This window comes from Arachis ipaensis, chromosome B7 (genome assembly GCF_059453495.1).
Source record: "Arachis ipaensis isolate K30076 ecotype BB chromosome B7, ASM5945349v1, whole genome shotgun sequence".
Lineage (NCBI taxonomy): Eukaryota > Viridiplantae > Streptophyta > Magnoliopsida > Fabales > Fabaceae > Arachis > Arachis ipaensis.
Window position 1 is genome coordinate 141,167,827 of NC_142442.1, and position 60,948 is coordinate 141,228,774.

Below are 60,948 nucleotides of genomic sequence, written 5' to 3' on the forward strand. Positions count from 1 at the left end.
AAATTGGATTTAAATTATTACATTTTTGGTAAGTTACATACTTGCATAGATTAGATCAGATTTAGAATCTATTTTTTGGAATTAATATTATTCAATTCAATTTAAACTATATTATATAATATAATAATATTTTTTATTATTATATTTAAAATTTTATCTATAATATATTCAATTTGTTATATATTTTTATTCTATTCAAATATTATTATTATTTAGTAAATATTTTATAAATTAAAAAAAAAATTATTTATTTTTTAAAGTAATTTATAATTTTATTTTTATTGTTATATTATTTATTTAATAATTTTAGTTTTATTTTAATTTGTTTTCAAAAACTGAATTATTCATTTAATATTTGTTAGTATATATTTTCTAGTGATTTAGGTTTTTGTGTTAAAATTTTATTAAAATATATTAGCCTTGATTATTATTTAATGGCTAGGGTTTACTTTTAAATTTTTTTTTACATAAAATATTAAAAGTTTCAGTTATGATTAGTTTATATTTTAGTTAATTTATATTTGTAGTGAATTTAGTTTTTAATAATATAACAGAATTATATTAATTATTAGTAAACACTGATAGGTTTTTTTATATTTTAATAAAAAAAATTAAAAGAAGCATCACGGCAATGCCATTTTGTGTTGAAAAAATGAGTTCTTTCTCCAACACGGCCAGTAACTAAGATTTTTTTTTAAATAAATAATATAAATATTTTAATTATTAAAATAAATAATTATAAAAATTATTACAGAAATTCGTTTTTTAATTTTTTATCTCATTTACACCGTAAATGAGATAAAATACGTGTGCATGACACGTGTATACAGTTTATTATATATCTCATTTATTTACTTATTTTATTTACATTGTAAACGAAATACGTGTTAAAATAATGTGTTTACAGTTTAAACGAAGAGAACCACTCAGATAAAGATGCTGAAAATGTCTTTTTATAAAGAGTGAACATCCAATCCAGTCCCTGTTCTTTTTCTTGATGGACATCACGGACCTTGTCCAAAAAAAAGGGACATATCGGTCCCTGTCCCATACTTTTATGAGACTTTCCGGTCCTTCCGTCATCTCCCCTGACCAAAACAGACGAAACTTGCCTACGTGTCAGTTAACGTTGCTGAGTTGGAGGTTAATAGTCTGTTAAGTTCCACGTGGCTATTAGGAAATGGACAGGGGTCGATTTGTCCCTTTTGGTGACCTAAAACTACGTCGTTTTAGTGGTCTGAGACGTCGCTATTAGGAAATGGACAGGGGTCGATTTGTCCCCCTTTGTTAAATTTATGTCATGACATATATGCCATTATCTATCAATATAGGGATGAGATTTAACATATTCATCACAGGCCATGGTTCAAATTTTACAAATTCAACACAATAATTCCTGCTTCATTCATCATCAAAAGTGTTGTTCACAACTCAACTCAGTGAAATAACAAAATTCAGCTATCAAATTCCTATACACTTGTTCTAAACAAGCTTGCAATTACAATCCCACCCAGAAATGCTAACAAATTAAACCCATACCTAATACATCTACTTTCACCCATTTTCAGTTTGCAGTAATCTAACTGATCCTCCAAACCAATTAATCTTTCCTCCAACTCATTAACTTTGTTATCCACCACATAACTATGGCCTTCCAATCGATTCTGCTTCTGCTTTGATGCCCCAAATGAGACAGCCTTGTTAGCATCCTCACCACATGAAGATACATAATCATCTAACCATGCAAAGAAGTTGCAATGCCATTTTCCAGTCTACAAAAAAGTTTAACATTTGTTATCATCTGTGGAATAGAAATTGAAAACAAAAAATTAGCTAAACTCTCAAAAACTACCTTGAATTTTGGGCAGCGAAAGAATAATCTGTCTGGATTCTTCACTGTCCCTAACATGAACAATATTGCATGAGAACCACAATAACAAATTGGGGCAACCCATTTCTTCTTCCTCGGAGCTCCAGCACTCCCACCAGAATTTAGGCCCCAGCCTGAATCGTCTCTGCTTCGTGGGTTTAATGATGAACAACGCTCTCCATTACCAATCATGGTCTCCTAGGGTTCGTATTTGGGTTGGGAGAAGAGTGAGAGATTAGCAACGTCGAATCACTTTCAAACCATTGTGTTTCAGTGAAGACTAAAAACAAAGTCGTTTTTTGTTTCTAGAACGGGACAGAACGACCCCTTACCATTCCCTAATAGCAACGTCTCAGACCACTAAAACGACATAGTTTTAGGTCACCAAAGGGGGACAAATCGACCCCTATCCATTTCTTAATAGCCACGTGGAACTTAACAGACTATTAACCTCCAACTCAGCAACGTTAACTGACACGTAGGCAAGTTTCGTCTGTTTTGGTCAGGAGAGATGACGGAAGGACCGGAAAGTCTCACAAAAGTATGGGACAGGGACTGATATGTCCCTTTTTTTTGGACAAGGTCCGTGATGTCCATCGAGGAAAAGGACAGGGACCGGATTGGGTGTTCACTCTTTTATAAAGATATTTTTTAATAATTAAAATTTAAGACATATAATCGATTAAATTGTGTTATTTTTGTCGAAATTAAACTAGACAAATTAATTTGACCGAAAAATGGTGAATTAAATTTTGAACTGGTAAAAGAGAAGAGAAAGTGGTCGAAAAGTTCGAATTGTGATCCGGAGCCTCGCTATCAACGAAATGTATATATATCTCGTTTATAGTATTAAACGAGATAAATTTAGTGAAGAGTTTCGGTAATAATTTTTATAATTATTTATTTTAATAATTAAAATATTTATTTTATTTATTTAAATAAAAAATTCTCGGTAACTATAGTCTTGGTCAGAATAAATAAAAAAAAATTAGTGAATAAATAAAAATGGGCCATAAAAATGTATTAAAATTTAATAAATTTATAGTCTTGATTATTCATATTCATAAATTCTAATAATTTTAAAAAGACTAAATATTCAAATTATTTTTTAAGTGATTTTAGATCAGATATTATAATTTAAAGAATAATTTTTAAAATTTTGTCAAATAAAAAATATTAAAAATTAAAATATTTTATTAAAATAATTAGAACGATTTTGAGTATTTAAATTTTAAACAATATGTACTCTGACATTAGTACCCAGAAATTAGAATATGTCCTCACTCTTTACTCCCCAGTCTTCACCTTCATGTTTGATTCCTAATCCCTAATTTCCTAATTGAGTGACAACAGTAACGAACATTTCTAATTCACAATCTTGCATCTTTCACAAACATCAATAGAAATTATAATTCGAGAATGAAGGCACTAGGATGGTGGCTGTTAGCAGTTGGCACTCTCCGACTTGCTTCTGTTTGGTTTGGTTTCTTCAACATTTGGGCCCTCCGCCTTGGCGTCTTCTCCAACACCACCAGTAACTAATTCTCTCTCTCTCTTAAATTAATTTCTGTGAATTCACTGAAATATGAAGGCATTCATGTTATCCATGTATCTGCTTATGTTTGTGTAGTTCCTTTTGCATGTTTGAGATTCAGACATATTTTGATTTTGTTACTCCGAATCGTGTAAGAAGTGAATGTAGGAGATTTACTGTAAGCATTGTATATGAATTTGAATAAAATTGAGATCTTTCTAGTTTTGTGTAGGATATATTTTGAATTTATTGAACCGAGCTCTTTACATATATCCAAGAAAACATCATTTTTTCTTCAACTTTTCCACTTTTATAAACAATGAGATATTTTTTTTCTGTTCCATTTGTTCACTCAGCTACATTATGAGATGTATTTATAGAATGATTAATTAGTTAATAATAACAATTAAGTGCTAGTTAGTTTTTTTTTTTTTTTCCTTATTAACACATGTATGCATATATACAATGTACTCTTGTATACTATTTCTTAAAATTTTCATAGAGAACTTGAAGAAGATTATATAGGAGTACATTTTATATATATACACACTAACAAGAGAAAAAAAAAATATAACTAACTAGTACCTAATTGTTATTATTAACTAAATGATTATTTTATAAATACATAATCTAATACATAACGCAAGTCATAACCGGATTTTAGGCATTTGTTTATATGATTTTACGTTTTCTAGGCACTTAGATTTCATAGTTATGCTAATCTTGATGCTACCCTGCATTGCATTACAAAATGAGAAAATATGGTTTTGGAATTTAATTGTTCTAACCAAAACAAGAAAACAATAATTCTTTTCCAATTTCAATACAGTGGGATTTGATTAAACAAGGAAACAAATTTGATTTCGTAGTCAAAACAGTGAATCTAAGAAAGTATACTTCCTCCGGTTCCCCTCTAGTATATGTTAGGATAACGTATCTGAACGCTTTATATATTGCAATCTTTTAGCAATGTAGAGAGGGGGATGAAGAAAACTTAGCAGGGTATCGAATTGGAATGAAATTAGTTTTACTTGCCATTCTTCTAAAGCTTGGCTGAGTGTCTTTACTAGGCGCAATGACGATGGTTTGTTCTCAAGTTGATCTTGAACTAAAGGAAATTCAATAAGTAATTATGATCTTTAAGTTGTTTTACACTTATTTTAGCTTTTATATTAAAGATAATCTCAATTCTCATATGGTAGAATACTAATGTAATATACTTTTAACTCCGAGCACTGATAAAGAGTTTGTTAAATTTGTATAGTGACTGAAGTTCATGGACGCACATTTGGAACTTGGACACTGTTGACCTGCACACTTTGCTATATCTGCGCATTCAACCTTGACAATAAGCCCATTTACCTGGCTACTTTCTTATCATTTATCTATGCTCTTGGTCACTTTGTCACTGAATACTTTATTTATCAAACAATGCAGATTCAAAATCTGTCTGCTGTTGCCTTTTTTGCAGGTATGATAAATTTCATTATCTTTTTCCACTGAAATTTTACTTGTAGTCAAGGTTATCAAACTCGAGAGTTCACAATAACTTTGTGAAGTTTATAGGTAGTCTTGAATGGTAAAACTAAACTCAGAAACTCGATTTGGATAACCTTGCTTGTAGTTGTAGGAACTAATTGCTACTTTTGGAGCTAATTCTTTTTGCTTATTATTTGCCTCCTAACTTCATTTTACTGACAGGAACATCGATTATGTGGATGCTATTGCAATGGAATTCGCATGGGAGAGTGCACTTGAAGCATTCTTAGAAAGGATTAGTGAGCAAAGAGACAAGTCAAGTGAGATCATGTGATTTTTAAGGTTGTTTTGAATTCTTTGATGTATTGTTAGTTATGAGCAGTAATGTTAGTTTCACAATTACTGCCATTGAACATTACCATTCACAGTCCTTGGCATCAACATGTGGTGAAAAAAGGGGACTTTTAAATTAAATAAACAACCCTCTTCTACTTTTAGCAAATACGCAGGACGGATTTAGAGGGGGCGAGTAGTGGCCGAGGCCACTCCAAAATTTTAAGAACCTATATTTATATATGAGATATGTGTTTAAAAAATAAAAAATATTATGTAATTTAATAATTTTATAAGTATTATTTTTTACTATGTGATGGATTTATGTTTTAATTATTTAATTCACTAATATTTTTTACTTAACTTATTTAATATCATACCCTCAAGTCTTTATACCTTTTAAATTAGTTTTTATATAATAATCTCTATATTTATTTTTTATATTAATATATTTAACATTTATATTATTATATTAATAATGACTTACGTAGTTATATTTTGGTAATCACATTATGTACTTTAGATATTATTTTCTTGTAAAAAATACTCATTTTTTTTTAAATTTATGTTGTTAAAAGAAAATTTTTTATAAAGATATCTTATATCTTGTATTTTATAAGGGTACTGTATCTTTTAAATAAGTAATAATTTATAATTTATTTTCAAATTTTTGAAAGAATTAATTTTAATTAATACGATATGTGATAATTTTTAACTAAACACGCTATAAATTATTGGTATTTTATAATTTTATAATGCACTATTGATATTGTTATATTTTTTTATGTAATTATCATATCAAAAATAAAATTGTAAAAAAAATTATAATTATATATATATATATATATATATATATATATATTAATAAATCTTTTAAAAAACTAACTCTAATAACTATATGTTAATTATTTTTAAGGAAGGAAAAAAATTATCTAAAATTCGACCCCTTCATATTAAAATTTCTGGATCCGTCCTGAAATATGTAGTTTGCATAATTAATCTAACAATTCTTAGATGCTCTCAACAAAATACATCATAAATTAATTGGAAAGAGTTTATTTACTTTGAAAAGACTTGAGAATGACTCAAATAAATCAGGCAAATCCTCTATTCAATGATTTCAATCTTCCAACCTAAGTACTTCGTGTAATGTTTTTTTGGGTCAGGCTTCGCTTAATGTTCTCACAATAGGTTTATAGTTTTTGGACAGGGATTAAGAGGCCCAACATACAAATTTGTTGTATTACTTTACCATTAAGAGCAATTAATTGGGCTGATTTTAATATAGAAAACACCGATTTGAGGCCCATATCAAAAACCAACACTAACCCACCCTCTGCCACGGTGCTCCTACCGTTTTTTCCCTTGGGCCTTTAGCCCGTGGTTTACCAAAGAAAAAACAATTTTTTTTCAATAATTGTTCAATATAAATATATCACAAAATAAATATTGCCATTGTTTCTACTATATTCTGTTTATAACAATAATAATAATAATAATAATAATAATAGTTATTGTGAATGACTAGAGAATTCTAAAACACCTTTAGGTTACTAAAATGGTAAATCTTCAAACTATTAGTCTTTGTTAAGCAATTTAGCAGCGGTAACAAATATCTTCAGGCTATTTGCTAGAAAACTTATTATTATTATTATTCAACTATATATTGTGATTTTATTTTGGTCAACAAATATATATTACGATAAAATTAACATTCTAAACACATTAATCTTATGCTGGTGTTTGCCACCAGTTCTTATCATCTAATGTGGATAAATAATTTAATTAAATTTTTAAAAAAATAATTTATAAATAAATTATTTTATGTTTAATTTTTTAGTTCTAAAATATTTATTTTAAAAGAAGAGTGATGAAAATTTTTTTATAAATAAAATAGATTTTTCAAAAATTATAAGTTGGTTTTGAACATTACACATAACATTAATATCATAACATTTAACACAATTGATTTAATAGTAGTGTGATAAAATTTGTTAATGTATATCTTTTTTGGTTGCATAAGAAATTTGAAACACTCCTCCACTTTGACCAAGGCACTTGAATTTTATAATTTACATCATCTTCTAAATTTTCATTATGTTGTTATACAATCAAAATATTTAAATCTCTTAAATAGTAATATACATTTAAACAGAAGTATAGAGAGTTTAAATTAGATTCATATTTTATCCCATAAATACAGCAGCCGCACTAAATCACTACCATATATCTAACATATAACATGTGGACATAATACTTTTCTTATACTCTTCCAAAATATAATCTCCAAAACAAAAAAAGACAAAAATACTAAAATAAATAAAATTTTAAGTATTTATCATCTTTTTTACCAATAACATGTTCTTGACAGATTAAAGTAAAATTCAGTAAATATCTTTGGACAATATGACATAAATCATTGTCATGCATTAAACATGAAAATGATTTCTATATATTCTCATTTTGTTATTATTTGCATATACAAAAGATGAATATTGAATTACCTTTAGTTTGACACAAGTCAAATTTAAGTGTTGGGGTGATTATGGGTAGCGGATACTGGATTATCCATCCAAATTCGAACCAAATCAATTAAATTAGTTCTGGAACCAACGGATAATTAGGTTCAATTCGAACCAAACCAATGATCTTTGTTAGTAATTAGTTCGGGTATCGGTTTTGAGAGTGCAGAATCCGAACCAACCCGCGAACCCGATCATATATTAATTAAATAAAAAAAATATATATGACTTTTTCATTAGACAAAGATTATTCACTATTTTAGTTTTTAATATATTTGGTGTTTAACATGTTTAGATTCTTTCTATTGATGTTACATGTTTATTGTACTTGTTGAATTTTTAAGATAAAAATTTGATCTTTTTTATGAATTTTAAAGTTATCGGAATTCAATTATCCGAACCGAACGAATCCATTCTTAATCAATTTGGTTTGATTCGAATATATATACAAAAAAATATAAATCCAAACTAAATCAAACCAAATTAATTATATTTTGATCGGTTCAATTCTAATTTTACTATCAACCCGAACCAAACCCACCCGCTCACCTCTATTTCAGTGCCATATATATGTATCATTCTGATTCTGATAAAATCAAATAATGCCTTGTCAATGAAGTAAAGAATTAGAATTTAATCCATTTCTAGAATGATTAGAGCTAAGCACAGCATGTTCTGTTTTAGTAATAATCCATGAATTTGAAAAAGAAGAGTATTCTATTTCCACAGGTAACATTAAACACCTGTGTTTTTTTCTCTTTGACTTTGACCTTGATCTTGCAACAAGTTTTGTTTTTCAATGATTTCTTCTTCATCTTGGATTTCCTCCTCCTTCTCTTTATCTTCTTCGTCAATGAGGTCTTCTACTTCCTCATGTTCTTCCTCTTCAAGTCTTTGGGGTTTGCTCTCTTCTGTATCATCGATCAGTTCGTACGGATTCAAAACTTTTCTTCCAAGCTTTGCGACTTCATCATGACGAGGAGAATCATCATGCGAGTGGTGGAGTTGGTAAATCAACCAGATAGCAACAACAATCAAAGTAAATATTTGAAAACCCTGCTTTACCTTGAAGCTTTTAGTCCTTTGATTTCTGCTACTTGGTGATTGCTTCAACATGGTTTTTAACTTTAGAATCTGTGTGCGAAACATAAGGCAGATAGATTATGAAAAATATAATTGGAAATGAAACATAATAACTAACCGAAGAAAATGAGGAAGAATGATAGAAATAGAATACATGCCTCAATGAGGGAGTGAGTGAGTGAGTGAGTGGATGAAAAGAAGATGTGGAAAGCTCGTGAGTGACATGAGAGTCACGGGGCAGCCACACATGTATGTACGTGCTGCTTGCTTCAACGTGGCAATACGGCGTCGTTTTGCCTCCTTCTCATGAGAGAGGCTATTTATTACAGGTTGTTAACCAAGATTTTCAATATTTAATGCATGTGCCGCGCCATACTTGCAGTCATGATTTCATTCTTCTATTCTTACATCTCGTCTCTGGATAATATTCAATTTGGTGTTTTAATTTGTATATAAATTTTAATTTAATCTCTAATATTTGAATTGCCTCTATTTAATTTTTAAACTTTACGAATATGATTTACATTAGTCATTGAGATCATTTTCAATACACAAACATTAACAGAATATTAACGTAGATAATCGAATATCACGTTGAATTCTGTATTGAGGATTGTTAGGGGCCAGTAATTTTTGTGTTTTGTAAGTATCAATTGGCCATCAATAGTATATTTAATGGTGTGAGATTACATTTAATGGTGGGAGATCACTCACTCTTTCTTTAATGGTTAAATGCTGGCCACAAAATACAAAAGTTACTGCCCCTAAACTTTTTCTTTATGTATTTATTAAAACTTTTTTTTCCTAAAACAAGTAATCCGGCGTTATTTTTGAGCTATTTGAGCGTCAAAATCAAATGACATCGTTTTACAAATTCTGACATGATATTTGGTTGTCCATGTCAACGCTTCACGTTTTTATGCTAGAAAATTTTTAGGATTAATATGAATCATGTTTGCAAAGTTTTGAAATTAAAGAAATGCAATTGAAACTTCAAAGACTAAATTAAGGCTTGCATGCAAATTCAAGGACTAAATTGAGTATTAACTCACTGATAAATTCACATTTTATGGTATTTATTTGCTTTAAATGAGTAGAATCTGTCGACTTTTTTTACGTTTATTCATTGAAATAACATAGTTTTGTGAATTTCTCCTAATTATGCTTAATGATTAAAAACATTCTTTTTAGGCTCTTAAATTACTAAATTTAATTCACTTTAATGAAGTGTGGAGTTTCTCATGGTCATGCGCACGCATGCCTTATACGTAAGCATGAATCCCAAGCTGCGCGCACGCATCCCTTGCGCGTATGCATCTTTTGCATGAATCCCAATTTGCACGTACACATGACAAATGGGTCATCGAATGGAAATCCAGGGTTGACAGGATGTGGAAGTCTGCTGAGAAATAGCCATAGAAGATGGCTGGTGGGGTTCATGGTGAATTTGGGATGCTGCACCACTTTTTAGGCAGAGATTTAGGGAGTTTGCAACGCGTTGAGAACAACCTGGGATTTGGAAGTTAGACATTTGATACTGTTAACGGACTCCATGATCATTTATAGGATTTTGTCAAAAAGAAAAAAAAAACACCCTAATGCTAGCATAAGGAGAATTGAAAGATGGTTTCAAAAAGATTAAGACGTCAAAATCACACACACTTACAAAGAAGGTAAGAAAAATGTGGACTGGTTGACAATAAAAAGCTTGAAGATGAAATTTGGTATCACTTTATTAATATTCTTTCAATAGGGATAAGAACTCTTTTAGTTGATGATGTAAGAGGGGTAAATAGTTCCCGTTTAGTTTCTGAGATGTAAACTCTTGGTTTTCTCTTTTGGGGCATTAGCCCTCCTTTTTTATAAAAAAAAATGTGGAACTACTCAAAAGGTGGTTATTGACCCCACCTCTACACTTATAAATAAATACCTTGACATTCTTAAGTATTTTTTGAACTCCAATCTACTAAAAACTTGCCTAAAATCTTTATTAACTTAAGTATCAGAATCTCTTGCAGGTACCCCCCACCTCCTTCACCCAGACGTTGAACGACAGCACCTTAGCACTAGAAGACGCTGGACACAACTCCTAAAGGGAGTTGGACCTCACATTCAGACCTAAATTACTGTTTCAAATAACCTCCGAAACACATATATTCTAGTTGTGCTCACTTAAAAAAACATTAAATAAAACCATATGCAAAACTTATAAATTATAGGGATAAGTATTGTTTTGGTCCCTAAAGTTTAGTGTCAAAATCAAATTCGTCCCCAACGTTATTTTGGATTTAAAATCGTCCCCAACGTTATTTTTTGTATTAAAATCGTCCTTTTGACTTTTTACGGACAAAAATACCCTCCACCACCACCACCATCTCCCTTACTCCCACCAAATACCAATAGTCAGATTCAAGAATACAATATTCAACACCAACAATAACACATTATTCAAATTCAAAAACAACAATATCAATTCAACAACAAAATCAACACATAACAACAATAAAATCAGAAAAATAACAGAAGCAGATGCAGAAGCAGAAGCCGAAGCAAACGCAGAAGCAAAAACAGAATCGGAAGCAGAAGCAGAAGTAAAAGCCGAATCAGAAGTAAGGGCGAGTCGCGGGGCTGGCGAGCGGGAATTGCCGCGCTGCAAGGGCGACGGTGAATCGCGGCACTGCGAAGGCGATGGTGAGTCGTGATGGCGATGGTCAGGCGCGGCGAGACTTCCTTCTCTCTGAAGACGCCGGACACAACTCCTAAAGGGAGTTGGACTTCACATTCGGACCTAAATTACTATTTCAAATAACCTCCGAAACACATATATTCTTGTTATTCTCACTTAAAAAACATTAAATAAAACCATATGGAAAACTTATAAATTGGGGTTAAGTATGATTTTGGTCTCTAACGTAGAGGTCGAAAATTTATTTCTTCCCTGATCTTTTTTTCGCTACAAAATGGCCCCAAAGTTTTAACTTAGTTTTAAAACCGTCCTTCGGACCAAAATGCCCCTTCCTCGTCTTCCCCAAAATCAAGCACAAGCACAAGAACAAACAGAAACATAACAAGAAGCAGCACCAACAATGAATCAACAATGTAATCAAGCAGAAGTAGGAGCAGGACGACAACAACAACAACAACAACAGTGAATCAACAATGGAATCAAGAAGAAATCGGAGCAGGAGCAGGACAACAACAACAACAACAATGAAACAATATAATCAATTAGAAGCAACCAGAAGCAATAATAATAAAAAATCAACAACATAATAGAAGCAAAAGCAGAATGGAAGCAGAAGCCGACGAGCCACCCGAAACCGCCATCACAGCGCCGCAACCCTTTTCTCTCTTCGTGCTACCCTAGCGCCACCGTCACAACGCGACCTCTTCTCCTCCTTCGACTCACCACCGAAGCCTCCCCTTGTTCTTGCCTCGAACCAGAACCCACCGCCATCGAGCACCTCCGCCTAACGCAGAGGAGCAGCAGTGAGATCCAGCCACCGAACGACGACGAATAGTGGCGGCAGATTGAAGCGGCGAGATTCTTCCCCATTTATCCCCCGCGAATCCCTTCCCCCTTTCCCCCTTTTCCCCTTCCCTGTTTTTCCCTTATTCAACGTTTTTTTTATAGTTAGGGGTATTTTTGGAATAAAAATAAAAAATTTGATAAAAGGACGATTTGAAAATAAATTAAAACCTTCGGAACTATTTTGTAGCGAAAAAAAGGTCAAAAACAAAATAAATTTTTAACTTCTACGTTAGAGAACAAAATCGTATTTAATCCTGTAAATTATATAACTAGATCATTACGTGTAGGACACATACGTGTCCGTCTGGTCCTGGGCCTGGGTACATAGAATGAAGAATTGGATATATTGAATTTTTCCCCTTGCGTTATAAAATGTCTAATGCTTATTGTTTACATTAATCTTTGAGCTACCACTTTGCCTCCAACCGTTCTAACATCACATCACCGACAGCCTATTCATATACTAATTAACTTTCACAATCATGCAAAGTGGTAGAAAAAATTCTAAAAACCTTACAAAAGCCTGCAACAGCCAACATATTCTGAGAGTATAAACATGTAAGTTTATAATAATAATAATAATAATAATAATAATAATAATAATAATAATAATAATAATAATAAAAAATTAATAGGTAGATTCGCTGCAACATGATGAATCAATTCAAATCTTGGTAGCAATATTATTTATTGTAACCTTAAAACGTGAACTATTACTTAGCTATATAATAACATCAATCAATTAATATTTTTCATTGATTGTGATTACAAAAAAGAATCTATCTAACTAAAAATAGATTATTTATTCGTGAGAATGTTTACTTGACTTATATTTATTTCGTCTACTTAACATGGGCTTTAACAGAATAATTTATCGAGATAATACTCAATTTTGTCCCTGAACTTACACGCGAGTTTCAATTTAGTCTTTGAGATTTCAATTGTTTTTATTTAGTCCCCAAAATTTATAAATGTGCCTCATATTAGTCCCTGAGACCATTTTTAGTATAAAAACGTTAATAGAGCGCTGTTGTAGACTATCACATGTCACGTTAAAACTTGTAAAATGATGCAGTTTTAATTTTGACATTTAAATAGCTCAAAAAACGGCATTGTATTACTTATTTTGTTAGGTAAAATTTTAATAAACACCATTTAGGATGTTGTTTTTAGGTCATTTGAGTGTCAAAACCAAAACGACGTCATTTTACAAAGTTTAGTGTGGCATCCAGCTGTCACGACAGTGTTTCATTAACGTTTGTACGTTGAAAATTGTTTCAAGGACTAACATGAGTTATGTTCACAAAGTTTAGAGACTAAATAGAGACAATTGAAACTTTAAGGACTAAATTGAGACTCACATAAAAGTTTAGGGATCAAATTGAATATTATCTCTAATTTGTCATACTAATTATTTTCGCAATAAATCACCTTGATTCTTGAGAAGTCTCGCCATTTGTTCTTAACTCGCACTATTAGTGTGATTTAAGCTCATTTATTTCTGTGAAATTTGAGCTTAAATCGCAGGAGATAAGGAGGGTTTACATTTCGTTTTAAGTTCTTTGGTATATATGATTTACTCTTATTTGGGCCAAAAATAAATCCCTCAAAAACTGTTATAATTTGCTTGCTAATTTACAAAATTTAAACCTGTGCTGCAATTTACTTACACTAAAAACAATGATTTTTAAATGTTCCATATAATATGATTGGTCATATATAATATCACATGCTAGTCATAACAGTGAGACATCATATTTTATCTTAAAAATTAGTAAAACTAAAAATTGCATCTATTAAAGATGGTGAGACAATATATGGATATATGTTATTTTTCTTTTATCTTGAAAGTGGTGTTTTTTTGTGATGCTTGTTGACAGTTAGATGTTATCCGTCTTGGTAGCAACGCAAAAGAGACGTGTTAGTAGATATTAAATTAAAAAAAATTAAAATTAACATAATCATAATAAAATTTAATACAATTCAATAAAATGTATTAAATTAAACACAATCAAAATATAAATTTAACATAACCAACATATACACAAAATCTGTAACATACATGTTAGAAACAAGAGAGTAATTTAAACAAAGTGATTGTGTATTATTGAGTGTGTTGAAATGATATAATATACAAGGGTATATATAGGTACTAGAAAAATCAAAGCAATAAAAGTGTAATATCCTATAATAAATATACAGATATGTTAAATAAATATAATTGATACTAACTGATCTTAATTGATCCTAATTATACTTTAACATCCCCCTTCAAACTCAAGTGGGAGTTAAGAATACCATCTTGAGTTTGGATACTAGAATCCAAAAACGAGTAGAGTGATAAACCTTCGTGCAAAGATCAGCAATCTGATCCAGAGTTCCAACAGCTATAAGACGAATAACATCAATAAGGAGACATTGTCAGATAAAGTGACAATCAATTTCAATGTGTTTAATGCATTCATAAAAAAGATCATTATGGACAATCTGAATAGCACTGGTGATGTCACAAAAAATATCAGTTGGGGACGACTGAGGAGCACCCAAGTCTTCGAGAAGCCAATAAATCAAGACAATCTTAGCAGTACTGTCAGCGAGAGCATGGAATTCAGCTTCAGTGCTTGATCGAGCAGTGAACTTTTGCTTCTTGGCTCGCCAGAAAATGAGAGAGTCACCAAGAAACAGACAATAACCAATAGTAGAACGACGATCAGTGGGATCACTAGCCCAATCAGCATCAGAGTACACTTGAAAGGTTAAAGATGAACGGACAGAAAAATAAAGGCCATGAAACAAAGTGTCTTTGATGTAGCGAAGAATGCGAAGAACTGCCGCATAGTGAGTAGTACGAGGAGGTGACAAGAACTCGCTAAGAACATGAACTGGATAGGCGATGTTTGGTCATGCGATAGTCAGACGAGACCTCTAGCTAATTGTCGATAAAGAGTAGGATTATCCAAAATAGTGTCAACCATAGGAGTAAACCGAACATTAGACTCAATGCAACTATCTATAATTCCGACTCGAGCAAGAAGATCAAAAGCATACTTAACTTGAGAGCATGTCATCAACGTCATCTCCAGTAATGATAATGTCTTTGACATACAAAAGTAGAAGAACAACTCCACGTTCACTTTTACAGATAAAGAGAGCATTCTCATGAAGACTGCAAGTGAAACCGAGATTGCATATAGTAGTGCTGAACTTTTCAAACTATTCACGAGGAATGCTTAAGACCATAAAATGCCTTACGAAAGAGACAGACTTTGGTAGAAGGACAAAGATATCTCGGGGGTGGTTTCATATAAACCTTCTTCTTCAAATCTTATTAAGAAATGCATTCTTCATATCCATCTGATTGAGAGCCCATTTTTTTACCACAGCAATGGCAAGGAGAGTGCAAACAGATGTGAGATGAGCAACAGGAGCAAAAGTCTCTTAATAATCAATACCATATTCTTGCAAACATCCTTGAGCAACTAATCGTGCCTTATAACGGTCAATAGAATTATCAGAGCGAGTCCTCATCTTGTATACCCATCTACTACCCACAACTTCTTGATCAGAAGGAGGATCAACCAAATCCCAAGTGTGTGCTTCTTCAAGTGCCTGGATTTCTTCCTACATTGCTTGCTGTCAATTTGGATTTGTTGAGGCTTCTCGGAATAACTTAGGTTCATGGTGATGAAGAATAGTAAAAAAATAATGAAAATAAAAAAGATGAGGAGGTGAATTTCTTATCCTAGAAGAATTAGTGGAGGAAGGAGGCATGACAGCAGGAGTAGTGTTATCGTCTGGTCTGGAATCATCGGGATATAGAGAAGGCAAAAGTGTAGGAGGCTCGAGAGGTTGATTGGAGATAGAACATGTAGTATCGTCACTATAGGAAAAAGTTCAATATGGGAGTTAGTAAAAAACGGTGACTGAGTAGAAGGAATGAACCCAAAAGAGAAAAAACTAGAGAACATGTGATGCTCTCAGAATACAACATGACGAAATATACAAATACGTTGAGAGATAGGATTCCAACAACGATAACCCCTGTGTTCATTGCCATAACAAAAAAAAAATACATGCAAGCCCGAGGTTCAAGTTTATTATGCTCATAAGGCTGAAGAAGGATAAAATAGACACAACCAAAAATACGAAGAGAGCTATAATCTGAAGAGGTATGATAAAGATGCTCAAAGGGAGTAGTGTCACTGAGGATAGAAGAAAGAAGTTTATTGATAGCATGGACAATAGTGAGAATAGCTTCACCCCAAGTACGCTCAGGACACGAAGAAAAAATAAGCATATCACGAACAGAGTAAAAAATGTGACGGTATTTGCGTTCAGCTTGTTGAGAGGTACCAGGAAAAGGAAACTCAGACAAATTAACCTGTTCAGCGAGAAAATTTAAATGTAATTTTTGAGAAGAGTGATTTCATGGTATGATATTAGAGTTTCTATAATTAAAAGATGTAGAATTCAATTCTTATTGAACCCTAAAAGAAAAACGAATTTCAGCATAAAAAATAAAAAAATAGAAAGAAAGTCTATACAAAAATTCAAGTAAACTTTAAGAGATGCTCTTACTTAAATAAATATATTAGATATATAACTATTTATAGGTCTCTTTCTATTAGTTTATGCCTTTAGAGAAGTTGTACAATGACTATTTCAACTAGTAGAAAAAAAAATAGCTGGTGACTAGTTTGTAATAGAGAATGACTTCTTTTAATTTTTTCCCCTCTCAATTAATGTTATAAAGTATTATATAACATCTTCTATCACATAAAAGTTTGGAGTCACGATATTCCATAGTATTATCGCGTCGAAAGACTTTAATGACCTTGGAAAAGTGAGTTTTAATCATAGTAGCAAAGTTAATATAAAGTTAAAGCAACTCATGATGATTAGTTATCAAATAAATCCAAGTAAAATGTGAATAATCATCAATAAATACTACAAATTATCGAGCCCCTTCCATAGAAGCGGTGAAAGCGGGGCCCCAAACATCAAAGTTAATAAGATCAAAAAGAGAGCAAGTAAGAGATGTATTATTACGAAAGGATAATGCTCGTTGTTTTGTAGTTTGACAAGAAATGCAATCAAAAGACTCATGATTAACTTGACCTAAAACAACTTTAGATATAAGAGGACGCAATTTTCTTAAGGACCTGTGGGCAAGACGGCAATGCCACAAGTGAAGTATAGATAGAGAAAAAATAGCATAGAAATTTTACGTAGAAGGAATATGAAGATTCTCGAGCTCCAACAAACTTCTAACCTATGTCCAGTCCCGATGATCTGTCCCGTTTAACAATTTTGCACACGACAACCAGAAATAGAAAAATTGATATCAAAATTGAGATCAACAAGTTGGCCAATAGAGATAAGATTAAAGTTTAATTTGGGAATAAAATAAGTGCCAGGTAGAGTAAGATTTGACTGTGAAATAAAACCCTTATGTGTTGTATGCAAGAGGGAACCATCAGCAATGTTGACAGAAGGTAGTAAACAAAGATGAGAAAAGATGACGCAAAGAAGACATGTAATTAAAGCAACTAGAATCAAAATACCATTTATAATTACCTGAAAGAGTGGAAAAAGCGGCAGAGGTATTACTAGAAAAGGAGAAAAATTGCTTAAGAAGAGACTCAATTCCGGATGGAGAGACAGAAGGTAGGTTGAGAGAAGTAGAGTTGGTGGATTCATTAGCAGCAGCAGCAGTAAAAGCAGGCACATTCTTAGAGTAGTTGGGACGAGAATGATACTTGTTCTTATCTGAACGTAGTGGGCGAGTAGGAAAGGTAGTAATCAAATATCTCAAGAGCTTGCAATAATGGCAGAACAGGTTTGGACAATTGTAGCTAATGCAACCTTTCTATTTGCATTTGCAACATTCAATAGAAGGACAGTCTGAGAAGAGGTTCCCAGAACAGTTATAGTTTTGACAGAATTTATCCTCCCTGTCTGTGTCAGCAAAGACATCTGATTTTTTCATAATAGTAGATACAAAGATGAAAGAGAGAAAAGAAAACTGTAAGATCAGAGCAAAAAATGAGAAAACGGAAGTCAAAATCGAAAAGATCTCACCAATAAATCTTAAGATGGGTCCCACTATGTGCTATGTCAGCAGAAGAGGACACGTGGCGACGCATGAGAGGAAGAAGAAGGCACGTCAACGTTGACGCGATGAGAAGCTGGCGCGCAGGTCAGGAAGCAGGTCGTGCAGTGTTGACAAGCAGGATGGATGCGGGTCGGCAGGGAGAACGGTCTGTGACATATGGAGGAGTCTGGACCGTTGATCGTGGATGTTGATCAACGGTGCTGGATGCGTCTGGAAGGAGAAGAAAAGAAAAGCAGGCAACGATCTTCCGGCGACGCGTCTGAAGGATTCCAGCGACGTGGTTGGAACCAGAAAGATGAGACGAAGACAATAGTATGGTCATTGACGAAGGAAAATGTCAGAAAAGGGATCGAAAACAGGTACAAAAAGGCTGTCAGAAGAAGAAAACATTCCATGAAAAAAAAACCTATACTCTTGATAGCATGTTAGAAACAAGAGAGTAATTTGAAGAAAATGATTATGTATTATTGAGTGTATTGGAATGATACAATATACAAGGGCATATATAGGTTCTAGAAAAATCAAAATAATAAAAGCGTAATATCCTATAATAAATATACAGATATGCTAAATAAATATAATTGATACTAATTAATCTTAATTGATCCTAATTATACTCTAACAATAAAAATTAAAATAAAAATATATAATAGCATTTAAGTAAATTCTCTTTCGCGAAAATTTTATAAAGCTCTATAAAGTGAGTACTTCAATTTCGTCCTCATTCCTATTTATTTGTGGGAGCGAGTTCCGCCTCCATAGAGATTTTTTTTATAGTTTTAGAACTCACTTAAATCCCAAAGAGGGAAGTGAGAGCAAGCTACAGACAACAAGAAAAAATGAAACTTAAACTAAACAAAACAAGAACCAAACATAAAACAACAAAGACGTAAGCTAAAGATCTAGACTATTACACGAATGTCAAAAACCTCGAAGGCACTAAGAAGCCTAGGACCGCCAACAGAACAAAAAAACAACACGAACAACGAGACCCTGAGAAACAAACCTACACCACTAAAAATCATAAACAAGCAGTTTCAACCATAATTACTGTGCCTATAGTTACCCCATTGGTTAGCCAGGAATTGAATGTCTCTTACACATGCCTCAAAGGATCTTTCCTTCTTGCAAAAAATTTTGCAGTTGCGCTCCTTCCATATAACCCATACCGTTGCAAAGAAGCAAATAATTCATTCACGCTTTTGTATATTACCAAGCCTTAAATCCACCCATCAGTCAAAGCAATCTTTTGCTAAATTCGGCCACACCCAAGATAGACCTCACCTTTGAAGGATCACACCCGATAAATTACAAGACCAGACACATGCAAAGAAAATGTGGTAGACAGACTCCGGTCTAGAACCACAAAGCATGCACTCCACATCCTCACTCCGAAGCATCTTCAAATTGCACAGCCTGTCCTTTGTATTTAGTCTTCTTAGAATTATAAACCAAGTGAGAAGCTCCACTCTAGGAGGAACAAAGTCAACCCACAACTTTTTAGCAAAATTATACATGTTAAAATTCGTCTCTCTATTCTTGTCCTTATAAGTAACATTAAGGAAAGATTTAACAAAAAAATCCTCATTTTTGTCGAATTTTCGCATCAATCTATCCACTTCATCTACTTTTATGGTAATCTTTGATAAGATTTGCATCATGTTATTCAATTTTTGCTCCTCCCAATCACGCAACGACCTTCTCCAAGATAAACTCCAAACCAATTGTAGCCATCCCAAAAATCACAATCACAAATGCAAGACTCTCTATTACTTGAGATACTATATAGCTTCGGAAAAACCTCCCGCAACCTTCCTTCTTGTAACCAAAGATCATGCAAAAACTGGGTTTTTGTACCACTCCCAATCACCAATTGCATTCCTTCCTCAAAAATGTTTGTCAATCTAGGATTAAATTGTTGTAAACTACCAATTGACCCCCAAACACTTCCATAGTCCTTCTTATTCTGATCTATAAGCCTTTGATCAAGGTTAAGGTTGTTGCAAGAACACGCAATTCTTTTACATAAAGGGAAACCTTCCTTATCAAACCTCCACCACCATTGAAATAAGAACGCCATGTTCTTAAGCACCACATCCCCTACCCCCCAAATCTCCTTGGCATTTCAGATGTTGAACAACCTTCCAACTAATCGTGGCTAAACCAATCCCACCCTCACCATTTTCCCAAAAGAAATGAGTTTGAAGAGAAACAATCTTCTTCGCAACTGAGCTTGGCATCTTAAAAATACTTAGGTAATACATTGATAGATTATTTAGAACCGACTTAATTAAGACAAGTTTTCCAACTTTAGATAAATATTTACCCTTCCACCCCTTCAACATCTTTTCGACTTTCCTAATAACTGGATCTCACATATGAATCCGCTTAAGATTAGCTCCCAAGGGTACACCTAAGTACTTAATCGATAAATATCCTTCCTTACACCCCAACACCTCACAGGCTTTTTGTGTCTCCCCATCTACCACATTTAATCCAATCAAGACAGATTTATCATAATTAATTCTCAGGCCGGACAGCAGCTCAAAACCAAGTAGAACCCTCCTATAATTCGAAATTGTCTTAAAATCGCAAGGGCAAAAGAGAATTGTATCATCTGCAAATTGTAGATGCGATAATTCAACTTTACCCTTACCTACCTCAAGCATTCGTAAAACACCTTTTTAACATAATCTCTCAAGCATTTTATTCAAAACTTCACCAACAAGAACAAAGAGAAAAGAGGATAGTGAGTCACCTTGACGGAGACCCCATTGTATATTGAATGGCTTTGTCGTTGTTCTGTTGATGAGAATAGCCATCGATGCTGTTGTCAAGCACTCCCAGATCCACCTTCGCCAAATGCACCCGAAGCCCATACCCTCCAAAACCAAGTCAACAAAGTCCCATCGAACCCTGTCGTACGCCTTTTGAAAATCTAATTTGATCAACCAAGCCGCCTTCCTTGACCTCTTTAGCCAGTGTACTATTTCGTAAACTATCAAGGCACCATCATAAATCTTTCTTCCACTTACGAACGCCGATTGTACCTCCCCAACCAACCCCAGCATCAGAGGTTGAAGACGGCTAGCCAAGATTTTTGAAATCACCTTGTATAAGCACCCCACCATGCTTATAGGCCGAATCCTTCAGCTCATTTGTTCCCCCCTCCTTATGCGCCAAGGTCACCCACGTCAAGTTCGCTTCTTTCGGGAGACTACAATCAACGAAGAACTTTCTCACTGAACTACAAAACTCATCCCCAATTACCTCCCACAGTCTCCTAATGAACTTGAAATTAAACCCATCAGGTTCCGCAGCACGACTTGGAGGACAATGCCACACAGCTGACTTGATCTCTTCCTTTGACGGGATCAATTCCATACTACTTGCTTCCGCTGCACTAATAGACTTCACCAACGACTTATTGAAAAGAATGTTAAGTATTTGCTCCTCCTTATACAACTCCTTATAAAACTGTCGCACCTCATTTTTTACTCTACCAACACCTCTATAACAATTCCCATTAATGTGGATCTCCTCTATAACTTTACTCCTCCTCCTGGTTTTAGCAACTGAATGATAGAATTTAGTGTTTTTATCCATTTGCGAGGCAAAACGCAACCGAGACAACTGCTTCCAATAATCCTCCCTCCTCCCATACCATACTTCAATCACGTTTCTAATTGCCATCGCCCTTGCCAAAAGACATTCATCATCCCCACCCTTCTCTTTCTCTTCATCCACCTTTTTCATTTCCTCTTCTAATTTCACCAAGTTACTCTCAATACTCCCAGAGCATTCCTTATTCCATTGTCTTAAAGGTTTCCTCAAAGCCTTCATTTTTTGCAATACATCAGACCCGTTCATACTGCACCACTCACCTTTAACCACTGAAACAAAGCTACCATGAGACAACAAGCATCTAAAGAACGAAAAAGCTTTGGACCCCAATCCACTTCCCCTAAGTCAAATAGAAGGCCACAATGATCCGACAGAGATCGAGGCAACTCCTTCAACGTTAGAGAATTATAGGCCTCTTACCATTCATTATCAACAAACACCCTATCAATCCTGCTGCACCTTCTACCCCCATACCATGTATACTTCCTTCCACTTAGCTCTAACTCCACTAACTCCATATTTTCAACCCACGCTTTAAACTTACAACCACTCTGTGACAGCACTTTACACCCCAATCTTTCCTTAGGTTTCAAAATATCATTGAAGTCTCCTCCAATCACCATAGCAGCACGACACGTTGTTCTCAAATCGGATAACTCATACCATAGCTTCAATTTCTCCGCTTTATCATGGGCTCCATGCACCACACAAATCAACCTCATCCTTTTTATTTCATTAACAAAATCCAGAATAGCCAGCCATCTATCTCCTTTGAAGACCTTATATTTATCAAAAAATCAGGCCTCCAAATACAAAGCAGACCCCCAGAATTTCCCATTGCATTTACACCTGTCCACACAATGGAGTTTTGGCCCCATAATCTCAGAGCCAAGCTTCTATCATAACTTTCCTTCTTTATTTTCATCAATCCAATAAAATCAGATTTGTACTTTGAACAACTCCTTCTAACCATCCCTACTTTTCTTTTTTCCCCCAACCTCCTGATGTTCCAAAAAATAATCTTCATTTAAGAGAAAAATTTACTCCCGTACTGTGTACGCTTCGATCAGCCCGTCTTGGAGCAACTAGAGATGTCGTTCCCTTCTTTTCCCGTTTTCTAAGACCATACATTCTTCGGCACTTTTGCTGTCTCTTGTCCATGAGAGACGCCAGTAGCACATCATCATCCACTCCATCAAACACCATACCCGCTTCTTTGCATATGTTTGTGGCCACTGCCTCTTCAAGGGAGTTGATAAAATCCTCTTTTGGGTCACTAATCTGGCACCTAAAATCAGTTTCACTCCCTTACTTTTTTTTCACTAATGTCACGCAACTCACCCTCCTTACTATACCCTTGCGTAGGGGCTTCCTGTTGTACATGATAATTAGGGCTACAAGGCCCAAACCCAGGCGAGTATGGACATGACCCATCCGAACCAATTCTTCCACTATTAGCCTCTTGTCTCTCCCAATCCAAAGTCACTAGATTCAAGACCTGAACATAGTCACAATGGGCCTCCCCCCACTTAGGCCTATGAATTGGACAATCATCAAATCTAAGTTTGAATTAACATCTCTAGCCTCTTTAGCATTCTTTAATCTCCTATTGCTATATCCGTTAGAGTCTTCCTCGAAAAAATAATCATGACCCCACCAAGCACTATATCTCACGTTGGTATGTGCACCATCAAGCCGTCTTTGCATTAAATCCATAATTAATGGATCCCAAACTTCATGTAACTCCCCTTCTTTCTCAAAGAGATTGGACTCTTGGACTGCCAACTCCATGGATGCAACCTCCGCGACCTCTTTGCTCCCCAAGATTTTGCTAGTACCAGGACTACGCTCAACTCCAAATTATCTATAAAAAATTGTGCTGCCTGGGTGGACCTGCGCACTATAGATTTCTTGCCCAAACTCCTTGAAAAACACTTCGAAATCCCTATCTCCATCCTTCGCCATGACCCACTCTTAGATTGGTTCCCATTGGTATGAGTCTATCAGAATTCTTGCTGCACAATAAGAGCTATTGCTTTCTGTTAAGTCATCCATCATAACATAGTCGTCCCATATTCTCCCAAAATTCCAGAATATTTTCTTATACCACAAATGCACTGGAAGACCCATAAGCTCCACCCAAATCCTTCTAGATGAGTTCCATGTAAATCCCCCGTGAGGATTAAGATTATCAAAGAATTCATTAAGCAGTGTATTATCAAGGGCTTTATCTCTATATTCTATATTTTTAAGAGTAATCAGACACTTGCGTGGTCCTAAGTCTCTACATTCTATCCTCCCTAGCCCCCTCCACTCCTCCCTTAGCTTGTTCATCAACAAACTAAATTTGATGGGTTCGATTTTGGATGCCACAATGCTTCTACGCAATATATCAGTTTGCAGTTCAGAAACCACCTTTTCCACTACTTTCATGCCTTTTCTACAACTCTCGCCAAACTTCGCTCCTTCCCTGTCTGAACCCGCATTATTACTAACTTCATCAGCTCTGGTCACAACCTGGGCCCAAGTGGCTGCTCTATCGTTATGATTGTCATTGCTCCTTCTGTTACTCGGGGCATTATACTTGTCACCATCTCATGCACCTCTCTGTGTGGGATTTCCGTTCTGATTGTACTTACCGTCTCGCATGAACCTTGCAGTCGACACTGTAATCCTCTTCCTCCTGATTGACACACCATTTATGCGCTCTAAAGTCCTTTGAGCTCCTCCACGAGAGTCAAACCTAACAAAAGCAAACACTCCTGTGTGACCTTTTCTCTTCTTCCTTGAGATATACACATCTTTGATCTCGCCTGCCCATCCAAAACCACGGTAAAGCGCCCTTTTACTAATATCATTAGGCAAGTTGTCAACGAAGACTGAGTGCGTGGACCTCTCCATCTCTTCCCACATTTTTGTTCTGTTTCTCCCATCGATATTGTTCACTGGTGGTCTTGGTTTATGGCGTTGAAAGCTTCTGCGGTATTGAATCTGCCAGCCTCCTTTTACGAGTCTTTATTAGACTTGTCACAGATATCTGTAGGTGCAGATTATTTTTCCATTCCTATATCGTAGGCGCTAAAAATCTAGATTTAAGTGTTTATCTTTTATGTCTTGAAGTCTTGTTTTAATACGTGCATATTAAAATTTAGAGCCAAAATGAGATATAGTAGAACCAAAAAAGTTATTGCTTAAAGGATGTGTCTGCTTTAATTTGATTATTTAATAGGTGAATTAGATTAGTTGTAGATTATTGATACGTGTTATATTTTACTAGGTTAGCTTATAAAAACTAACTATTCTTGATGGTAATATCAAAAAAGATAATTAGTATAATATAGGACATTTTTATTTTTCCTTTTTTGTTTTGAATTGAGCTTGTAACTTTACAAGTGATCTAAAAAATATAAAATCGCATCATTAGAATTAGCGTAATTCAAATAATTTGAAACTCGTAGGATATCTAAAATAATGATAAGTTTTATATTTTTTAAGAAATTATATTACTTTCAGAATAAATAAAAACTTGAAAAGGATTTTGTACCATTTGAAATCCATAGAACTGTTAAAAATTCGTTAAGTTTTGCAAATCTATTATATATTACTAATTTTATAACTAAAATGTGTCATATGTCATTTTTATTGTAATTGAAATTAAATTTTTTCTTCTAAAATTAAAGAGTTTTTCTCTCTTCCTTCTCTCTTTCTCTTTTTCTGTCTCTCTCATTCTTTCATCCACTTTATTTCTCTTATATATCATTATCAATGACTAATTATAAATTTAACAATCAAAATGTGCAATATAACATTTTCTAATTACATTCAAATTAAATTAAAATCAAAATCAAAATACTAAATTTAAAATTGAAATATAACTATATTATATATTTTTAATTTTATAATTAAAATGTACCACATATCACTCTCTTATTATAATTAAAATTAAATTTTTTCCTCCAAATAAAATGAAAGAGCTCTCTCTTTCTCTCTCTCATTTTTTCTATCTCTCTCATTTTTTCACCCACTTTATCTCTCTTATATATTATTATCAATGACTAATTATAAATTTGATAATTAAAATGTGCAACATGACATTCTCTAATTACAATTAAAACTAAATTAAAGTTGAAATTAAAATATTAAAATTAAAATTGTATAAATATATTATATTACTAATTTAATCACCAAAATGTGTCACATGATACATTCTCGTTAAAATTGAGATAAAATATTTTCTTCCAAAATTAATAAACTCTCGCTCTTCCATTCTCTTATCTACTTCTCTCTCATTCTCTATTTCTCTCTACCATTCCCACTCTATATATAACTTATAATTTATATTTTATATTACTAATTTGACAAATCAAAATATATTATGAGATATTCTTTTATTACGATTAAAATAAAATATTTTCCTCCAAAATTAAGAAACACTCTCGCTCTTTTTTATTTATCTTTCTCTTTCTTTTCTCTCTCATTCTCTATCTCTCTATCTTTCTGTTCTCAAAAGATAAAATTAATAAAATAATATAATTTAAATAAATTCGTAAAATTATAAGAAATACCTTAAATTTATAATTAAATATAATTAAAAAATAATTCTCTAATATAATATTGTTCATATAAAAAAATATATTATCATTATTATTACATGCATACTTTTTTTTTGCTTTTTATTTAGTTTCAAATTTTTACGCTTATCTTTTTAATTTATATTTTCATCATTTTTTTGTTCAAATATTTATTACATATGATTTGGAGAGAATACTAATGTTCTGATTAATAATTAGAATAAAATTTAATTGTTTAAAAATTTAATTTTTAGTTAATTTTATAACTGTCAATATAATTTTTTTATACTAATATCTAATTTTACATATATATACACACACATACAGAGACAAAAAATATTATTTTTAAATAATAAACATAAAAATTAATTATTTTTATTTGTGCAACGGACTTAATATCTAATCAAATATAAAAGTATACACGTTAAATTCTTTCAAGTTTTAGATAATGAATGTTAAAATTAATTATTAATAAAAAATTAAACTCTTTCACATAAAAATAATAACTAAAGAATTTATTATTTAATTTTTTTATCTACAAAAACTCTGATTTTTATAGTCGACAGAAACTTTTGTCCCTCCCCTATGACCTTTTTGTAAAAGTAGTTTGATTCTAAAAATCTTTTCTGCCATAATATTTATAATGCTAGGACAAATATTCTAAAAAGTAGTTTGATTCAGAGTTAATGTAAGCATTGCTTTGGTGATTGTTTTGTAAATACTTTTGTACGTGTTAGTTAATTTCACTATGTTAGGTTAAACAAAAGCAATTAATTATACTAAGATGAGACTTTGTAACTGATTGGTATATGAATTTGAATTGAAGAATGAAAGGAATGGTCCATCATTTCGAGGTTATATATCATATCATATCATATCATATCATATATGCATGACATATGATCTCATCACATCATCACACAAAATCTTAATCTTGTTTCATACGAAAACAGCACTATCTGACACACTCCTTTTTACACTCCCATTTCTCAATTTCATTTCATAGTTCATACCATCAAATTAAACAAACAAATATATATATATAAAAGTTGACAAAATACAAGGAGGTACATGCATGGATGAATATACATATATAATATATTTATACTATTTATTATTAGCAAAATAATTTGATAGAATTTGATTGAAGAAGGAAGAATAAATCATGGGTTGAAAAAGTAGTCCCCACATTTGCACTTCCAACTCATGGGTTTGTAGTTGGAAAGTGCATCCCCTCTTGATGAGAATGCAACAATGGCTGCTTCATGATGATGATGAAAGGTAGGTACAATGGGGACTTGAACTGCTTCACAATGTCCACAATTGCTGCATCTACTTTCACACCTTGGTGGCCTTGACCCTATCACTCTTACCTTATTCTTCACAACAACATGATGCCATTAATTATTAAAACATTAATTAGCTAATAAGTTTGATTATTTTAATTTGTACCTGGGAAACTTCAATTACATTGGACATTGCTCTTCCTGCATGCACATATTATATTAATTAACTAACTTAGAAGCTAATAATTAAGCTAATAAGTTAATTACTAACCTTGAGCCATGAATAAGGAAGTAGAAGAAGCTGCAAAGAGAATGAAGATGCTGATGAAGGTGGTTTGTCTATATTTGTGCCAACATGAGGATCCATTCATTCCCATCTTCTAAGGAAGGGGCACAATTCAATTGAAAGAGACTGCTGCACACAACAACAAATAAACCAATATATATATATATTCTCACTAGTCACTACTACCTTCTTCTATTATTGCCACTCCCACTAACCTTATTGTGATGATAAATGAATGGTATGGTAAATGAATGGTAGTCACCCTAGAATAGTAGAGAGAGAGAGAGAGAGAGAGAGAGAGGAGGATATATGTGCATGTGGCAGTATAGAAGGGTGAAATTCTGAAAAGGTGTCCTAAGATGGGTCACCTTATTTAATGCGTGTACCCTATGTAATGGTAAGGTCATGTAACCCCTCATTTATTGATTCTCAGAGAAATTATTTTTCACAAAACAAGAAAACAAAATTCTCTACTTTTAATTTACTTTATATGGATAATTTAATTTAAATATATATGTATTTAGATCAAACTTTTTATTTTAATATGGAGAGAGAGTTGGTGTATAGCAGAATTATGAAGGTATATGGTGTTTTACTAGGGTATGAGGATTGTGCAAGATAAATCGGACCGTCTGATTGGAGGTACTGAAAACCCTGGGTCCGATTTGTGTATTGGCAAAAAATCTTAGGTCCGATTTGTGTACTGAAAGAAAACTCTAGGTCCGATTTGTGTATCCACTCTCTTTCTGCAATGAAATCAGACGGTCCGATTTTTTTCCACTAAAACAAAAAATTGAACGCCGTCACAATCGTGTATATCTCCCCAATACTCCATAACTCAGCATAACTCACATATCAACCTCATATAAAAAAATTAGCCTATTTAGATCATTATTCTTAAGTAATAAATTTGAAAACTAAAATGAGTCAACTTATTTATCTGTTTAAATATTATTTTGTGTATGTAATAATTTATTAATTAATAATAAATTTTTAAATAAAATTTTAATTTGTCACATAATTATTTTTTGGTCGGTTGGAATTAAGAAATATCATAAAAAATTAAAAATAATAACTTTAAAAATTAGTTATTTTTAATAATGTGATAATATACCATTAGATATTTATATAAAACTATTTTTATATTATTGGTGCATGAAAATTAATTTCTTATATAAATTACATTTTATCAACATTAGTGGTTAATCTTACAAAAATTGTTAGATGAAAAATTAATTTTGACAATTATATACAATTATATACTATAAATCTTATATAACAAGTAGTTTAAATATATGCTAACGAGTTATAGTTCAAATAGCATAATCTTTTTATCTTCATTTAGAGGTTTCGAGTTCAAGTCTCATTTCTAACCTTGAAAAAAAAATTTTTAAATACATATTTATGTAAATTTTGGTATTACTGAATTATTTGTCATTTAATTTTTCCCATGAATTTATAAAACATGAACTGCAAAAGGAGATTATGAATTCTGTTGGATGTTAAGAGATGGACCCTCACAAATTCAGACATATATGTGTTGTTCTTGTTGCATAGCTAGCTACCTCGTTATGTGAACCATAGAGAACTCTTAGTTTATAACTTTATATGATCCTTAACTAAAATATGAGCATAAGTGCATGTGTGTTAAAGTTGTAGCAAAGTTACAAATGCCAAGATACAAAGGAAAAAACAAATACTAATAGGGAAAAAGAACAAATGACAACTAGTATATTAAATTATTGCTTGCTTTCCTTTTTATTTTCTTCTTGCATGTCTTCTTTTTTGCATTTTGGTACAAATTCATTGGTTTTCTAACATTCATTTTTTTAGGGTGGAAAATTATCATCAGCTTCATTCGAACACGCCAAATATGTCTATATTTTTCCAAGGAAGTCACGGAACTGGAAAAGGCCACTAGAAAGTAGAAACTAAAACATATACATGTTTGTGTTAATTGTATTATATACCTAATTAGCCATTAACATGTTGTCTTAAAAATAGGGTTTTGCTAACAAAAACTATTTGTCTTTGGTAATTTTTATCCGGCTAATTGGGTATGCGAATCTAAATCAATTATATTACGTGTATAAAAAAAGTTTATTATATTTAAATATATTAAACTATATATAAATCATTGGTTTTTAGTGCACATAATATTTTTTGTTTTTGATATGTAATTTTTGAGAGGAGTAATTTCATGGTATAATATTAGAGTTTTTATAATCGAAAGATGTAGAATTCGATTTTTATTGAACCCTAAAAGAAAAATGAATTTCAGCATTTAAAAAAAAAAAAAAGAAAGAAAGTCAATGTAAAAATTCACCTTTAAGAGATGCTCTTACTACGGTTTTCGGAAGGGGTGACCTTAGAGGTTATGGTCACGGTCAAGACCGTGACCATAGATAAAGTTATAGTCACAGTAAAAAAATGTGACCTAAAGTGTCAGAATTTAAATACTAAAGCTATGACCATAGATAAAAAAACCGTGACTATAAATTTATAGCCACAAGAAAATAGGCTACGGTAAAAAAACCATAACTATAGGTCAAAAACCGTGACTATAGACTTATGATCACCCTTTTCATTAGCTATGATCATGGTTACTATAGACTTTTTTTTGTAGTGATTTGAATGAACATATTAAAAATATAATCATTTATATGTCTATTTTTATTAGTTTATGCCTCGAGAAAAGTTGTCCAATGACTATTTCAACTAGTAGACAAAAAAATAGCTGGTGACTAGTTTGTAATAGAAAATGACTTCTTTTAATTTTTTTTCCCTCTCAATTAATGTTATAAAGTATTATATAACATCTCTCACATATTTTTTATTAGTCTCATTTAAAAAGGTATAATAATGAGATATAATCTGGAAAAATAAAAAGTATGCATTTCCATTTTTTGCTTTCGATAAGTTGTAGAAAGATCGACTTTTTCAACCATGTAGTTCTGGATCTTCTTGTTAAAGTTGGCTAACTTGTCTTTCATAACTGGGTTTTGGGAAGAACTTTGTTTGGTGTTTTTAGCCTTTCACTACTTTCTTTCTGTCAGGTGCTTCAGAAAAATAATTTTTATTTTTGTATTGTCAACAAATGATCCTATATTCCTATGACACTAGCTGTTAGCAAAACTCTTAAAAATAAAATGAAATTAAACAAAATAATAAAAAAGGGTAAAATTTTTACTTGGACAAAAACATAAATGCATCTCCTTCCTTCCAATAATAATGTGTTGTTAGTCATTAAGTCCATGAAAAGATGTTGGAATGGTGGGTCAGTTCAAGGTAGCTTATTAAAATGTTTGCATTGGTTTGTCTAAAGAAATAGTAATAACTATCATGGACCCTACTGAATTACTATATCCCATGGCTTGGCTATTTTCATGAAGAGATAAGAATATATAATTTGATTTTGTGACCCACCTAGGGCCCCTTTTTTTTTCACTCAAATGTTTCATGTGTCCTCATTCCTCACTCCTCAAAATTTACTTCTTGGTGATCATTTGAATTCGTGCAATAATAAAAATATTTCAGACATATATTTACAGTGACTTAAATGGAGTATCAGATATTTCAAACCCAAACCCATGTAGTATTAGATACCATAGGATAAATTAATAGTTTTTGCTATAGTGTATAAAATTTTGGTGTCTAATTTATTTGTTAAAAAACGTTAAATAATTAATGTTTAATTTAAAAGTATAAAAATTAATATATTTAAAAAGTAAGTTCAACAAATTGGGCACACAAATAATAGGTACTAAAAAATTGGCCAAATTAATATCTAATATTACTTTTTTATATACTATTATATAAAAAAAATTAATTTTGATGCACTGTCAATGTAAAAACGTACATTCAATAACTACCTTTTACATTGACCGCGTGAATGGTCACCCCAGTGCATCAAAATTAAACTCTTATATAAAAATGTTATGTAAGTTGTTATTTTTCAAGTTTAGAAATAACAATGATAGTATGCTTAGATACACCTCTCATTCTACCCTTTGATTTTGCTACTTCTGTGATCTAACCATTTTCCTGCATCACTTGCAAAAGATTGAGGCAGGTTGAAAAGATCATAACACCCTCATCCCTCATCCTCCTTCACATTATCAACCTTCATGTTGGAAGGGGGCAATATGGTAAAAAAAAATAAATCTATAGTTGGAAATTGTCAACCATATGTTGGACCACGTCTGTTCCAGCAGAATTGATAGAATAAGTCTTGACCTGCATATATAAAACGAAATTCAAGCATGCTTAATGTTGTTGAGACTTAAGACAAATGATACAATGTATGTACAGTATAGCAGACTATAATATATAATATCAATAATTCACTACTATAAAGTTGTATAAAGATTAAATAATTTATGTTGGAACTTGGAAGACCCCATCATGGTCCACCTTGTGTTAAGGATGGAGACATAAACTGATAGACTAAGAGAAAATAATTTATGTTAAGGAATTCAAAGTGATTTGAATTGCAATTGAGTTTGGTGTTCAAATAACAGAATTGTATTTGTATGTATGGAATGTGATTAGTCTTGCCTGAATGGTGCTATGAGCAAGGAACTTCTGCATGGTACCACTGAATCGGACATCGACACGTTCCCAGCTTATTGTTGTTAAGCTTCTGATCATTTCCTCTGCAATGTATTTTAGTAAACATCCAAAACATAATTCATCAGTTTCTTCATCTTCAATGAGAAGCAGAAATATATGCATGCAACAATTGAGTCTCAAAACAAGGTCTAGTATCTAAAATAATGCCACTATTTTTGAGATTCAGCCAAGGACATGATACCAAAAACTTGTCACTTATATCATAGTAATGTGTTTTTGAAATGTCTGAGTTCTAATGCATTAGCAATTACTCAAGAAAACTTTCATAGTTTCAAAAAGGTGAAGAGACCTTCCATGTCAAGTCTATGCAAACCACTATTCTTCGTTCCATGTTCGGTAGGAACACAAGAGGATCTTGCTGTCTCAACATTTACAATATGCGGGTACCTCTCGTGACCGGAAAGATTCCGGCGCTGAATTAGAAAACAAGTTAGACCCAGTTAAACAACAATAACTTCCACAAGCTAAAACAGGGTCTGATGATACAAAAGTTAGATACAATTAAGAATATTGTTTCTAAGGAAGTTAATAGTTACCTTTGGAAGCTCGTTCCTATGCCTTATAGACGAAGTACTCCAACCAACAAGCTCTGTTTAATAGTCAAGTTGTTCATGTAAGAACTGAAGATAAGAGCAGCTGTATCTTGTAATGATTGTAATTAGAACATTTTGTTAACGAATGCCTTAAAATAAATTCAGAAAACAAAGGATACTATCATAACGAACATTCGCATAGGCAACACGACGTTTAAACGACCTCAAAGCAGACCTGCAGAGAAAGAGGTGCAGATTGTTCTAAATTCTTCTTTGTTGAAAGTCTACAGTTTAGTGTCACCAAGAAAATTATGTAGCCAACCAAAGCTGAACCTCACATGAATTTAAGATCTTCAGAGTCGCGAGCCATTTGGAGAAGAAGAGGAGGCTTTCCATTGCTACCATCTGCTAAAAACAAATGTTTTCCTGTTTTACCAAGAAGCCCTGAAGCTCGAGTTGCCACTTTCTCCGCATAGCGAAATCCGAAAAACATTGGACACTGAAATGAGCAGAATTGAAAAAAACCATGTCACACAATGCTAGTACTAATTAAATCACCAAAATAGATCATTTCCAAAACAGTGCAGAAATTAATGGATAAACAGGTTAATAATTTTTAGAAGGTAGAAAGGAATCACGTGTTTATGGCCACTAGCACCAAGATGTGGTGTTGCAGAGGTAATAAAATTTATAGGCTCCAATCCTGCAATTTTTCCTTCATAATTCTTCTTCCTATCATGAAACTCTTGAACTAAAGAACTTTGGCCTTCACTTTTTCCATTCTCATAAGAAAATTCCATTGAAATGTCTCTCTCATAAAGCTTGGCAATTGCATACCTTGCAATCAAGCCACCCAACGAGTGACCTACAAATGAAATTTTCTCAACACTTGGATGACGCTTTATAACTGATATTACCTGTTAATGCAATTGGAGCTAAAGCCAAATCAATTTCCCAAAATTGAATACAGAGGCAAAGAAGTTATGACAATGAACATTCACATACCTCTTTGGCTAATCTGTCTCCCATTACGTCGACGCCATCGAATGTCAACATTGCAGAATTACACTGACTACCTGCATTGCACAATTCCCATTATGTTGTTCTAAATATTCAAATTCAATTGATGGTATCATAAGTTAATCAACTAGACTATTTTTTCTGTTCCCCATGGTATCCCCAAAAGAATATAAGGATTAATCCATCGCGGATCTGAACTCCATTTAAGATCTACTATTGGCCAATGGGTTACTGCATACCCAAGGCAGGATTCAACCCCCCTAACACTTGCTTAAGCGGACAAGTGAGCTGACCACTCAGCCAACCAAGTTTGTTACTAGACTATTATTCTACACTCAAACAATCAAACTAAATCAATGGAGAATATAAATGTCATGATTATCATAGTAATTAGGAGCTTACAATGTACAACTGCATCATGTGGATACTTCTTGAGAAACTGTTTTGCAGCAAATTTCCAATTCTGAGCACTGAGAAAAAAGAGCCACATTACTAAGCACATTAATTAACCATAACTACACAAGTTTATGCAAATAATTGAGATATTAATTAATGCATGATTAATTATCATAATCATAAAATTAAAGTTAATTGAGTTAGATATTGAAAGGAATCAAACCTGCCTATAAGACCATTAACCATGATGATCAAGTGGGAGGGTTTGGGAGGCCGAGAAGCAGAAGCATCAACGATCTCCATATCAAAGCCCTCTCCAGTTGCATCATACTCAATCCTAAAACAAAATTTAGGCAAATAATAACTCTTTTTCTTCTTATTATTCTTCTTCTTAATTTCACTGTTGTTGAGCTGCACCGCCATCTCTTCCTTGTGCGTCCCTCTCTCTCCCTCTCCCCCACTGTCACGGAGACCTTGTTGGCGTTGTTCCCCGGAAGCCATGGAAGCTTTAAAGAAGCTCGAAACTCGATCGAAGGATTAGTGATTAGTGTTGTAGTGTAGGGACTCGGGAGCCGGCAGTTTAAGTAGTTAATTACTTAATTAATTATTAATTAATGAAAATTAAATGGAGTGAATCCTACATTTGATTTCATTTAGGATTAGATTTTATATTTATTGTCACCAAAAAAAGATTTTATCTTTATTATTTCGTTTTAATTAATTACAATTATAATTATTTTTAGTTAAAGTTATAATAATTTTTTTTTTTTATCAAAGATAGAAGACTCGAACACGCAACCTCTTAATTGAGTATGAAGAGACTATACCATTTGAGGTATAATTCATTGACAAAGTTATAACTAATTTACTTATATAATAACAGTTATATTATATGAATAGTAAAAATGAGTCACTAATTAATTAAACTAATATATTAAAATATCCAATTATTTAGATAATACAATACAATTTAATTTTTATTTGTAATAAAAATATGAATAAAAAATAAAAATATCGTAGTAATTGATCTTCTGTATTGATTAAAATTTGATTAAATAATTGTAAAAATTTTAAATTATTAAGTTATAAAATTTATTTTTATTGTTTTGTTTAAAAACTATGTAAAAAATATATAATTAAACCAATATAAATATATTCTTATTGGTAGTTCATTGTTAGATTTATTGAATATTTTTATATAATAATCATGTTAATATAACGTGTCCTTAAATGTTAGTGGGTCTTTCCTTCAACAGGTTTTAAAGTGGTACTTAAATAGGGACAGAAATATGTCCAAAAAAATAAATAAATAAATAAATAAATAAATAGGGACAGAACACGAAGGTGCATCCCAACTACTTTTTTGGCGTAAAACAAATCTGTGTAATAATTAGTATATTCCTATTTATTAAATAAAAAAAATCCTATGATTATCTTAATGACATCAAGGCCAAAGCACGTCCTAAATGATTTAACTTTTTTTTATTTTTTTTTTAAATTTATGAAGTACAGACACTTTTTGTCAGATATATTTTAAAAATTTAATTACTTTATTAGTTCTTATAATTTCATCAAATTTTTAGTTAGGTTTTTATATTTTTTTTCTTTTAATTGAGTCTTTACACTGCTTTAATTTTGTAATTAAGTCTTTCTTAGTGTAAAAAATATTAGACTTAACTGAACATTTTTTCGCAAATTAATGGTATTTATAACTAAAAATTTAATTAAATCTTTGACCGCATATATTTTAGTAAAAATATTATGTTAATTTTAACATTTTTAACATGAAAATAACGTAATTACAAAATTAAAAATAGTATAGGGACCAATTGAAAGAAAAAAAAAATAAAGACCTAATTAAAAATTTGGGCAATTTACGCAACTAAATTGTTTGATCCTCAATATTACGCAAATACATTGTTTCAGTTTTTAATACGCAAATGCATTGTTTCTATATTTTATGTAAACCGCTACTGCCAGTAGCGGTTTACGTGTGAGTGTGTGTGTGTGTAAACCGCTACTGGCAGTAGCGGTTTACGTGTAAGTGAGTGTGTGTAAACCGCTGCTGGCAGCAGCGGTTTACGTGAGTGTGTGCGTGTGTGTAAACCGCTACTGGCAGTAGCGGTTTACGTGTGTGTGTGTGCGTGTGTGTAAACCGCTACTGTCAGTAGCGGTTTACGTGTGATGGTTTGCCTATATAAACCGTGGTTGCAACCGCGGATTATGTGTTTAGAAGGTTTGAGGAGTTTTCTAGAGAGAGGAAATTGTAGAGAGAAGTCAGAGCAAGTTGTGAGCGGGTCCGAGGTTCCTCAGCGGCGACTTCTGGCGAGTTATCATGGCAGGCAGGAACCTGTACCGACTGAACGGCGTTGCGCATATTGCCGGTTCTATTGGTGACGAGGTTAGTTAATATTTATTTTTTTTCTAGTCTTTGCATATCTTAGTTAGAAAAACGGTAGGTTAGGTAGAGGAATTAGAATTTATAGATTAGTCGTTGTATCCTGAATTTAGGGTTCGCATGCTAGGATGTTAGTTCACTAATCTTGGTTTAGTGTTTTTAGTTTTTCTTGGTTAGTTATAGATATGCCTAGTTACCTGAAATTTAATTCCATTCAATGAATGTTATGCCCACTAATTAATGTTGGTTTAGTTTAGGGAACGGGATAGTTGACATTAGTGAATTATTATAGTTTGTTTAGGATATTTGTATGATATGAAGTTTTAAATTTAAAATCTTTACAATATTTTAAAATTTCTGGATGTTAATAACTAAATTATTTGTGTTGTCATTTTCCCTATCGTGAGTAGGAAATTTTTTTTAAATATTATATAGGAGAATTTGCTGATGGTTTAAGGTATTCGTATTCGGTTAGATATGGAAATCTGTTTAAGGATAGGAGAATTTAATTGGTCTCTGTTTTCGTTTGTTGTTCTGTGCAGCCCAATAGGTGTATATACAGTGTGAGGCGGCAACAGAATATGCCCATGCATGAAAGGATCATCCCGTATTTAGAGCGGGCTGGATTGTACCATTTGGCTAGGCTAAATAGCCAATGGTTCTGGTTGGATGAGCCACTCGTTAGTGCGTTCGTTGAGAGGTGGCGTCCTGAGACGCATACGTTCCACATGCCTTTCAGAGAATGCACAGTGACATTGCAGGATGTGGCATTTCAGCTAGGGCTTCCTGTGGATGGGGAGACTGTGAGTGGTTGCCTTGGTGAGTTTGAGACATACATGGAGGGTGGCCGACCAGCTTGGGAGTGGTTTGAGGACCTATTCGGTGAGCGGCCCCCACCGAATAAGGTCAAGCAGATGACAGTACACTTTACATGGTTCCATGAGAGGTTTAGGGTGCTACCACCAGATGCGAGCGAGGAGACTGTCCGCATATACGCACGGGCCTACATCATGATGCTGTTATCGACTCAGTTATTTGGGGACAAGAGTGCGAACCGGGTTCATATACGATGGTTGCCATTTGTGGCAAACCTTGATGGCATGGGGAGGTATAGCTGGGGTTCGGCCGCTTTGGCGTGGCTGTACCGATGTATGTGTCGGGTAGCAAACAAAAATGTGACTAATCTTGCGGGCCCGCTCCAGTTACTTCAGAGTTGGATATTCTGGCGGTTTCCGTCTCTTAGGCCGGCCGGGTTTGAGGTTTTCTCTTTCCCGCTGGCATCAAGGTATGGGTTATGCTTTTTTAAGTTTAACAAATTTATTGGGCATATTTTAAATTTGGTGTCTCATATGACTTAAATTTAGGTGGTCTGCCTACTTACCTCCTAATGATGGAAAGGAGCAGAGGGTCATTAGGTATCGGCTTGCATTGGATCGACTGACCGCTCGTGATGTAAGTTTTATAGCAGCAAGAGTTTTACTTTTTGTTTGATCTCTATTCGTGACTAGATATATACTTGTTATTGTAGTCCTTGATGAGTTCTTAAATTTCAGATTGTGTGAGAGCCCTACTCCGCGCTTGATGTACTTGCCGTGGTCCATCCAGAGATACTTACAGAGGAGCACAGTCGCATGTGGCGAGCCGTGACTGCCTTGATATACTTTGCGGTCATCGAGTGGCATCAGGTTGACAGGGTTGTTCCACAGCTGGGTGGAGTACAACATATCCCCGAGGATGCTTTGAACGTAGACTGGCTGCATGCTAAGGACGGTAGGGGTGGCGATAGGTGGTTTCCCCACTACTATCAGAAATGGCATGAGCATTGGGAGAACCGACTTGATGCCGTCATTTCCATTGAGCGAGTGGCAGATCCTGGCCCATCTGCAGATTACCTAGACACCGACGCATCAGCTCGAACCAATGGATAGATCCTCGCACAGATAACATGATAATCAAGCTGCTTGTGGTCGCTTGATATCGATGTGGCCATACACGTGTGCGGACCGTTGTACCTCCTAACCTCCCATGTGCCCTTCCTTTTCCGCATGACTATCCGAATCAACCACGTGCACCCGTTACCAAACTCCTTGCATCTCCCTTGGTATTTCAGGTTGTCGGACTCCATAACCTTGTACTCAACTCCACGCCGAATACTGTAATCCTTCACACTCAACACGGCTTCCTCTTTACTCTGGAAGGATTGGCCAATCTGAAATTCAGACATATTTGTCCCATCATGCATCCCCTGCCCCTCGAATGTTGCATCAGCATTCTGCTGTTGGCCGATGGCTTCCAAGTTCAAAGAAGAGAGGTGGGGAGGGTACTCCTGTGTTGCAGAACCGGAACATCCATGGGCTGAACGTCCGCCTCTTGGAATATCATCATCACTGTCCCCACCAATATCGACAGGCTCCTCATCCAAATCATCGTCAAACAGTGCATTCTCAACCCGATCCGGTCCGGCATCGCATTCAAAATCAGGAACAACAGGACCAACATATGCATGAACAGCCCCAGCACGTTCGGGCTCCGGATTCGGAACTGCCACTGCTACCACAGGCATCGATGTTGAGGCACCACCGGCTGGGATCGACTGAGGATTAGGGGCCGATGCCCCTGAGCTATCCACACCATCTTCCAACTTTGCAAACAGCTCAGTTACCCTCACCTCCGGAAAACTACGCCTGCAGTGAAACAAGACATGCAAGTCTTCATCCGACCCGATCACGAAGGTCTCATATCTCACACCAGTTGAGACAACATCAATGGGAATCTTGTAAAATAATTTTTTTACCCACTTCGTCCCACACACACCGAGCTTCCGTAATATGCTTTGCTTAATCTCCGCCAACGTATTCGAAGATCGAATAAAAACACTAAGCGGTTCTCTATCTGTGAATTTTACACCATGCCTTTTGCTCTTTTGAATTTTTCCAGAGCAGTGAACCAGAGCCACAAAACTATCCTCTCCCTCCATTTGTGAATAACACTCTACTTCTTCACATTTGGTCCCTCTATGGTTTATATAGGCAGCCCCATTCAGACACACACACGTAAACCGCTACTGGCAGTAGCGGTTTACACACACGCACACACTCACGTAAACCGCTGCTGCCAGCAGCGGTTTACACACACTCACTTACACGTAAACCGCTACTGCCAGTAGCGGTTTACACACACACACACTCACACGTAAACCGCTACTGGCAGTAGCGGTTTACATAAAATATAGAAACAATGCATTTACGTATTAAAAACTGAAACAATGTATTTGCGTAATATTGGAGATCAAACAATTTAGATGCGTAAATTGCCCTAAAAATTTGGTAAAACTATATAGACCAATAGAGTAATTAAACCTAGTTGAAAATTGAAACACCATACTGATTAACAATCATTCGACATAAAAAAATAAAAAATTATTTTCTAGACACACTTAAACATACTTAAATACTATCATGTATCAGCATATCTAATCTTATTCTTAATATATATTTTTAAAATAAATTTAAAATAGTATATATTATTAATTATTAAAGTAAAAAATATTTTAAATATTTTATATAATTAAAAAATTATTATAATTTATTTTAAAAATCTTTTATATTTTTATATATATACTGTCCCTATTTAAATTTATGTGTCTATATATCTTGTGTCATATTGTGTCCATCGATGTCCTAACCTCAAATAAATATTGGATCTAATGATCTATGATGTATGTCTCATTCACGTGGCATGATTTGTCAAATGAAACTGCCTCTCGTTTCATGTTTCATGATTCTTTTTCAATCGGTCACTAAAGTCATGTAGATAGTGGCCATTCATTATTGATTATTAATTTATTACGGAAGAATTTCAAGTATACTAAAAATATTGGTATTTCAATTATTTTAATCGTTAATTTGAATTATAAAAAATATATATAATATATATTAATTAAAATCAACAAATAAAACACACTGTTCTCCGATAACTTAAAATTTTTTCATTATTTATAAAACATTACCAATAACATCTTAACATTTTCCATCTCCATTGTGGCGTATTCGCAAACACAATCTTAACAATTATGCTAAATTTATTGTTTTTAAGATGGACCACCTAATACGCAAATGCAAAATTCCTGAGGTTTAATAATAGAGAATATATACATATAAATTATTATAGGGTAAAGTAGTAAATTGGTTTCTATGTTTGGGCATAATTCTGTTTTAGTTTTTAAGATTTAAAGTGTCTTATTTGAATTCAAAAAGTTTCATTTAGCATCAATTTAGTCCGACAATGAGGTCAAAGTTAAATAATTAATGGAATGTCCTACGTAACAACAGTACAAGAACAAAATCGATAATCTGAAGAACAAGTACAAGCTCAAGAGGCACAAAATCAACAGTGGATGCATCAATATATTTATTATTATTTTTCTTATAATATAAATAAAATATTTTCTATATAACTAAAGAAAATGATAAATAAATGTATTGATGCATCAACGATTGATTTTGTGCCTTTGGAACTTGTACTTGTTATCCAGATTATCGATTTTGTTTTTGTACTGTTGTTATGTAGGACATTCCATTAATTATTTAACTTTAACCTCATTGTGGGACTAAATTGATGCCAAATGAAATTTTTTTAGATTTAAACAGGACATTTAAACCTTAAGAATCAAAATAGAATTTCACCCAAATAGTACTTTACCCATTATTATATTTTGTATTTTTATGAATATTAACCTGTTAATGAAAAAAACTAAAGTATTCACCACGTTTCCTTGGAAATTTTGGAATGAAGTTAATTGATGGTTCTCTAATCTTTAATATAATATACAATCTAACACGCTTGTGAGTTGTGACACTAGTGCTGATGTTGCATCAAACAAACATTTTAATGGGTAAAAAGTGATAAGTATTTTAAATTTTTAATCAGATATCTCCAATTTGAAATTCAAATTTGATTTCTTGAACGAAAATGACTAAATAATAAAATTATAAATAATTAATTTCTAAATTCACAAATTAAACACGTGAACATAACTAAACGCTTTTTAATTTGAATATGAAGATAACAATTGGGTTGGATTGGGATATGGAGAACATAGGTGTTTTATATCTGTGTGGTGTTAGAGTAACAGAATTCGGACCATATGAGTTTTTCTATGGTAAACAGACGGTCCGAGTTGTTAAAGGCAATGAACACGGAGAGTCCAATTTCTTTCTTCCGAAATTCAAATTTTTTCAATTCCAAATCGAACCATTCGATTTGTTCTGCAAAATTTTTAAATTAAATAATTTGTAGGGTCCAAATTCTACATCCTGACACTCACAAAAAGTTGTCCCACAAATTTGTCTTGTATTCCATGAATCTATATCCGGACACATCACATACAAGACTTCCATAACTATAAAATTAAGTCCATAACTAAATATCGGTATAAAATTTTTATATAATATCAATATATCAAAATTAAGAAATATAGGAACTTAACTTTTTTATAGACAATTTCAATTTTTTCTAGTCACCTCATTCTATTACACTTATTAAGATTTTACATCAATTTCAAACACATATTACTCATATCTCTAATAATCCTAATAAGTTTTGCAAAAATCATTTTACAATTTCTGCAAAAATATCATGGAACCCCCAAATTCTTGTGTATTTGTAGCCGCAAAAGGTGAAGAAGTCCACAAACACCTTCACCACCCTTCTCAATAATTAAATTAAAAAATGAAAAAATTTGGGCAAATTTGTGAATAATTCTACAACTGAAAATTGTCAACCATATGTTGGATCACGTCTGCTCCAGCAGAATTGATGAGGTGATGTGTCACCTGCAAGAGTTCATTCGTGTACAAATAACATTGGCATCTCAAAGTGTTCAATTCAAAATAATATAGTGAATATTATAGTGCCTAAGATATTGTGTCTACTATCTAGCTTACTAAAAAAGATAAATAAAAAATATTTAATAAATTTTAAATATTTTATTTTTATTTTATATATTTTATTTTTTATTTATAAAAATAAGTTAAACAATTTAAATATTACAATAAAGAAATATTATAAAATTTACCAAATAATGTATCATGTGATTGAACATTGAAGCAGCTTTTGATAACTTGCCTGAATGGTACTATGAGCCAGAAATTTCTGCATGGTACCCTTGAACCGCACATCAATGCGTTCCCAACTCATTCTTGTTAACCCCCTTATCATTTCCTCTGTCAAATGTTGTTATATGCATTAGATATAAAATGATTTGGCCTTTGAAATTCTCAACATTCATCAAAATAGTCCATTTTTAAAAATGATCAAATTAGTCTTTAAATTTACAGATTGTGAATCTATTTTATTCTTAATTTAATTGCTATTAATATAGTGCTGATATAAAACATTAAAATATCAATGTGACCTTTTTAATAATAAGATAACACACTAACATAATTAAGATTTCAGTATAATCAAATAGGTGTTCTAATTAATTATTAATTTCATTTTGATTAATTGAATTTATATTGATCTTGATAAACGCCGAAAATTTTAGAGACTAAACTGACATTATCTCTAAAACTATTTACGTATCTCTATCCAATAGTTCAAGCAGTTATGAAAAATGATTATTATAAAGTAAAAACCAAGGAAAAAAGATGATTTGTGAAACTACAAATAATCAATGCTCCATCTTCTTTTTGAGACATATCAATGCTCTGTCTTAAATTAGAAGCATAAGCATGTTATCATAAATGCTTATGTCATGTTGCAATGTCTGATTTATGAAACGCATATTAGTTCAAAATGGGTGAAAGTACCTTCCATGTCAAGTCTACGAGATCCACTATTATTCACTTGGGATTCTGTAGGAACTTGATTGGGATCCGAAGAGGGTGTTACTGTCTCGACATTTACTATATGTCGATAGCTCTCGTGGCTCGAAAGATTCTGGCGCTGAATAAAAAAAAATTATTTAGATACAATTCAACCACAATAACAATTAAGTATTTTTTATTAAGTAATTTTAGATGATGACACCAAAGTTGAGAACTTAATCATCACCTTTGGAAGCTCATTTCTTCGCCTTATAGATGATGTACTCCATCCAACAAGCTCTAGTTAATAGTTAAGTCCTTCATGCATTGTAATAACAAAAGATACAAATAAGATAATAACTTGTGATTATTATAAGGTGGAAACTCAGATGCAGTCGGCTTCATGAGAAGTTGATATCTGAGAGCCATTAGATGATTTAACTGATTTGACTAAATTTTCATCTAACGGCTCTCAGATATCAACTTCACATGAAGTCGACTTCATTGAGTTTTCAGCTTATTATAATTATTACATTACTATTAATATGAAGATGTCTTCGTAAAAAGATAATAGTTGAGAACTTAACAAGTGTCTTTAGATAGTCCAAGAAAACAAAGGATACTGTCATAGCGAACATTTGCATAGGCAACACGGCGTTTGAAGGATCGCAAGGCAGAGCTGCAAAGAAAGAGATGCAGAGTAACATCAATTAATTGTCACATAAACATGAAGTTAGCCACAGTAAGAACCTTACATGAATTTAAGATCTTCAGAGTCTCGAACCATTTGGAGAAGAAGAGGAGGCTTTCCATTGGTACCATCTGTTAAAAAGAGATGTTTTCCTGTTCTACGAAGAAGCCCCGAAGCCCGAATTGCTGCTTTCTCGGCGTGGCGCGATCCGAAAAACATTGGACACTGAAGTATGCAACATTGCAAAACCATGTGTCACACTGCTAGTCAACTCAGGTGCAGTTAACTTCACGTGAAGTTAATAGTTGAGAACTGTTAAATGATTTGACTAAATTTTTATCTAACGGCTCTTAGTTATCAACGTAAAATTAACTGCACCTGAATTCAAATCACCTTGAGTAACTTCCAAATACATTGATTCAAGAATGCAAGAAATTTTCACAATGTCAGATAAAAAGTAATGGATAAAAATGCCATCATTCGTGCCTGTTTATGACCACAAGAACCAAGATGTGGTGTTGCTGAGGTAATGAAATTTACAGGCTCCAATCCTGCAATTTTTCCTTCACAATTCTTGCTCTCATGAGAAAATTCCGTTGAAATGTCTCTCTCATAAAGCTTGGCAATTGCATATCTTGCAACCAATCCACCCAGAGAGTGACCTACAAATGAAATCTTCTTAACACTTGGGTGACGTTTTATAACTGCAATCACCTGTAAAAAGGGGAAACAAAATGGTTATGTTTCTGGATTTGAATTCGATGCAACCAAAAGCCGAAGCCAAAGCCAAAGCCAAAGCCAAATTGGCGATTTATGACATACCTCCTTCGCTAATCTGTCTCCCATTACGTCGACGCCATCAAATGTCAACCTTGGAGGGTTACATTCACTGCCTGCATAAGACGAAGACTTAAGTACAGTTATCTTTACGTGAAATTAATAGTTGAGACTGTTAGATAATTTGACAATTTGTCTAAATTTATCGTCTAATAATTCTCGACTATCAATTTACATAGACTATTCACTTAATCCAAAGTTAATTTATCAGGACTAAACTATTCACACTTTAGAAAATTGGGATCAAACTCAAAAACAAACATTAGGCAAAAAATAGAAACTTTCCATTATTCTTGAAGGATAGCAGATCACAGAAAGAACAAAAAAAATTGGAAGCTAAGAGGTTAATGGTCATGACTTACAATGTACAACAGCATCATGTGGATACTTTTTCAGAAACTGTTTTGCAGCAAATTTCCAATTCTTAGCACTGCAAACATATTAAACACATGTTTTCATCATATTAAACCAGAAGGGTTTAACTTAATTAAGCTAAAATAATGAATGATTAAGGAACCAAATCAAACCTTCCAATGAGACCATTAACCATGATGATCAAATGAGTGGGTTTGGGACGCTGAGAATCAGAAGCATCCACCATTTCCATATCAAAACCCTCCCCTTTAGCACCATATTCGATTCTAAAACAAAACTTAGGCAAGTAAGAACTACTCCTCTTCTTGCTCTTGTTCCTGTTCTTTGTTTCATTGTTGAGCTTCTTCTCCTCCTCCTCCTCTACCACCACCACACCTTTGTCTTGTTCTAGAACATGGGGTTTCTGTTTGGAATCCTCAGAAGCCATGGTGTTGTAGAACAACAAACAAACTAAGATAAAAACAATGGAACTGTGTAGGAGCTTTGAAACTTAAAGCAAGTTAAAACTCATAAACATGTAAGTGCTTAGATTATAGTGTTTTGGTATGTAGAAACCAAAGTTGTTGCATTTAAAATGAATGAGACTTGGAGAATGAGGATACAAAGACGAAGAAGCTGCCTTTCATCAATGACTTTGTGTGTGTTGTGGTCAAACCACTTGACTCTGACTTCTTCAATTTCCGTCTTCTCTCTAAGATATCACAGCTCTGTCTACTTTCTTTGTTTTTAAGATGGAAACTCGGTTTCAGTCGACTTCACGTGAAATTGACAGTTGAAAGTCGTTAGATAAAAATTTAATCAAATCAGTCAAATCATCTAACGGTTCTCAACTATCAACTTCATGTAAAGTGAACTGTACCTGAGTTTCCACCTATTTTTAATTATTAAGAACTTATTTAGAAGGTTAAGAATTATAATTTATTTAAGAGTTGAAATTTTTTTTGTTTTAGAATAATTTAAATTCTTTTAAAAATTTTAATTTTAATTTTTATTCATTTATAAATTAAATAAAAAAAGTTTGATTTTCAAATTTATTTATACTCTTTAAATTTTATTCTATTAATATATTATAATTATTTCAAATTATAAAATTAAATTTTAAATAAAAATATTTTTTTAAGGAAACAGAAAATTTTTTTTATGTTAAATAATTTTCAAACAAACTCTACTGAAAATAAATCCTAATTCATATATGCAACTATTGAGAATATTTGTTTCTTAGTTGTCTAATTTTGTGTAAAATAATTTAGTCTCATAGCATCATACACCTATTAAAACACTACTCTATCTTAATTATTAAATAATTTTTATCTAATGATAATAGCTTTTGATTCCTCCTACAAAACTTATCATATTAGTAACTTTAATAAGTACTTTTATAATTTTTGTTAACAAAATCTTAAAAATTAACCCCGGATGATATTTTATATGATGTAACACTAGAGTCTAGAAGAGTCACATGTTATTGGAAAACATATTTTACCACAGGTCTTATCATACCATTTTCAACGTGCCTTCTAGAAACCATATACTATTGTAACACTAGTATTTATTTATTTATGTTAGTTAGAATTTATGAAAGCAGCATCTAGAAAGAAAACAGTTGACACGTAAGTCTTCGCCATTGTTTACATTAAATACAATTATTTTTTGGCAAACTTACCCGAAATATATTTAAAAAATAAAAATGTGTACTATTTTTTATACATTTATTTTGATATTTATTTTTTGTGATATTAAAGATAATTTTTTTATTTTTTTACTTTTTACCAATGAAGTATAGACACTTCGCTGTGAGTTACTGTGTATGCGTATCGAATACATTTTGGATACGATACTCATCGACACTCGTCCGACACGCGTGTCTGCTATGTCCAACCATGTCTTTATAAAACATAAAAAAAATCTCCGGACACGCTTAAGTACACCTAAATACTATCACATGTCAGTATGTCCAACCTTATTCTTAACATGTATTCTTAAAATAAATTTAGAAATAGTATATATTAAAAAAATATTTTAAATATTTTATATAATTAAAATAAGATATTAAAAATAATTAAAAAATTAAATTTTAATATTAATAAAATATCAAAATATCATTACAATTTTTCTAAAAAATGCATCATATTTTATATATATATGTGTGTTCTCGTGTCTTATAAGAATTTAAAATTTGTGAGTCGACGTATTCCATATCGTATCGTGTCTTGTGTCCGTATCAGTATTTGTGTATTATACCTTTTTACCAATTAATTTCAACACAAAAATTAAGAATATAGAAACAAAATATATACAGATAATGTATATAAAATTCTTCTACTGAAAAATTGGGTTCACTTTTCTAGTTTGTCGCACCCGTTTTCAGTTTAGCAAATAACAATCATTATAAGGGTAGTACTATAGTGTGGAAGAGCCTTGTTTTAGTAGGCGCTAAAAAGACGTGGCGTAATTGGAGTTTGACGTATGGGTGTTCATGGATCGGATCTGATCCGCATATTCGCAGTATTTATCTGAATCCAATCCGAAAATTACGGATATGGATCCGATCCGCAAGTCTTTCGGATCGGATCGGATCGGATCCACACACTAATCGAATCGGATTGCGGATTTTGTGTTGGTATCCATATATCCGATCCGCATATCTGCGTATCCGCAAAAATAAAAAAATAAAAAAATAAATATTTTTTTATGTTTTATTTCAACTAATAATTATCATATATGTTGTATTATTTTAATTTATTATTAAGAAAAGTATGTTTAATATTATTTTAAGAGTAAACATATTTAAAAGAATAGAAAAAAGGAATTTTATTGATATTTTTTTAATAAAAATAAACTTTTAAAAATATTTTTGTGTTTTGCGGATATATCCGATATCCGATCCGCAAACGTGCGGATCGGATCGGATCGGATCCAACCTTAAAAGCTGCGGATATTGGATCCGATCCGATGATTTTAGTGCGGATCAGATCGAAATTTTGGCCATATCCGATCCGATCCGATCCGCGTGCAGCCCTAGTTTGACGTGTGTTAAAATTGTTTGGATACGAAATTGTATGGCATGCGCAGACAGCATTTGTTGGGACATCTGTGGAAGCGCAGAGAATGCAAACTTTGTCGCAAGCATGTGGTTTAATTACCAGGGATTAATGTGTTGTTAATGATGATAATTATGGTGCTGGACTTTTTTATTGTTCATGCACGTTTTGCTACTTTGACATACACATTTTCGACTTGGGCTATTATTTTTGTGAATGCTAGTTGTGGATATAACTAAAGTTCTGAAAACCAAACCGGTCATCGAATCGCTCTAGTTACTAGTTCATTAGTTTATTGGTTCAACCAGTTCAACCGTAGTTCAACCAAAATAACAAAAAAAAATCCTTGCGCCAATATTTTCATCATTTAACTGCATTTATTATTTTAACAATGAACAACTATACGGTTTACTCTTCATAACTTCGTCTTCTCCATTATTTTTTCCTCTTCAACATCAATTTCTTCTTAAGATCTTAACTAATTAATTTTAAAACCCTAAACATCTATTAGAACTTCTTTCCTATTATTTTGATGACATAAGTTTAAGGGATAAGTACTTTTTTCGTTGCTAAGGTCTGGGGCGAAAATCAAATTTGTCCCCAATCTTTTTTTGTTATTAAAATCATCCCCAACGCTCAAAAACTCTTTAAAATCATCCTCCCCTCCATTAAACAAAATTTTTGGACACTTTTGCCCCTGAAGTCTTTGATGCTTCGTTTTCATTCCCGCAAAAGGGCCCCAGTGTCTCATTTACATTACACACTTGAAAACTGATCTTTCACCTTCAATGATGCCCTAACAGAGGTTCATCATCACCTGAGGAGTAGCGTTACTACATTTGGATTGCGTTGGCAAGAGTGTGGCAGAAGTTTGTTCTGCTATTGTCATCTCAAATCAGGTATGTATGCACCATTGGTTTCGATTTTGTGGAGCTTGACCTTAATAATGTGTAATGAATTTCGTTAGTTTCCAAAAACTGGTAGGGTTTGATTTAAAGTTTTGTTTTTTCGTTTTAGGGGATGGGAAGCTTTAATCTGAGTGTCTACCATAGGGGTCGATTTGGATATGACAATGGGATGTTGCAGTATATAGGGGGACAAAAGACATTCATCGAAGATGTTGAGAGTGATTGCTAGTCTGTATTTGAGGCATTTGCCGAGTTGAGACAGTTTGGGTACACAAAGAAAAATGTTTCGGCCATGTGGTATAAGGATCCAAGTTCTGAATGGTTAGAGAAGGATCTGAAGTTATTTGCAGGTGACATAGATGCACTTGAGATGTGTAGAATAGCGGAACTGAGGAGTCATGTTGAGCTGTTTGTTGTGCATAAGATTGAGGATGCTGAAGAATTTTCTGCAGTAAGGTATATTGATGTTGGAGGATAGGGTAAACAGGGCAATCAGAGGAAAATCCTCAGAATCAGTTGGTGGTTTTTGAGGGTGAACAGGTCAACATGTGGAAAATGACAATGCGGAGCAAGTTAATGAAAGAGATAACTTGTACCTGGACGTGGCTGCTGAAAATGCACGGGTTGAATCGAACAGTGATGATGACAGCGATGATGAGGAGTTTATTCCGTCTGATCTTGAGATTGACAGTGCAGATGATATTTAGTTTACAGATAGTGAAGAGGAGTATGATGATGAAAGTGGGTTTGAGGATCTGATAGGTGCTACGGATGGTGATCGGGTTGATAAAGACAAAGGGGTTGTGAATAGTGATTTCAGTGATGAGGAAGGCTTCAATAGTGATGAATTGGATTTGGATTATGAAGTTGGTGGTGGTTCAGATAAGGAGGACAGACAGGATGATGATAACGATGAAGCTACTTTGTATCCAACTCATAAAGATGTTAAAGACATGACGAGTTATAAATGGGAGGTTGGAACTGTATATGCTTCAAGAGAAGAATTCAAAGATAAAGGGCTGTTTGTCAAGAGGGTTGTCTGTTTTGGTTATATGCAGCAAAAATGAGTGAGGAAGAGACTTGGCAGCTTAGGTCGATGAACCTTAAGCATACTTGTAGCCAGTCACATAGGGTTGGGATAACATACTGTTTAGCTGAGTAAAGCCTTTAAGAAGAAGGTGGAACATAACCTAAAGGTCAAGATAAAGGACCTGGTGAACAAGGCACAAAGGAAGTGAAATCTGACTGTGACAACATCAATGGCAGCTAGGTCAAGACAAGCTGCATTGGATGAAGTACAAGGAACTTACTGGAAGCAGTATAAGAGGATTGTTGACTACTGCTCAGAGCTGCTACGGACTAATCCATGGTCATCAGTGACGCTCAAGGTACAAAGGTCCCCTGATTTCGAGGTTGAGGAACAGCACAATGGGTTAAACAATTTCTGCATATTTCAAAGAATATACGTGTGTCTAGCTGCTTGCAAGAAGAGCTTTCTGCAGTGTAGGAGGTTTATTGGGTTGGATGGCTGTTTTCTCAAGACACCTCAAGGGGGACAGCTGTTGACCGTGATAGGTTGGGACCCTAATGATCAAATGCTTCTAATCGCGTATGCCATTGTGGAGTCAGAGACTAAAGACACCTGGAAGTGGTTTCTCCGGCTGCTGATTGATGATTTTGGTGCTGAGACAATTGGTAGATCAACCTTCATGTCTAATCAGCAGAAGGTAAACAGTCATTGAATCATTTAACATCTATTTATTGAATCATTTAACTTATATTCAAACAACTATTGTTATAACACAATTTTTTACCTCCTTTGTTAGGGGCTGCTGCCTACTTTCAATGAAGTAATCCCAGGTGTAGACCACAGGTTCTGTGTCCGTCATCTATACAGCAACTTCAGAAAAAAATTTTCTGGGCTACACTTGAAGCAATTGATGTGGGGGTGTGCAAAAGCTACACACTGGAAGGAATGGGAGAGAGAGATGGCAGTCATCCGACAGATCAATGTGGAGGCTCATAGGCATCTGAATGCGATTCCACCTAGATTTTGGAGCAGGTCCATGTTTAACTTTCATTCTAAATGCGACACTCTTGTAAACAATATATGTGAAAGCTTTAATGGTGCAATAATAGAGTCTAGGGAAAAGCCTATAGTTACAATGTTGGAAGAAATTAGGGTTTATTTGATAAGCAGATGGGCTGTTAATAGAGAAAGAATTCAAAATTTTAATGGCACAGTTTTACCTCGCATTAGGAAGAAGATAGAGAGAAGGTGTAGATCAGTTGGTGAATGGAGGCCTTATTGGTCTGATGCACATACATATGAGGTTGTGAATGGGTTGACCAAATTTGCTATTGATTTGTCTGCTCATTAGTGTTCTTGTAGGAAGTGGCAACCCAGTGGTATTCCATGCACACATGCCATCAGCTGCATCAATTTTAAGGGTCTTGATATGGATGCATATGTTGATGACTGCTACAAGAGGCCTGCCTATGTCAAATGCTATGAATCAGTAATCAACCCTCTAAATGACCCAGATTTGTGGGAGAAGACAAACTTTGATGATGTGATGCCACCTCCCTATCAGAAGACTAGCCACAGACCAGTGAAGAAGAGGAAGAGAGGACCTGCTGAAGCTGAGGACAGAAGCCAGTCCCACTTGTCTAAGAGGGAGCAGATTCAGAGGTGTTCAAACTGTGGTGAATCAGGTCACAAGAGGGAAGGATGCAAGAAGCCACCCCTCTCTGTAAGTGTATTTACCAATTTCTTATGTTAGGGTTTCATGTGAATGGTCGACTAACAGTAATTTTTTTTTGTGTTTCAGGCCCAACCACCTAAGCAATCTGCTGTGAAGAGAACCAATGGAGGGAGAAAGACTTCATCTGCAACGCCCATAACCAGGTCTAAGGCATCATCACAGCCTACTATGCAATCTGCAACTAGAGGGAGGAAGAGGTCCAATAGGCAACCGAGATCATCATCACAGCCCCAACCACCCACCAACTCATCTAGGCCCAACTCATTCCAGCCTAGGTCCAAGCCCACAGAACGATCAGCTAGGCCCAACACACTACCAACAGGTACTCTCCACCGAAAGTCTAAGATGAAGCCCATCAGAAGCTCCACACAACACCCACCTGTACCAAAGGAGAATGATGCATCTAGCTCTAGCCAACCAGCTAGGACTGTCTCACTCAGTCACAACATTCAACTTCATGTCTCTCCAAGAAAGTTGAGGCTCATGGCAAAACTTCCAACAAGAGCTTGGAGAAAACTTTAGAGAATTATGATCATTTCAGATGTGTTATGTTATTAATGTATTGCTGAGTTGAGTACATTTAATGTTTGTGACTCTCTATTTTGTCCGAAACTTATGTAATAAAGTTACTGCTTATTGTTTCTTAAATAGCAACTGAGTTGCTCTAGGTTTGTGGATTCAAAGATTTCCATCTTTTCTTGTTATTTTTCTTTAACTGGATAATATTTTGCACCGGTGAATTTGATGGTGACTGAAATTTTCACATTTTGTTATTTTTTGCTATGCTTAATGAATTTGACATAGTTGTGTTCTGTCAAATGTGCTTGTGGTACTTTCTGATGTCAGTTCATTTAGGCAAGTTTGTTTACACAATTCTTCAGTATCAATTTCAGGCTAACAGATCCATTTTCATTGCCAATTTCTTCTCAAATTATAGATACAGCAACGCACTTACATAACTAATCACCAACACCCTAAACTAAACTCATTAACACAGACCATGTCCACTCATAGTAGCAGATTCTCATTAACACAATACAAAATAATTTACAAAACTCAGATTCATTCAAACACACCCTAAAAGAGTCCTATATTCTCTCCTAATTTCGGATATCACACTTTTTCAAAAATAAATAATGATGTTAGTTATGCCAAAAAAAATACTAGATCACAAAAACAAAGATGCCTATCATTCTAATTAATGGAATAACATAAAAGATAAATTTTTTGATAATGAAAGATAAATTTTTTATATCAAAAGAAAGGTAATTTACATATATTTTAAAAAAGTCCAACAACTTAATCAATATCATTAATCATACGTTAATTGATTCAATCTATTTAATTTAAATTTATGCTGATACAACCTGCACCTTCTGCACCTCCAGCTTTAAACTTGCAATAATGTCCGCATGTGTGTAGACAAGATAAACACGCGTCATAAAAAAAATTACTTTATGTCTTTTCATCACATATGTAAGGAAAAAGCTCTCAACATTGTAACATTAGCCTAATTATAAAGGAGAAATAATGATCAATAATAACCGTTCCAATAAAGTTAAAAATACAAATACTTTTTAAAAAAAAATATATATATATATATATATATATTAAATAATAGCAGATAATTTTTTTTTTTTAAATAACACAAAAGATCTCCAAACCAACAGAAAATTTAGACCTTTTATTTTTTGTTAGGTTCGTACATACATATTTGGTGGTTCTATTTTCTTATTATTTAAGCTCTAATATGAGAATAAGAAAATTTAAAAATATTTTTTATTAAAAAAATATATTTTTTTTAGTCAATACAACAGAACTAGGGCTGGCAATGGATAGGGTAGGGTAGGGTTTGGACTTTATCCTAATTCTACCTGTAGGTTGAAAACTTTCTTAAAATTCTAACCTATCCTACCCGCGAGTTGAGAATCTCTCAACCCTAACCCTAAAGTTCTAAACCCTACCCTACCCGTAGAAAAATAAAAAATTTTCAAGCAAATATAAAATTCAACCATTCCAAATTTCATACATATTAATAAAATAAAAAATAAAAAATTAAGTTCAAATTAAAATTAAAAATAATAAAATCTTAAAGAGATCCAACATAAAATTACAAATAATTTGATTATCAACTAACTTAATAGTTTTTTCAAGTTTTTATAAGAAGAAGATTGTGAGTTCAACACTCACTTTCTTCATTATATATATATATATATAGAGGGTACGGGTAGAGTTGGGTATACTCTAAATCTGTACCCTACCCTGTCTGCAAGCAAATTTGTACCCTATCCTACCTTATTCGCTATGGGTAGGATAGGCAACCCTACTCGAATGGGTTGGTTCGGGTTGGATATCCGTGAATAGGGTATATATTGCCAGCCCTACATATAATATCTTAAGGGTACGGGTAGAGTTGGGTATACTCTAAATCCGTACCCTACCCTATCTGCAAGCAAATTTGTACCCTATCCTACCTTATTCGCTATGGGTAGGATAGGCAACCCTACTTGAATGGGTTGGTTCGGGTTGAATATCCGCGAATAGGGTATATATTACCAGCCCTACATATAATATCTTAGGGGTACGGATAGAGTTTGGTATACTCTAAATCCGTACCCTACCCTATCTGCAAGCAAATTTGTACCCTATCCTACCTTATTCGCTATAGGTAAGATAGGCAACCCTACTCGAATGGATTAGTTCGAGTTGGATATCCGCAAATAGGATATATATTGCAAGCCCTACATAAAACACACCCATTAAATTTTTTTTTTTCATCAAAAGAGATTCGAGCCTATGTAACACTTTTAAGAGGCAAATGTATTTGTCATTTGGGACAAGTCTCAGCCACAAAAAATGTTATTTAAGCTCTAATAATAGATTGGGCCTGATCACTATACTTGGGCCCAATAAACTTACTTTTCATGTTTGAACGGTTTCACTCACGAAAGTATTCCTTTACTGGAAAAACAAAGGAAAGAAAAGAATATTAAATTGGGTTGGTTAGTTTATAAGTGTTCGGAATTCGAGTTTTATTTTATGTATGCAGTTAATTTATTAGTTAGCAACAAACTTTTAAATAGAACTCCAATTCATAATGAATTAGTTCTTGATCTGTTGAAATAAGAAATACCGTAGATAACAAAAAAAAAATTATTTCCTTTTTTTTTCTCATTTTTATGCTAATTGGCAATTTAAGTATTTTTGTAAGTAAGAATAAATAGTGAAATAGGATAAAGAGTGGAAAATAGACGCAAAAACTTGGCAGCCATTGCATTGCAGGGGGAAGATGAATAACTAGTGGTGGTTGTAACAGAAGCAATTTAACTAACTTCATTTAATGGAATCTCCTCTTTCTCTTGAATTCTGGAAACAGCATCATGGGTTTGCTTAACCTGAGGCTCAATTATAACGCTTCTTCTGCTGCTATTCAGTCTCCTTTCTCTTTCAACAATCACTCATGTATCACACTTTCTTCTGGTCAGCTCAATTTTCCTTCCCTTTTTCATTATTAATTGCTCTGTTTTTATTCCTTGAATAGTAATTTACAATTTGCATACTTAATAGCTGTTATGAATTATGACAAAGTCTGTTTATTCAAGCTTTAGGTTTTATTGTTAGAATTAACTCATGGTCTAATTATGATTATTTATGTATGGTTTTTCTAGCCAGAAGTAGGGGAATGCAATTTCAAGTTTCTAGCACAAAATAAAAAATACACAAAAAAGAAAGAAAAATAAACAAAAATATTGAAGCCTTTCTCTCAATTGCTGTGCTCTGAATTTTGGTTTACAATTTGATCAGCTGGAGGAACGGAAGCAACTTTCAACTCAGCGAGGCTATCTTCGCTTTCGACCGTAAATGAAGAAGGAGAAGCATCCCAGAGAAGCTTTCCAACAGCATTCAGTTGTTTGTCATCTGAATTGGAAACCTTGGACAATGATTCTTTATACATAGAAGAAATCAAGGTACACCATAGGCCTTTTAATCAAGCCATATAATTATATTCTGGTATGAAGGGAAGCCTTAGAGCAATGGTTGAGTTGTCTCCATGTGAGTTTAAGCCATGAAAACAGTCACGGATGTAACTATCAGCTTGAACTGCGTACATTACCCCCTTTGGGTGCGGCTGCGACACGGGATGTTTGTGCACTTAGCTGCCTTTTTTTTTCCTTTAATAATTATATTTTGGTTTCTATGCATAGAAATAGACACATAGTGTGTGTGTTATTGTAAAATCTTACAAGGTTTATATTTCCCAGGTGAAGAAGGGTAAGAGGTCTATTAGTAGTGTGCAAGAAATGCTTAATAATACACAAAGACAAAGGCATTTTGAAAAGGAGATATCAACAGCCTCCCTCAAATTTCAGTCTTTTAGAGCGATACATTATCGTTTGTTAATGGAAAATCTAGGCACTTTGGAACAAACTTTCGCTGATTCTGAGGCGATTAAATTGAAAAGTGACATTGTATTGCAACTTGGAAAGCTTGGAGCTCTGGAATTGTTCAATGTCTGTCTGTCGAGGTCTCTTGAACTGTCGTCACATGCCGTTGAACTCGGAGAGCACCAGAAGGAAAACAGGAAAATAGATGAGAAGATAGATAAAGTGTTTGTTAAGTCTACCAGGAAAAAACAGCATAAAAGAAGAACTCAGAAAGCATTTACTGCTATGGAAGTTCGGCTGCAGCCGTCGACTTCAAAAGCTGATGATAAGGAATATAGATTGCATTCCCTTCCTGCTTCTGTAAAGAAAGCTTCAAATCGTAAAAATACAAGAATAATGGTTGCTAGAAGGGAGGCAGAAATGTCAAAAGGAGTAAAGGTTAGTTTATACTTTATACTATCTTTGATTACTTTACAGAGACTTTCTTGATTACATTTACATATATCTGTCATTCTCATATTTCAAGGTAACACTTACTAAATCATCGACCTTTAACCACTTTTCAATCTTAAGCACAATAAAGAATGAAAGGTTTATCATACAAATTAGTAATGAAATAGAAGGTATTCTGGAGGAAAACAGCCAATTTTTTATTTTGGGTTTAGGTTAGACTGTAAAATGACTAAAGTGAAAGATATTATAAACTAAAAGGAGTATGTTATTGTCAAGTAGAATAGATTCAACCAATATCATGATTCGAATCTTTTGGTTAAATATTGGAATTGTGTGCCATTCTAGGTTCTCGCAGAGTTGGAGAAAATTCGAGAAGGAATAGAAGAGAGTACAAATCAAGTAGCAAGCTTGAAAAGCTGGGCAGAAGCAGCTGGAGTTCATGAGAAGGTGCTACAGCAGAAGTTGCATTACTGCCAACGTTGTCGTGACGAGCTTATACGAAGTACTCGTTCCTTGGTTGTTTACCTTGCAAGGAAGTACAGGGGTATGGGAATAGCACTGGAAGATCTACTTCAGGTCTGTTCCAATGGTTATTGTATATGCCGTTTTATTTAATCATTTTTATGGCCTGAGCAAGAGTTTTGTGCTGGATCTTTAATTGATAGTCATAAGACACACAAATCTTACCAAAATGAATCAGAAGAAACTAGATAAACTTGGGAGAAATTTTGTTTTGCGGGTAAAGTGCAAACAAAGAACTTTAATTGAAGGGGGCTTTGAATTCTGTGTATAACAAATTGATTTGTAAGGTGCTACCCCAAAAGTAGAAGTATGAATAAAATCAAACTTTGGAATAGACAGGGAAGATACTTATTTGAAATTTTGCTTCTTTCATTTAGCTTTTCACTAAATTTATAACTTTTGCACTGTATTTCTTAGGCAGGATATATAGGTGTTCTCCAGGGAGCTGTGAGATTTGACTATACAAGGGGTTATAGATTCTCAACTTATGTGCAGTATTGGATAAGGAAATCAATTTCCAGAATGGTGGAACGATATGCTCGAGAAATCGTAGTTCCTGTATGTTCCTCTTCTGCATAGCTGGTTTGTTTTGTTTCCTTATACCAATGTCAATGTTATGTGAAACCTTGATTTGATCCTTGTTTATTTTTTCATATTTGTTATTCTTTTTAGTGGTCATTGAGCAGGGCCATGAATCAGATACAGAAAGCACAAAAATCCCTGAAAATTACCTCCATGAAAAGCCCAGATGATCATGAAATCGCAAAGGCGACAGGTCTGTCTTTGGAAAAAATTAGATCAGCTGGAAATTGTCTGAGAGTTGTTGCTTCGACCAATCAGAAGATGGGAGACTCTCTTAGTGTAAAGTATACGGTAAGAATTTGATATATTTGACTAAACTGTTTAGCTAATCATCATATTCTCTATCGACAGGTGTGTATCAGTTCAATGTACGAGTACAAAATATTTCTCATGTAGAGTAGAGCATTATAATCTCAAGAAATATATCCTTAAACATTGTTGTTACTTGTTTGTTAAGTCATAAGTTGTTTTTTGCATCAATGTTATGCAGGAATTTATGCCTGATATGTCAATAGAGAATCCTGAAGAAGCTGTGATGAAGCAACACATGAGAAAGGACTTATATGATCTCTTGAAAGGCTTGGATTCAAGAGAAAGAGAAATATTAACCCTCCGTTTTGGTCTTAGAGATCATCATTCAAAGTCACTTGAAGAAATAGGGAGATATTTCAAAGTTAGCAAAGAATGTGTGAGGAAGATAGAAAGGAAAGCTCTAACAAAATTAAGGAACAAAGCAGCTACATCAAATTTCAATTTTTATTTATTGGATTTAGATTCTTAGATGTCATTGGCTTTGGTGGAGTTTCAATAGTTTTGGCTTGTCTATCACTTTTAGTTGTCCCTAGTGCAACATCATACCATTTTAAAGAAAATTTTTTACTGTATATATAAAAGTATTTTATATCATATAAAACAGTGTAAACGATAAAGCATGTGATAATGTTTGTATGTATTGTTTCTTCTTATTGGACATGGAAATAAATAGTATAATGCCTTTTCTAGTTACCTTATGTGTTCAAAGATTGTTCCAATCTGTTCTTGTAAAATTTTGTGCTGCTCTTGTACTGCTCTTGTACTTGAGCTTAAACTACAACATGAGGTGGTAATCAATCAGAAATTCTTGGTGTACATTTTATCTTTTATGTAAACTTTATATCCCCTTTGTGTTTTTTTTCCTTAAAGTTAAGAGTGAGATTTAAACCCAAGTCCTTTAGATGAGGACGAAGAGACTGTTTGAGCTATAACTCGTTGGCTTTATATCCCCTTTGTTAATAAATGTATTTATATAAAAGTAGATATTCATTGTAGAAAGAAATAACCCGTATAATTTAAAAATATAGACAAATTAAGTATTGTTAAAAAAACTGGTATGTGTACTCGTGCGATATACAAAAAATGTCTATTCAATTTATGTTATATTAGTACTTTTTAATTTTACTTTTATTAATCTTTTTAACTTATATAAAAATAATTCAGAGTTCTAACTCATCGTTCTAATTATCCTCCTAATTTTTAAATAAAGAAATTTTTTCATTCTTTTATCTTTTTAATGGTTTTTTTTTAAAATATATTTAACTTCTTACTCATTTGTCTTAGGAGGATAATTAAAAAGATGAATTATATCTCTTAATTATTACTCATATTTTATTATTCTATATTACATTTTTGTATAAATATTCTTCAATAATTACTAAAAATATATAAAGTTATATTAAATATTCATATATGATTAATAAAAATTAACATGTTATATTGTAATGCTATAAATATAAATAGAATAAATACCTATATTATTATTCCTTTAAAAAGATAAATATGAGGAAATCAATTTAAAAACATCATCAAATTTTTCGTCCCACCCTACTTATTATTCAATTTTTCAATTCTCGTGATTCGATTTCCATTATATCTCAATTTGATTCTCTAATTGATTCTTTCTATAGATAAAATTACTAATTTTGTTTTAAATAGGACGCAAATAGTAAAAATCCAGTTCAAATACCCACATCAAATCATCCCAAATTATTAAGTTTTTTGACTAACACTATCTAATAATATATTGTAAATCTTCTCCAAAATTTTAAGTTGCATAAATATAAATGGATAATTTCAGTCATTAACAGAATTATGTACATATACATATTCATAATTATATAGATTTCCTTTATTAAAGTATTACAAATTTATAAACTCATCTTTTTAATATAATTAACTTTAAGAAACAGAAATGCTACTATTACATAATTCAATTTTGACAATGTAAATAATTAATTTTTAATATTGCAATTAATTTTTCTTAATCACTTTATATTCGCTTTAAAAGAGAAAAAAAAGGCTAAAATAACCATAAATTTTGTACCCAAAAA

General features: G+C 33.2%; 8 protein-coding genes and 1 long non-coding RNA gene across 12 annotated transcripts; 4 read left to right on the forward strand and 5 right to left on the reverse strand.

Moving 5' to 3' along the window:
• Positions 1–3,121: 3,121 nt before the first annotated feature.
• ERG28 (ergosterol biosynthesis protein) lies at positions 3,122–6,328 on the forward strand. Of its 2 annotated transcripts, XR_015892149.1 has the most exons (4): positions 3,122–3,404; positions 4,669–4,875; positions 5,106–5,287; positions 6,231–6,328. XR_015892149.1 is itself a non-coding variant. In XM_016308302.3 (3 exons), exons 1-3 carry the CDS (start codon positions 3,290–3,292, stop codon positions 5,171–5,173), a joined length of 390 nt encoding a protein of 129 aa, XP_016163788.1. In that variant the 5' UTR covers positions 3,140–3,289; the 3' UTR covers positions 5,174–5,385. The 2 variants fall into 2 exon arrangements, 1 of the variants encoding a protein (XP_016163788.1); XM_016308302.3 differs by lacking the exon at positions 6,231–6,328 and having other exon boundaries at positions 3,140–3,404; positions 5,106–5,385.
• Positions 6,329–8,566: 2,238 nt separating this feature from the next.
• On the reverse strand, positions 8,567–9,109 carry LOC110264430 (uncharacterized). Its single transcript, XR_002350594.2, has 3 exons — positions 8,980–9,109; positions 8,804–8,872; positions 8,567–8,703 (listed from the first exon to the last, which is right to left on the reverse strand). It is a non-coding gene; the product is annotated as an uncharacterized LOC110264430 (long non-coding RNA).
• An 11,731-nt stretch (positions 9,110–20,840) lies between these two features.
• On the reverse strand, positions 20,841–23,883 carry LOC107607931 (uncharacterized). Its single transcript, XM_016309825.1, has 6 exons — positions 23,591–23,883; positions 23,152–23,380; positions 22,513–22,871; positions 21,579–22,372; positions 21,227–21,466; positions 20,841–21,085 (listed from the first exon to the last, which is right to left on the reverse strand). The coding sequence occupies exons 1-6, from the start codon at positions 23,881–23,883 to the stop codon at positions 20,841–20,843; spliced, it is 2,160 nt and encodes a 719-aa protein (XP_016165311.1).
• Positions 23,884–27,678: 3,795 nt separating this feature from the next.
• Positions 27,679–28,638, reverse strand: LOC107608490 (EPIDERMAL PATTERNING FACTOR-like protein 2). Of its 2 annotated transcripts, none has more exons than XM_021106788.2 (3): positions 28,221–28,638; positions 28,116–28,150; positions 27,679–28,036 (listed from the first exon to the last, which is right to left on the reverse strand). In XM_021106788.2, exons 1-3 carry the CDS (start codon positions 28,324–28,326, stop codon positions 27,827–27,829), a joined length of 351 nt encoding a protein of 116 aa, XP_020962447.1. In that variant the 5' UTR covers positions 28,327–28,638; the 3' UTR covers positions 27,679–27,826. The 2 variants fall into 2 exon arrangements, with proteins under 2 accessions (XP_020962447.1, XP_016165751.1); XM_016310265.3 differs by having other exon boundaries at positions 27,679–28,042.
• Positions 28,639–32,084: 3,446 nt separating this feature from the next.
• Positions 32,085–35,455, reverse strand: LOC107606268 (putative lipase YDR444W). The gene is made up of 10 exons (XM_016308304.3): positions 35,040–35,455; positions 34,823–34,890; positions 34,406–34,476; positions 34,039–34,317; positions 33,739–33,899; positions 33,580–33,635; positions 33,404–33,456; positions 33,157–33,280; positions 32,793–32,890; positions 32,085–32,471 (listed from the first exon to the last, which is right to left on the reverse strand). Exons 1-10 carry the CDS (start codon positions 35,315–35,317, stop codon positions 32,400–32,402), a joined length of 1,260 nt encoding a protein of 419 aa, XP_016163790.1. The 5' UTR covers positions 35,318–35,455; the 3' UTR covers positions 32,085–32,399.
• A 7,229-nt stretch (positions 35,456–42,684) lies between these two features.
• Positions 42,685–46,624, reverse strand: LOC107606269 (putative lipase YDR444W). 2 transcript variants are annotated; one of them, XM_016308305.3, is made up of 10 exons: positions 46,079–46,624; positions 45,914–45,981; positions 45,537–45,607; positions 45,201–45,428; positions 44,779–44,939; positions 44,647–44,702; positions 44,271–44,323; positions 44,027–44,162; positions 43,341–43,438; positions 42,685–43,048 (listed from the first exon to the last, which is right to left on the reverse strand). In XM_016308305.3, the coding sequence occupies exons 1-10, from the start codon at positions 46,351–46,353 to the stop codon at positions 42,977–42,979; spliced, it is 1,218 nt and encodes a 405-aa protein (XP_016163791.1). In that variant the 5' UTR covers positions 46,354–46,624; the 3' UTR covers positions 42,685–42,976. The 2 variants fall into 2 exon arrangements, with proteins under 2 accessions (XP_016163791.1, XP_020962233.1); XM_021106574.2 differs by having other exon boundaries at positions 42,911–43,048; positions 43,291–43,438; positions 46,079–46,592.
• Positions 46,625–51,134: 4,510 nt separating this feature from the next.
• Positions 51,135–52,256, forward strand: LOC148554349 (uncharacterized). Its single transcript, XM_088495122.1, has 2 exons — positions 51,135–51,602; positions 51,702–52,256. Exons 1-2 carry the CDS (start codon positions 51,135–51,137, stop codon positions 52,254–52,256), a joined length of 1,023 nt encoding a protein of 340 aa, XP_088351248.1.
• A 78-nt stretch (positions 52,257–52,334) lies between these two features.
• Positions 52,335–53,162, forward strand: LOC148554350 (uncharacterized). Its single transcript, XM_088493076.1, has 3 exons — positions 52,335–52,511; positions 52,557–52,628; positions 52,707–53,162. Exons 1-3 carry the CDS (start codon positions 52,335–52,337, stop codon positions 53,160–53,162), a joined length of 705 nt encoding a protein of 234 aa, XP_088349202.1.
• A 2,700-nt stretch (positions 53,163–55,862) lies between these two features.
• On the forward strand, positions 55,863–59,587 carry LOC107606270 (RNA polymerase sigma factor sigC). The gene is made up of 7 exons (XM_016308306.3): positions 55,863–56,120; positions 56,445–56,608; positions 56,903–57,463; positions 57,824–58,054; positions 58,418–58,558; positions 58,673–58,873; positions 59,073–59,587. The coding sequence occupies exons 1-7, from the start codon at positions 56,021–56,023 to the stop codon at positions 59,361–59,363; spliced, it is 1,689 nt and encodes a 562-aa protein (XP_016163792.1). The 5' UTR covers positions 55,863–56,020; the 3' UTR covers positions 59,364–59,587.
• Positions 59,588–60,948: the final 1,361 nt, after the last annotated feature.

Excerpts from the sequence above, each read along its gene's own strand:
- ERG28 (XM_016308302.3), top strand. The coding sequence starts at position 3,290 with ATGAAGGCACTAGGATGGTGGCTGTTAGCAGTTGGCACTCTCCGACTT. Across the intron at positions 3,405-4,668 it reads CGTCTTCTCCAACACCACCA|TGACTGAAGTTCATGGACGC; the intron begins GTAACTAATTCT and ends AAATTTGTATAG. Across the intron at positions 4,876-5,105 it reads TGCTGTTGCCTTTTTTGCAG|GAACATCGATTATGTGGATG; the intron begins GTATGATAAATT and ends TTTTACTGACAG.
- LOC107607931 (XM_016309825.1), bottom strand. The coding sequence starts at position 23,883 with ATGGAGTTGGCAGTCCAAGAGTCCAATCTCTTTGAGAAAGAAGGGGAG. Across the intron at positions 23,381-23,590 it reads CCCATTGTGACTATGTTCAG|GTGCCAGATTAGTGACCCAA; the intron begins GTCTTGAATCTA and ends AACTGATTTTAG. Across the intron at positions 21,467-21,578 it reads TGGTGGGGTGCTTATACAAG|TTTACGAAATAGTACACTGG; the intron begins GTGATTTCAAAA and ends GTGCCTTGATAG.
- LOC107608490 (XM_016310265.3), bottom strand. The coding sequence starts at position 28,326 with ATGGGAATGAATGGATCCTCATGTTGGCACAAATATAGACAAACCACC. Across the intron at positions 28,151-28,220 it reads TTCCTTATTCATGGCTCAAG|GAAGAGCAATGTCCAATGTA; the intron begins GTTAGTAATTAA and ends ATGTGCATGCAG. Across the intron at positions 28,043-28,115 it reads ATGTAATTGAAGTTTCCCAG|AATAAGGTAAGAGTGATAGG; the intron begins GTACAAATTAAA and ends GTTGTTGTGAAG.
- LOC107606268 (XM_016308304.3), bottom strand. The coding sequence starts at position 35,317 with ATGGCTTCCGGGGAACAACGCCAACAAGGTCTCCGTGACAGTGGGGGA. Across the intron at positions 34,477-34,822 it reads ACATGATGCAGTTGTACATT|GTAGTCAGTGTAATTCTGCA; the intron begins GTAAGCTCCTAA and ends TGTGCAATGCAG. Across the intron at positions 33,457-33,579 it reads TGCGAATGTTCGTTATGATA|AGCTTGTTGGTTGGAGTACT; the intron begins GTATCCTTTGTT and ends ACTATTAAACAG.
- LOC107606269 (XM_016308305.3), bottom strand. The coding sequence starts at position 46,353 with ATGGCTTCTGAGGATTCCAAACAGAAACCCCATGTTCTAGAACAAGAC. Across the intron at positions 44,163-44,270 it reads GAAGAAATGAGCTTCCAAAG|CGCCAGAATCTTTCGAGCCA; the intron begins GTGATGATTAAG and ends TTTTTTATTCAG. Across the intron at positions 43,439-44,026 it reads TCGTAGACTTGACATGGAAG|AGGAAATGATAAGGGGGTTA; the intron begins GTACTTTCACCC and ends AACATTTGACAG.
- LOC148554349 (XM_088495122.1), top strand. The coding sequence starts at position 51,135 with ATGGCAGCTAGGTCAAGACAAGCTGCATTGGATGAAGTACAAGGAACT. Across the intron at positions 51,603-51,701 it reads TCATGTCTAATCAGCAGAAG|GGGCTGCTGCCTACTTTCAA; the intron begins GTAAACAGTCAT and ends CTCCTTTGTTAG.
- LOC148554350 (XM_088493076.1), top strand. The coding sequence starts at position 52,335 with ATGGATGCATATGTTGATGACTGCTACAAGAGGCCTGCCTATGTCAAA. Across the intron at positions 52,512-52,556 it reads AGAAGAGGAAGAGAGGACCT|CAGATTCAGAGGTGTTCAAA; the intron begins GCTGAAGCTGAG and ends TCTAAGAGGGAG. Across the intron at positions 52,629-52,706 it reads GCAAGAAGCCACCCCTCTCT|GCCCAACCACCTAAGCAATC; the intron begins GTAAGTGTATTT and ends TTTGTGTTTCAG.
- LOC107606270 (XM_016308306.3), top strand. The coding sequence starts at position 56,021 with ATGGGTTTGCTTAACCTGAGGCTCAATTATAACGCTTCTTCTGCTGCT. Across the intron at positions 56,121-56,444 it reads ATGTATCACACTTTCTTCTG|CTGGAGGAACGGAAGCAACT; the intron begins GTCAGCTCAATT and ends CAATTTGATCAG. Across the intron at positions 58,874-59,072 it reads CTCTTAGTGTAAAGTATACG|GAATTTATGCCTGATATGTC; the intron begins GTAAGAATTTGA and ends AATGTTATGCAG.